Source organism: Triticum aestivum, chromosome 1B (genome assembly GCF_018294505.1).
Source record: "Triticum aestivum cultivar Chinese Spring chromosome 1B, IWGSC CS RefSeq v2.1, whole genome shotgun sequence".
Classification (NCBI taxonomy): Eukaryota; Viridiplantae; Streptophyta; class Magnoliopsida; order Poales; family Poaceae; genus Triticum; species Triticum aestivum.
The window spans coordinates 647997562-648069195 of NC_057795.1; the positions used below are offsets into that span (position 1 = coordinate 647997562).

The 71634-nt window shown below is 46.0% G+C and overlaps 3 protein-coding genes, 1 long non-coding RNA gene and 1 other non-coding gene across 10 annotated transcripts; 1 reads left to right on the forward strand and 4 right to left on the reverse strand.

Annotated features, from left to right (window-relative positions):
* Positions 1 to 5949: 5949 nt before the first annotated feature.
* Positions 5950 to 6022, reverse strand: TRNAR-UCU (transfer RNA arginine (anticodon UCU)). Its single transcript has one exon. It is a non-coding gene; the product is annotated as a tRNA-Arg (tRNA).
* Positions 6023 to 11092: 5070 nt separating this feature from the next.
* On the forward strand, positions 11093 to 16304 carry LOC123145125 (probable disease resistance protein At1g61300). Of its 4 annotated transcripts, none has more exons than XM_044564465.1 (4): positions 11093 to 11498; positions 12172 to 12272; positions 12391 to 15285; positions 15723 to 16304. In XM_044564465.1, exon 3 carries the CDS (start codon positions 12440 to 12442, stop codon positions 15275 to 15277), a length of 2838 nt encoding a protein of 945 aa, XP_044420400.1. In that variant the 5' UTR covers positions 11093 to 11498; positions 12172 to 12272; positions 12391 to 12439; the 3' UTR covers positions 15278 to 15285; positions 15723 to 16304. The 4 variants fall into 4 exon arrangements, with proteins under 4 accessions (XP_044420400.1, XP_044420384.1, XP_044420409.1 ...); XM_044564449.1 differs by having other exon boundaries at positions 11094 to 11498; positions 12430 to 15285; XM_044564474.1 differs by having other exon boundaries at positions 11494 to 11714.
* Positions 16305 to 19396: 3092 nt separating this feature from the next.
* Positions 19397 to 20741, reverse strand: LOC123098472 (nucleolin 2). The gene is made up of 6 exons (XM_044520463.1): positions 20399 to 20741; positions 20159 to 20260; positions 19929 to 20003; positions 19768 to 19847; positions 19552 to 19635; positions 19397 to 19473 (listed from the first exon to the last, which is right to left on the reverse strand). Exons 1-5 carry the CDS (start codon positions 20456 to 20458, stop codon positions 19608 to 19610), a joined length of 345 nt encoding a protein of 114 aa, XP_044376398.1. The 5' UTR covers positions 20459 to 20741; the 3' UTR covers positions 19397 to 19473; positions 19552 to 19607.
* A 32-nt stretch (positions 20742 to 20773) lies between these two features.
* On the reverse strand, positions 20774 to 23639 carry LOC123145151 (uncharacterized). Of its 2 annotated transcripts, XR_006472134.1 has the most exons (4): positions 21631 to 23639; positions 21178 to 21489; positions 21010 to 21099; positions 20774 to 20914 (listed from the first exon to the last, which is right to left on the reverse strand). It is a non-coding gene; the product is annotated as an uncharacterized lncRNA (long non-coding RNA). The 2 variants fall into 2 exon arrangements; XR_006472130.1 differs by having other exon boundaries at positions 21178 to 23624.
* Positions 23640 to 43294: 19655 nt separating this feature from the next.
* Positions 43295 to 44548, reverse strand: LOC123098478 (uncharacterized). 2 transcript variants are annotated; one of them, XM_044520485.1, is made up of 3 exons: positions 44206 to 44548; positions 43844 to 43924; positions 43295 to 43732 (listed from the first exon to the last, which is right to left on the reverse strand). In XM_044520485.1, exons 1-3 carry the CDS (start codon positions 44535 to 44537, stop codon positions 43702 to 43704), a joined length of 444 nt encoding a protein of 147 aa, XP_044376420.1. In that variant the 5' UTR covers positions 44538 to 44548; the 3' UTR covers positions 43295 to 43701. The 2 variants fall into 2 exon arrangements, with proteins under 2 accessions (XP_044376420.1, XP_044376411.1); XM_044520476.1 differs by having other exon boundaries at positions 43844 to 43930.
* Between the last annotated feature and the right edge of the window lie 27086 nt (positions 44549 to 71634).

Sequence of the window (71634 nt, forward strand, 5' to 3'; positions counted from 1 at the left end):
ATCCAACTCGATTTCTCTCCCGTCCCTCCATGCCTTGCCTTCGTCAAGTCCCTGTCCGATCCCTCATGTCCACAACGTCCACACCTCAGGCCCAGGATCAGCCGACTCGGCCTTGGTCGTTACTTCTCGTTCACAGAAGAACCGACTAACACATTTTTGTGCCCGGTTGTTTGTGCAATTTGCAAAGTGAATTAAAATTTATTATTCCATAGAAACGTCAAAACATATGCATCGTATAAAGATCTCTGAATGCAACTTTAGCATTCACAATTTGGTTTTATCCGTGATTGTGGAACCATATGCGTCGTCGCTACTGTTGTGAGTTGGACCCGTTCATTTATGTCTACTATAGTTGTCCTTCCGCTACTGCCCAAGCATCATGTACATTCCTTCCACTACCCAATGTACGCATATCTTAGGCAAATCATTTTACGTATCCGTGATCGAGTGACTAGGTAGTCATCAGTGACATGCTAAGGACAGGAGGTAAGCCGCCGCGTCCATCTCATACCCCACGAAATCACCCCACAAGTCGCAATGGACGCCAGCAACAATCTCGTCGACCTCACGCGTCTTGATGTTGAATGCGAAGGTCCCATGGCGGCTGCTGCCTTCTCCAAGCGTGTAAAGAACGACGCCGCTCCTCTTGCAGAACCACCGCAGGTTGACGACAAGGTACGATCTCAGCTTGAACTTTGCCTGGGGCGGCATGAAGAAGCCGGGCCTAAACTCCCACTTGCCGATGTTGGGATCAAACAAGTAAACCGTCATGGGAGTAAATAGAAACGGAGGTAGTATATCAGCAATACACTACACTAGGTGGATCCAGTTAGTTCGCCTATCACTAATCAGTGACCGATAGGGAAATAGCTGATGTGGCAGAGTAGGAGGAGGAGGAGGAGGAGGCAACCTGTCATCAAGACACTACACTAGGTGGATCCGGTCACTTCGCTTATCACCAATTAGTGACCAGCGAGAAAATAGCTGATGTGGCAGAGTAGGAGGAGGAGGCAGCCGGACTGTGTCCAATTGCTATCTGGATTGTGCATTGATCATCGATAGTTCCTGGTGCCTCCTATGCCTACACCTACAATATTCCATCCCTAGCGTGCATATATGAAGCTAATAATGCGTGGAATAGGAATCAATAATTCCAGTCAAGAGAAATGAGACGAGGAATAAGCTATTCATCTTTCGGTTCGGAAAGGCTCACTCCATATAAAAGACTTGGGTGCATGGTAGAGGTAGTGACATGAAGTCACTGGTTTTCTGTCACTAATAGCTCAGAATTCCTTGGTTATGAGCTCAGTCCTCGAGTAGGTAAGAACCAAAATTGTTATGTTTGTTTCTCCATGGGTAGGTCGGATACAATGAGAACTATAAACAAAGGATGATTGCCCTGAGCTTGTTTGTCCTTGGCCAGGTTAGTCTATTAGGCTACAAGAGCTTTAAACAAACATTACATTTCATAAGTCCATTTTAGAAGCATTGATCTTGGGTCTCTACACAAGAATGATGCCACTGGACAAGAGAAAAGAGGTACACATTCCGTCCTTACCAAGAAAAAAGAGCTAAGGGCATCTCCAATTCTGACCCTCAAATCGGACATCGCATTCTCCGTGGATCGGTGATGACCAGTCCACGAACACTGATGCGGGAGCCAGCCATCCAAAGATTGGCGCAAATACCCGCCTCTTTTTTTAAAGCCCACAAGATCAAAATAGCCGCATATCAAATTCTAGTTTATCTAAAAAGGTTCAAATAGGGTGGTAGTTCTAATTTAAATGTTACAATCCAATAAAGTTTTCGGATTAAAGTAGGTCAAATTTTAATTCAACTAGCACATATGTACTAGTTGTTCCCTTTAACCACCCAAAGATGATCAATCAAATCTTTGTTCAGTTGCTTGATGCTGATTTTGTTGATGCATTTGAACAAACTCATCAAACGTGGTTGGATTCTGCTCCGGAAGTTCGATATGATCACTCATGTTCACATATTCAAGTGTTGTGGCATCATCCTTATGCTCATCCTCTATGATCATATTGTGCATGATCATACAACATGTCATCACCTCCCACAAGGCCTCCAGATCCCATTGTTTAGCAAGACCATAAACAATTGCAAAATGGGCCTGAAGAACTCCAAACACCGAGACCACCACAACAGTAACAAATTTGACTATGCCCCCCCCCCCCCCTCTCTCACGTGGACGCAGGCAAAAGGCACTACAATACCGGGTCCAGCAAGCAAATGAGACCCACCCGTCATGCACAGAGAGACAAAACGATGATATAAAGAAGGACCAACGGTTGATCCTTTGCCACCACCGTAAAAAGTACATTCGTTGGTCAACCGAGCGAACCAAATCTACCGCGCGATGCAGGTCGCCCAGAATGGCGGATAGCATGGCGGTTTTTATAGGATAAATTCCTTCCATTGTCCAACGTACGTATCTTAGAGCATCTCCGACCAGCGTTTTTGTGGACCGGAGACAAAAAACGGCGCTTCAGCAGTCGCTGTTAAGTAGAGCACCCTCAAAAACTTTAGTGCACGGGTGTGCGCGCAGGCTGCGGGGCTGCAAATTTAGGGCGTCTGATTTTGCGCGCGGGCTGCTGCAAGTGGGACCGCCGGAATGGACGCTGTTTTTTGTGCATCTCGAAAATCTCTTTGCCGCTCCCGCGTGCAAGAACCATAGCATGCCGAGGCGAAGCGCCTGTTGGAGATGCTCTTAGGCGGATCATGGAAAGTGATTCATCAGTGACGTGCTAAGGACGCGAGATAAGCCGCCCCATCCATCTCATACCCCACGAAATCAATCACCCCACGAGTCGCAATGGACGCCGGCGACAATCTCGTCGACCTCACGCGTTTTGATGTTGAACGCGAAGGTCCCATGGCGACCGCTGCCTTCTCCAAGCGTGAAAAGAACGGCGCCGCTCTCTGCCTGGGGCGGCATGAAGAAGCCGGGCCGGAACTCCCGCTTGCCGCAGTCGCCCGTGTTGGGATCGAACAAGTAGACCGTCATACAGAGTTCGTCGACGCAAACTCTGGACGTGATGCAGCAAAGCCTCTCGTCGGCGGTCACGCCTAGCAATCGGATGCTCTGCTCCATGTACGCCGGGAGGCCGGCCTTCGGCATGGGCACCTCCCTCGGCTCCGGCATGTCGATCCGCAGCGCCAGCGCCGTGCGCAGCAGCGGCCAGAATGCCACGCCGCGGAGCACCATGGCCTGGCCAAGCTCGCGCGCCTCCTTGCTCTTGATCTTGGGGCCTGACCTCCTGGCCTCCACGCTCCAGCGGGCAAGGTCCGATGAGTAGGCGCGCAACGCGGTGAACCCGCGGCGGTTGTAGACGATGAGCAGGCGGAAGAAGGTGGCGGGCAGCGGCGACGGGCCTCCGCCGCCGTCGTGGTCGCCGGCAAACAGTGCACACGCGTACGTCCCGTGCATCTCGTCGCCGGACAGGGGCGGGAGAAGGGCCATGTGGCCCGTCATCGGGTTGCAGACGCATAGCTCGAGGCCGGCGGCGCGGCCCTCGTGCCGGAGCTCCAGCACGAGGCGGCCGTTGCGGGACGCCACCGGACGGGAGTGCTCGAAGAACCCGCGGCCGACGACGCGCTGGAAGGCATCAGGCAGCGCGTCGAGCGAGGCGCTCGGGAGGCCGAGGAGCCGAACGCCGGAGCGGGTCGGGACGAAGCGAGGCCCCGGTTGCGAGACGGTCGCGCGCTTGCTCGCGTGCGGTGACGCGACCGGCGGCGCCGTCCTCGCGGTGGAAGAAACCGAGGAAGAGGCGGGGGAGCGGCGGCAGGGACAGGGAGTTGCACCGGGAGAGCACGGCGGCCTCCTCGGCGACCACGCGGGCCCAGCGCCGGCACGTGCTCGCGCAACGGACGACGTCGGCCGAGCCCAAGCACCGCGCGAAGACGGCCGAGAGGGCGTCGTCCGGGAGAAGCGTCCCGTTGTCGTGGTCGCTCAGATGGTCGCCTCCAGCGTCTCCCTGGCGCCGCCGCGGGAGCCAGCCTATCCTGTACGGCGCCAGCCGGTGGACGCCGCCACGCGCTGCGGCGGCATGGAGACTGCGAGCGCTGGAGCGGATGGAGGGATCGACCCATCTGCCGAAGTTTCCGAGCGCGAGTAGGTGCCAAATGCGCGTGAGTTACCGCCATATATATTCCTCATTTAGAATCCAAGTGTGTGCTCGTCTCGCATTGAGGATAAATGTCTTTTACTAACATCAACCGTGTTTATATCAAAACTGAGGAGTCTGAGGGCTCATTTGGTTTAGAGAAAATCAAAACGTAAGAATTAGGAGTAGTATAGAAATTTGATAGGATGGCATTTGCCATCCTAATGAAATGACTTGCCTAGTTCCAACGCGTAAAATGAGCTTTGAGTGGATGTGTAGTTGCCTTAAAAACACACACAAAATGAATAGTATTCTTACGAAATTCCTGTATGCATTTCCTACAAACCGAATGCATATATAGGAAATTTTCCTCCGGAATCCTTCTTCCTATGTTTTTCCTACTAAAATCCTCCAAACCGAATGAGGCCCGAACCAGGTTTGTGTTTCTTGGTAAACTGCGCTGGATGTACCCACAAGAAGGGGAAGACTATATATCCCGTTCCACCCGGATTCGGATGATGCACTGTCGAAACTGAGCAAACCCGAGACGCCACCGGAGAGAACTATCCAGAAACATGCCGTCACATGCCTCACTCAGCTCTTCCATGCCAACTCCAAACACAATCTAGCAAGCACCGCCACTTGTGGCACCTCTTCGAGCACCCCGGGCGGCGCCTCCTAGAAGGTCACGATGCACATGACGCCACCACCGCTCAATTCGAGATAAATATTGCGTTTTCAGCTGGGAGTGAGGTCGGGGTAGAGGGGAGGCACCTCGGTGGCGCCTTCGAGATAAAAGCGGTGACCATGGCCGTCGCCATAGCTGGGGCGGATGGACCAACCAAGGTTTCCCCCCGTCCCTAGCCACCTCTATCAACACCCGCCAGCACCGAGGCCGGCGATCGAAACCGCAAACCGTTGAGGATGGTGGGAGAGATGAAGCAGAGGGGAGGAGCTTGCACCTCTAGATCTGGCAAGGGGAAGCTCTACACCGCAACCAACTATTGTCGTGACTCACTGCGCACATGGTCGAGCCTCCGACCAGCAATCTCCAGCGAGCGCTGCCTGCCGAAAGACATCATTGCCCTAGGATCCGCATTCCTCCGCGAAGGGCCGGAGCTACGAGCTCCTTGCCACCCACACGGGCTTGCCCGACAAACAACTCAGGTGGCGACAAGGGAGAAGAGGAAGGGAGAGGTGGTGGCTGGAGGGAAAGCCTAGTTGCCAGATGGAGCGACGTGAGGGCCTCGGTTCCGATAACCAACAAACTCGAGAGTGGACCACATTACACTGAAGTGACCCGATATATAATGTTCAAAGATTGTATATATGTGTATTTGTACAAAAGAAATGAAGAAGTGTAGGTAAGGAAAATAACAATAAGAACATAGATTGTATATATTTGTATTTGTACAAAAGAAATGGAGAAGTGTATGTAAGGGGGAAAATGTGTATTTGTACAAAAGAAATGGCGAAGTGTAAGGAAAAAAATAACAGTAAGAACATAGATTGTATATATTTGTATCTGTACAAAAGAAATGGAGAAGTGTAGGTAAGGAAAAAATGTTTATTTGTACAAAAGAAATGGCGAAGTGTAAGGAAAAAAATAACAGTAAGAACATAGATTATATATATATTTGTATTTGTACAAAAGAAATGGAGAAGTGTAGGTAAGGGGAAAAAATGTGTATTTGTACAAAGAAATGGCGAAGTGTAAGGGAAAAAATAACAGTAAGAACATAGATTGATTGTACAGTATATATTTGTATTTGTACAAAAGAAATGAAGAAGTGCTGGTAAGGGAAAATAATATAAAAATAGTCACGCTCGGTGGGACTCGAACCCACAATCCTTTGATTAGAAGTCAAATGCCTTATCCATTAGGCCACGAGCGCCTTGCTTGGTGTTCTTTAATATAGAACTCTTATTTAGAGGTAGTTGGTCACGCATTAAAGATTTTGAAGATAGCTCTTCATTCAAATTGAAGGTACGGTATCCTTTTATATATTTTTATATATGATTCTTCAAAATTATACTCCTTCCGTTCCTAAATATAAGTTTTTATAGAGATTTCACTGTAAACCACATACCGATATGTGTAGATGCATTTTAGAATCTAGATTCACTCATTTTGCTCCGTATGTAGTCCATAATAGAATCTCTACAAAGCCTTAAATTTAGGAACGGAGGGAGTATAACTTTATTTCGCGTTTCCTCCGGTGCCCCAAATTTCTAAAGACGGGTCTGTTAAGAAGAACATGATGAGCAACTCAAAAAAAAAAAAAAAACATGATGAGAAAGAGCTAACGCACCTGAGATGACTAGTCAGAGCGTACTTCTTGCAAAGGCAAAGGTGACTCTCTCCGTATTTTTTCAGTGACAAGTGACTCACCGAATGTGTGGCATTTATCGCAACATGAGAGTTTTGTGTTTTTATTGTTCATTCATTTTTTTAAAAGAATTATCCCTTGAACTGTGCGTCCAAATCACAAACCGTTTTCGCAAATTCGTTGCTCGTGCCGACATCTCTGAACCTAGATCCCATGTTAATAGATATGCACAAACTTTTATCTTGCAATTCACTCCAGGAATTGAAATTAAAACGTGAAGTTTTTTTGCAATTCACTCCAAGCATACACAAAAAGTAATAGACTACATAGCTCGCTCATACCCTGAAACAAGTCAAGTGAAAATAGTCTGGATTTGGGAACACAGCTCGCTCATAGCCTGACAATAAAGTCTCGTCTTATTTCAAAGCCACAGCTGGAAATAACTAATAGGCAATATTATCACGCTTCAGAAGCACACAACAACACAAGACGAAATCCACGAAATCACATGCATTGTAACCTTGCACCAAAAAAAGTGCACTGTAACCCCGTTCGCCTCGCCTTTTCCCTGCTGATGAAAATTAAGAAGATTTTTTCAAGAGCAATATTATGAAGATGCATACATGCCTTTCACCCCACCTAAATACGTGTTGGTTTGCATTAGAAGAAAACGCAAAGCACAACGTCAAAAGTGTAGCTGAGACAAACAAAAAAAGCAGACAAAAGTATACTTTTCGTCCCTCGGTTTTGGCGGGGTCTATTTCGTCCCTCAACTCTGAAACAAAACAACTTGCACCTTTAACTACTGAAACCGGACAAGATTCATCTTGGTCATGATTTTGACCGGTTTTGATGCCGTCCCAACCCCGCTTTGATTGTGCTGACTCAAATTCACGTACTTTTTCCAAGTCCACTTAATGTTTTCAAATTCTGGTACTTTTTCCAAATACGTGAATTTTTCAAAAGTTCATGTACTTTTTTCAAATCCGCGTAATTTTTCCAACTTCGCGTACTTATTTCAAATCCACGTAATTTTTCCAAGTTCACATACTTTTTTAAAGTTCATGTAGTTTTTTCAAATTCATGTAATTTTTTAAAATTGATGTACTTTTTCATATTCATGTACATTTCAAACTTGAAAAAAAATACTTGGATTTGATAAAATTACACAAACTTGGGAAAAATATGCGGATTTAATAAATTACGTATATTTAAAAAAGTCAGATTTGAAAAAAGTATGCAAAATTTAAAATAGTTCATAGATTTGAAAAAAAGTATTTTTATTTTTGAAAAAATTACGCAACCTTGAAAACACTACGTGAATTTGAAAAGAGTACTTGAATTTCAAAAAGTTCATAGGTATGAAAAAAATACATGAATTTGAGTCAGCTCCCGTCAAAGCCGGGGTGAGTCAGCACCAAAACCGGTCAAAACCGAGACCAAGGACGAACCTTGTCCGGTTTCGGTAGTTGGGGGTGTAAAATGTCCAGTTTCGGAGTTATGGGACCAAATGTAGACTTCACCAAAAGTTGAGGGATGAAAAATATACTTTTCTCAAAACAAAACAAGGCTTGTGTATGGAAGCAGGAAAACGAAGGAGCCAAAATAAACCGCCAGCCTAAGCAAGAGAAAATGAGAAGAAAGAAGAGGCAAGAATACATAGAAGTAATGATAACAAACGAAAAGGAAATGAATTACAAACAGAGTATTACCTCCGTTCCAAAAAACTTGTTTTAGATTTTTCTAGATATGAATTAAAACATGTCTAGATATATCTGTATCTAAACAAATTTAAGACAAGTAATTCGGGGAGGAGGGAGTACTTTATTTAATAGCCAATAGGCCATGAAATTAAAATAGTCCAACCGGGAGCCTGAGCCCCTGATTCATTCCTCTAGAGCAACCTCTAGAGAAGAACCGCGCCACATTACCATCATACGTACATCCCTCCAGCAATCAGTGATTAGTTATCTGACGATATTCACCCTGGACAAGGAATTGACAGATACTCTCTCCGTCCGAAAATATTTGTCACCAAAATAGATAAAAGAAGATGTATTCTTTTATTCATTTTGATGACAAGTATTTTCGGACGGACGGAATACTGCTTATGGGAGAACGTCCGTATTCCAGAAAACTTGGTAGCCGTGCGATGTTCAGCTGCAAGCTAGCACTCACGATGGAGGGGGAGCGGGTGCCGGCTGGTTGCTACGGGTATGTCGTACCTAGAAAGTTTCCACGCTGTGGATTTAGTGGATTTCCATCGAGTTATAGTTGTTTTCCTCATCCAAGGTATCACCTAGCAACAATACAAGGAGATAATAGAGTATACGTTCTAGTATAGGTGGATCTTATCTAGTGTTAGCACACGCAACTTGTCAAATCACTCCACGCTGCGGCAAGGACTGGACTACCCCCTCTCTCTCAGTTTACACGCACGCCCTGTAAACTGAGAGAGAGGGAGTAGTTTTGTTGCCACCAGAACGCTTGTCAGCGCGCATCCACCCCGCCCATTTTTCACCAATTGCCATGCGTCGGCGCTGCAACGGTGCGATGCGAACATCGATGCCTCTATTCCCGTGCATCGCCGAGCCTTATAGCCCAAGTATGCCAGGTGACTTCTCTAGAAAAAACCCCAATCGCCCCAGGGGTCAAGAAAACCCCTATTTCTTCGCCGCCGCTGCCGCCGCCGGCAGATCCAATGGCTCCATACGCCACAACGGTGAGAGGAAGGGCAATAGGCGCTTGGAGCTGCAGCCGCACCGCTATGTTGGCGCGCTGACGTGCCTATGTCAGCCGTGTGGCGCAGAATGCGGCTGTAGGGCCGAAAGGGAGGCGGCAGCCGACACATCGACATCCGGACTTTACCGGAGGGTGCCTCAGGCAACGGCGAAGGGAGGAAGGTGTGGCGGGGGGAGGTGGCAGCGGAGGAGGGATCTCGCAATGGTGTTGGGTGGCGGCGGCGCTAGATCGCGAGTCCGTATGTCTAACTGGCCCTCATATGGAAATATCTAAAACATCTTATATTTGTGAACGTAAATACTCTGTATAAGAGTGGTGCGGATCTCTGGCCGCTCGCAACATGTGCTCTCTGGAGGATACCTCTTCTCCCGACCCTCGTGTCGCCTAGCTCAGGCGGCTCGGGGAAAACATAGCCACCCGCCGTCGGCCTTCTCCCCCATCGTCTCCTTCCTCCGCCGCTGCCATTGGCCCCAGACACGATGGCGGCCGGCCCCACTCCAAAGGGGGGGGGGGATCTCCGGTCGACTACAGGCGGCGGTGTGTGTGCCCTCGAGCGCGACGTGGTGCGATGGAGTGCCGGGGCGGCGACCCCGGTCTGGACTCTCGGCGTGGCCTTGGCGTGGCAAGGTGCGTGCGACGGTACTGGGCTCCAAATGTGTGCGCGGGGTGCGAATCGATGGCCGAGCCCTGCGTCGTCTGGCGTAGGCCGGGCGTGGCAACCAGCTGAGCGCGGCGGGCACGACGACTCTAGCGCGAGGTGTGCGCGGGTGGCGGGCCTGCTAGCTTCTCCGCTGCTCACTCGGGTGGCTCTGATCTGGATTTGGTCTTTGATATAGGTGGCCGTACTTGCGATACAGAGCTGGTTACTATGGCGGTGGTGGTCACGGTGGTGCTGCGGTGGTGGACGACGATTATGACCAGGGTGGTGGTGCGTGTTTAGGTGCGGTGGATCAAGGGATCTCGCGTCTAAAGGGAGTTTGCTCTTTGCAGGGGTGGTGGTTGGTGAGCGGCGGTCGCTGGCGGTAGGTGGTTGGCACATCTCTAGGAGAAATCCCTTCTGATCCTCATCGGAACCGTCAGCAGCGACGCCCGCGGGTGCCGCGACCTTTATTTGAAGCGTCATCATGGAGGTGGACCCTTCCTTCCCATGGCTTTCCCTCCGAAGGAAAACCTCAGATCCGCTGGATTGGGCAATGGAGGCGTCTTCACGTCTTTCTCCTCCTTGGGGCATGGTCTCGGAGCCGCCCACGTCTGGGAGACCGGTGGATCGCGACATCTTGGCCACGTGCATGGTTTGCTGAGGCGGGGTGCTGGTTCCTGTTTTGGCAGCGATGATGACATCAAGAGGAGCTTGGGTCGCGGCGTGGACTTCGGTAGTCGGTTCTTCCCGGCATGTCCGAGGTGCTCTTTCGTGGGTTGCTTGGTAGCTCTGAAGTCGAAGCAGCGGTGGAGCGGGTCCAGGTGACGACGATGATAGACACTCGGTGGTCGGTTGCAGAGGGCACGGCTGGTGCAAGTCTTGCATATTTCCCTTGCAACTCTTGTCATCAAAGTTGGAGCCGTCGGTTGCTCGCGCGTGTGGTTTTTTATGCAACTGTTTGCGGATTGGCTCCGATGATGGAGCTCTACGGTGAAGTTGGAGTCGCCCGTTTGGGGGGCAACCGGTAATGACGATGACGTTTGCGACTCCTCGGCGGATGTCTTTCTTCTTTGCAGCTATGTGTTCCATGTAGGCGGCCAGGTTGGTCGGTGGTACCAATGTCATGTGGGCTGGGTTGGGTTGGTTGTATCGGTTTTAGCCTGTTTTCCTTTCGTAAAATAACCAGTCAATTCTCACTCTCTTCTTAATTAATAAAAAAGAAAAGAAAAAGGGGTGGTGGGAAACAAAAAAACTTGAAGGCACGGTGAGGGAATCTCGTGGATAAGCTCGGCGTGTATGGAGCGCGGGCTGGGTGGAGATGCTTGTCGCTCGCTCGGCGAGTAGTAGGAGGAAGATTCCTGTGCCGCAGTGCGTCCATCCTCTACACAGGGTCGTCACTCAGTCAAGCAACATCATATTCATATCTGCGGTTTGGTGGATTTGGGATTTTAGACCACCATCGGCGAGGCGCGCGCTCCGGTCGGGGTCGGGCGCAGGGGAGACTGCCGCAGTCCGTCCATCCTCTACACCTACAAGTGCTGCCTCGAGCGAGCGGATCTGGCTGGGTGAAGCCTCGGGCGGCGAGATTGGGCTTGGCCGGACCGTTGGAGGAAGCCATCGATCCTGCTCCCAAGTCCCAACCCGATCCGCGTGGGGCAGGCAAGTTACTCCTGACTCCTGGCCATCCATCACTTCTCTGCGTCTCCTGTATGCATATTTATAAGTACAGTACTCTGTTTCTAGCTTCATTTCGGTCGGGCTGCGCGATCGATCTGTGATGCAACCATCCGCAAGTGTCACCTGAATCTCCACACCACGCCGTCACCGGACCTTGCTATCTGCCTCTGGTTGGGGACATTTTGGGCATCTTCCCAGGTCGTCAGTCGCCCAACATGATATGTAACCTGAATTAGATTGGATCTTGTAAACTCTGCTGGCTTGCAACTATGTCTCATCTGCTGTCCTTTATCATCCTGGCAATTAATCCTTTCAGTTTCCCCTTTTTTTCTTTTTATTTGGTGTTTTTTTTTCTCACACCTTAGATGCGCTCTTCCTTCATATGCAAATGATGCGCATTCGAGCAACAAATAAAAATATAAATCCTCCAGGCACGATCCAGTTTTAGCGTAAGAGAAAGTAATGATGAATACCTCTACAATGGACTGAATGTGACTACCCACTTGAGGAGGGCCTTTTGCTAAAAAAAGAACAAACTATTCAGCCCTGAAACTGATGTCTAATTAAATAAGTCCTTGGATTCTTTACCCTATTCCTACCCACAAAATGTAGAGCATGTTCATGTCGTTATTAATAAATTTCTTTATAACTGCAGGTTTTCCTCCACCCTACACGGTAGCAACTCGGGCGCTTTCATAACAAGAATCTCGATATAATTCATCACTTCTTCAAAACTTGCTTAGTCCAAACCAGAAGGTAAGTACATGTTCTTCAGCACATTGATATCCTCTGGCTCTTGCCATCTATATATGTCTGACTGCTCACTTGGAAGTTGGAACCACTAGTTAACAAAAATATTATCTATCTTGCACAGCTTCCTCAAGGGCGTTTTATTTTCTTGTGCTGCTTACAGGCTTACAACAATGGCATATGTGGTTGGAATAGTCAACACTCTGATTACTCCAATTTACCATATCGTCTTCAAGCATGTAATGTACCCCTTCACGGCTAGCAGAAACGTGAAGCATCTCAAAGAAGCAGCCCAGGGTTTGATCGCCAAGGGCAACGATGTCCGGTATGAGATTGAGATTGCCGAGAGGAATGGCATGACAGCAAAGAATGAAGTGCGGAAGTGGCTTGAAAATGTGGACACCATCAAGTCCGATGAAGAAGCAATTAGGCAGGTGTATGATGAGAGATGCCAAGTTTTTGGGTGCATCTCTCTGAATTGCTGGTCAAACTACAAAATCAGCAAGAGTGCAAAAAAGGAGCTTCTGAAAGCCCAAGAGTATGCCAAGATTGACACTAGTGTTGTCGCAGTGCAGCCGCTGCCACCATCGGTCCGAGAAATGCCTGTCTCATCCAGTGGACTGCTCAGTGAAGAGCATAATATGCAGGAGGCTGCCAGGTGCATTAGGAATTCTCCGGTTGGAATGATTGGGATATGGGGTCTAGGTGGAGTGGGAAAGACTCATCTTCTGAAGAAGATCAACAACTCATTTCTCGGAGACCCTTTCTTCGATGTTGTTATTTTTGTTACAGCCTCAAAAGATTGTTCAGTGGAGAAAATCCAAGCTGAAATAGTAAAGAAACTCAGCTTAAGGAAAGACGACGATATAGAGTCTCAAGCCAATATCATTTCTGACTTCCTGAGCAGGAGGAGTTTTCTTGTACTGCTGGATGACCTCTGGGAACCATTGGACTTGCAAGCAGCTGGCATCACACATCCTCTTGGATTTGTCGGCCAATTCAAGAGGAAAGTAGTACTCACAACAAGGTCACGAGTTGTGTGTGGTACAATGAAGGTCAGAAAAGAGATAAAAGTGGATTGCTTGAGGCAAGATGAGGCATTGCAGCTCTTCCAAGAGAACGTTGGCCAAGAGATTCTTTTATCCAATCCGCACATTGGAGCCCTTTCAAGAGAGCTTGTGACGGAGCTGAAGGGCCTGCCCTTGGCGTTGATAGCTACCGGAAAGGCAATGTATCCAAAGAAAGATCCAGGTGAATGGGAAACAGCTATTCGTCTACTGCGACGATCTGGCCACGATGCGGATGATCCAACGTCTGTGGAGAACACAATTTACTTCAAGTTAAAACTTAGCTATGATAGCTTAGGGAATGATACCATGAGACGTTGTTTCCTGGTTTGCTCACTGTGGCCAGAAGATTCTCCTATTGCTAAAGATGATCTGATCCAGTGTTGGATGGGCTTAGGTCTGCTTAATAAGTGCGACGTACAGAGTTCTTACAGTGAAGGCTACAACATAATAGGCCACCTGCAAGCTGCATCTTTGCTGGAAGGTAGTGAGGACAGTAGTAAGCACCTCAAAATGCATGATGTGATCCGTGATATGGCGATATGGATATCTTGCGGCTGCGGTGAAAACAATAACAAATGGGTCGTTCACGCAGCGATCGGCAAAACTGCGTCTAGAAAGTGCATCCCTTGGAACAGGGTGGAGTATCTGTCAATGATGGGCAACGGACTGGAAGAACTTCCGTATCTTGGTGGTGGCGTGAATGAAAATAGCATGGGCTGCAGTGTCAGATCCAAGTGTTTTCTTGGTTCTGGTTCCACAGAACTCAGGACACTGCTTCTTCAAGATAATAAGTTCAACGAGAAGGCACTTGGAAATATTTACCTCTTCACTTCATTGACATACCTAGATTTGAGTCAGAACCACATTCGTGTTCTGCCTTTAGCAGTCTGTGCTCTGGGAGATCTAGAGTACCTCAACCTGTCTTACAATTACATCACTGAGTTGCCCAAGGACCTTCGACACCTCACCAAGCTCAAATTCCTATACCTAAGAGGCAACCCGATACACACCGTACCAAAGGGCACCATATCAAGGCTGCAGGAACTGCAAGTGCTTGACCTGCTGTCGTCCCAGGTCTCGACACACGCAAACTATACTCTATCATTGTTCCCAGAATTGGACTTGCTGGATAACTTGAAAGCTGTGGAGGTCGGGGTCAAAGGTGACGCGGCATATGAACTGCTAGGCAAGTTTCCGGGCCTCCCTGTTAGATCCATCCATCTGAGCAGGCTGACAGGGACACCAACATTCTGCTTCCTAGATGGCTGCTTCTCGAGCTCCTCGGTGCAAGCGAGCCTATACGACCTGACGATCTACAAGTGCTGCATGCAGCAGATACTGGTGAGAAGCGGCGCGGAAGGAGCAGTCTCCCAGTTGGACGTGCTCAGATCGCTCACGCTCGACAGCCTGCGCAGCCTGAAGGGGGTCATCTGGAAGAGAGTGGCTCCGGAGTCTCTTTTTCCGAGGCTGACCTACCTGGCAGTCGTGCACTGCCAGAGTCTCAGGCACATTTCATGGGCCATGCACCTGCCTTGCCTCGAGAGGATCCTTGTGAACAACTGCGGCGGCATGAAACAGATCGTCCGGACCAAGAAGAAGGACGGCGGCGCTGGGGAAGAAGACAGGGGGCAAGCACCGGTCCATGGCTTCCCTTGCCTCAGATACCTTGAGCTGCAGAGCCTTCCCGGGCTGTCGAGCCTCTGCGACCCCGAGGTGACATTCCCGTCCCTTGAGACCATGGAGATATCCTTCTGTCCAAAGCTGAAGAGGCTCCCGTTCCTGATGACAACCATGCCGCGGAGGCTGCGCAACATCAGCGTCCCCCTTGTCCAGATGAGGTGGTGGGAGTCGCTGGAGTGGGTCGACGAGGGCGTCAAGCGTGCCGTGCAGCCTCTTGTTAATTCGGACATCACAGATCAGCTGGAGCAGAGTCCTATTTAGTGTACTTGGTTAGCATCCTGATCACCATTTTCTTTCTTTTCAACCGTACGTAGCAGTTTTGCTGTTCTTTTATCTTTTCTCATGACTTTGCTCACATAGGTTATGTAGTTCTCTGATTTCAAAACTTTGAAATGTAATGACCAAAGTTCGTTTCTAAATATAAATCTTTTTAGAGATTTGAATATGGACTATATACGGATGTATATAGACATATTTTAGAGTGTAGATTCATTCATTTTGCTCCGGATGTAGTCCATATCGAAATCTCTAAAAAGACTATATACGAACCACATTTGTTACCAAACTGCTGTTATAAAAAGATTTACATACCTGTTTCTCAATCTCAGCTATCTGTTGCCTCTGCTGTTACCACCAAGTATCATACCATGAATCTCAGATTGCGCAAGTGCACAATTATTAACATTGTTTTTCTTTGCATGATCAGAATGATTGAGATCCCAGAGCACACATTCAACCTTGAGCCACTGCTCATCAGTCAAAGATTGATGGCCAGATATGACGCGGTTCCATAACCATTGTCTCGTCAGGCTTCAGCAATACGTTGGACTTTGTCATTATCGACATGTAATGCTCGTAGTATAATCACAAGACGAGAGAATGCAGTGGAGGACGAGATACTTTTCAACCAGTCATCGTATATGTTATAAAGAACCATCTGGTGAGTTCCATGATGTGGCTAAATGGATATGCATCTCATCTCCTTGACTTGGGGATTATCCTGCCCATACAGGAAACCTTCAGAAATACTTGACCAGTTGTTGGATTGAAAATAAGAAATGGTTACTTGATAGACATTTGTGTCATCCACAAACCATATGATTTGATTGATGATCATCCCTCCGCACCGTAGTTCTGTGAAGACAGATACGGCTCGGTGGGTTCAGATGAATACAACTGAAGACCCTTTCTTATTCTCTCCCACAGCACATACAGAGCAGGATTTGACTGTCAAAAGAGAAAATAAACAAGCATGCCATTTATTAAATAAGATTTTCTTTTACTACAACAGAGATATTGCCATAGAGCTAGATTTGCTACAGTTAGCATGGTTATTACCTTCATGATCTTGCTCATTGCTTGCTGGAGGAGGGGCTTTGACCCGGGCGGGGGAACCAGTTAATATTCTCACTGAACCTGGAAAGTGGAAACCAACATATACGTTTGCACGATTAATGGCTGGCGACCACCAGAGGGTAAATCTTCTGTTGGGGATTTGATTAATCCCAGAACGCTGTGCATTTGTCAGCTTTTTGTAAATTGAGTGATTCCTCAAAACCTGAAGCCTTCTCCCAAAACAAACCGCAGACATCTACAGTAGATATTAACACTCTGCTCTGCTCTGCAGAAAAAAAAAACTCTTGCATCTCTACTTCTCTAAAACACTCTGCTCTGCTCTTCTCTAAGTAGATTAGGCGCAGCCAACACATCATTACAACTGCTACATATGGCTCCTACCCAAACACATGTCCATAAACAACTAACTCACAGCAAGCGACTGAAACAATATAAACTACAAATGGTAGTCTTAGTCTCCATGCAGCTACATTACTGGTTCTTCTCTCAACCTCATAAAAGCTTGCTTGTTGCCAATAATATAATTTACACAGCACTTTTCTTGTCGCCAGATAAACAACAACCAGTAGCATTCACGAAAAAAAAGCATGCAGTTTGACGCCACCGGGCCGAGCAGCAGCAGGATGAGGATGCCTCCCTTCCACCTGCTCACATCAAGATTTAAACTAGATGAGACTAGAGCTGGGTTTATTAAGGGTATCAGGGTAGTATATAGTAGCGTAGCGCTGCTAACTTAATTCTCCAAATCATGCAATTCTATTGAATGTGAGATCGAACAGTGAAAGCAATATACACAGCCAGTCATTCAGTAGGTAATGTTTTGCTTTGCATATTGCTAATAGGCGCCAGCTTAGTTTCTTCCCAAGTAGTTCAACATATCACTGAGGCATATCCAGTGACATTAATTAGCGCCGTACCAACGGAATCAGCTAAGAAGAGAAGTGCACCTTGAAGCACAGTTAATAGCAGAGAAAAAAGAATACCAGATTGATTCAATCAAGAGGACAATATGATGATCTGATCTCCGCCACAAAATTCAACCTAAAGCCAAATCAAAAACAGATGACTGGTTTTAGAAGAAAAAAAAGTGTATATATTAGCAGAAAAGAACATCGATGCTGACAAATTCTAGACAGTTACAACTTGCTAGATTTTTCATAGCAAGGACGGATGCATTTCAGAGCTTGTATCACATGCTACGACATTATGTGAAGATTCACTATTCGATTAGGACAGGAAAACAATACAAAGAAGGTAACTGCAGCTCCCTCCACACTTTCGCATCCGGGCTTGGGACCGGCAAAGGCAGTGTTAAACCACAACAATACAAAACACACCAATCATTCAACAAAGCATACAAGCCACACCATCAAGCAAATGCAATACACAGAGAGTCACACAAGCACACACTCAGTCAAGCGCTTGCACACAAGAAACAGACATAGATAGGGAAACATCACACACACAATGCACACAAGAAGCAGACAGAAACAGTCATAGAGAGGGGCACATCACACACACAAACACAATGGAGCGTGTGCACACAAAAAATGGAAAGAAACAGACATAGATAGCTTATTATAGCAGCAGAAGAAAAAAGAAAGGAACACACCCGTACCATGAGAAGAGCCCAAAGAAATCGGCCCAAACAATCCGACATACAAAACTGATACGTGGCAAACAAGGAGACACAATCAAAACCAGAAAGCACACGTCACCTAAGATGGAAACAGTCAGAGCATCAGGAGACAGTCAAAGCAGTGGACTCTAAAACAAATCCAAAACGTGTTGTACGTGTAGACCTCTCCACCTAAAAAGATCACGCACAGAAGTAAAACCAAAGCACCACATGCGTCATGCTGAGAAGGCACCGTAAAAAAAAGCAAAAAGGGAGAAAAATCGAACCCTTATAGGCCTATATTCTTAGTTGCTCGCTTCCTTTCGTATCGTATAAGAAAAACACTGACCCCGTACAACTTCAGAAAGGAATCAGTAAGTTTATAACAAGGAAGGATGCATTTTAAAGCTAGATGCTAACAAATCATGTGAAGATTCACTATTCGATTAGGACAGTAACCTAAATTGTGTAATTTCTATCGACACTCGTAATGCAAACAATACAAAGAAGGTAACTGCAGCTCCCTCCACATTTTCACACCTGGGCTTGGGACCGGCAAAGGCAGTGTTAGGCCACAACAATACAAAACACAAGTTTACAAACCACACCATCAAGCAAATGCAACAATACACAACCAATCATTCAACAAAGCATACAAACCACACCATCAAGCAAATGCAATATTCACACAGTCACACACGCACAGTCAAGCCACACACATATTCACACACCGTCAAGCACACACACAGAGAGTCAAGCAACACACACAAAAAGCCACACATAGTCAAGCCACACAGTCACACACACAGAACGGAGCGCTTGCACACAAGAAAGAGACATAGAAAGGGGCACAAACAGAAAGCTAACACATGCAAGACCAAAGTAAACTCAGAAAGCTATAAAGAATTTCCAGAACTTGAATGAGTAAACCGATTTCTCTAGAGGGGTGAGGGTGATTCAGATCTTCGTTCCTGAAAATAGGAAGCTAGTTAGAGGCTGATTACCATCAAACATAAGAGGAAAAATTACAGCAGCATAAATATACTCAAACCATACTTCGTTCTGCTTGGACTTTGCCATTGACATTGATTAATCGTTTTCATCATCACTGCTGGAGCTCTCTTCAGAACTGTCATCATCACCACTGCTTTCTTTCTTGGCAACCTTAGAGACTGGCTTGGCACCACCAGAAGATGAATCCTGGGATAGAGTAAGAAATGCAATATAAACCAAAATCTTCAGATGAAAAAGCAAACACCAAAAAATAAGTACCTTAGGCTTCTTTAGTTCATCACTCTCATCAGAACTATCATCAGAATCATCCTTGGACTGCAAATGTTGAATTACAACAAGATCAATTGTACAAAAAATATCACAGAAGACAATGCTTTCAAGAAAATAAAATTTAAAAAATAATGCATACATATTCACTCTTTTTCTCTGTTGTCAGAGGCCTCTTAGAAGGAATAGTACATTTTGCTGGCTGCAAAACATAGGAAGGAATTTTAAAATTGCACAACAAAAAAAGTAACCAGGCGTAAGCAAGTAACAGAACACTTACTTCATCAGAATCTGAATCCGAGTCATTATCTGAGCTACCACTAGATTCTTCTTTCTTTACAGAAACTGTGTTAGCAGTGGTATCCTGGACATAGGAAGTAAACACATGAGAAAGATGGCACAGACAAAAGATTTGCTAGCAGCAAAACAATGTTTAAGAAATACAAATATCACAAGAGAAGTTACCAAGAGTAAACAAGTACAACAGAGAACTTACTTCTTCAGAATCTGAGCTATCACTAGATTCTTTATAACAGCAACAGCCTTGGAAGATTGAACTGGTTTAGCAGTGGTGTCCTAGAAATATATTGAAAATGTTAGTATCACATTATAAAGACAGAATGATGAAGCCTTAGTTTTCATATAACTAGTAGATACCTCCTCAGAGTCAGAATCAGAACTTTCACTGGATTCTACCACTTTCTTGGCTACTGGTCTTTTAGTGGCCATATCCTGCAAACGGTTTTTCTAGTTAGGACTAAGAAATATGAGTAGTCCACAGAATTAAACGACAAGATCAGGGGAATGGTAAGTGCAAGAAATATGTTTAATGCTTTTGTACTCAATTATCTCACATAGACATGCATTGTTAGAAATGTGATTCTTACCTCATCTGATGAATCATCAGAATCACTATCAAAGCCGTCCAATTCCTGGTTTTTCTTTTGTGCAGTAGCAACCGCAGAATTCTTCACTTCAGTAGATGGCTTCTGAAAACCAATGAAGTGAGACATGGTGAAATCAGGCAAAAAGATAATTAAAAATGCTATTAAATGATGAAGTTTCCACTTCAAAATCAGTAGGTAAATGAATACATCGGAGTCAGAGCTTTCAGAATCAGAACTTACATTGGATTCTTCAATCTTCTTAGCTGCTGCTGGTGCTTTAGCGGGAAGCATATCCTGCATACATTGCTACACTCAGGACTAACAAAATATTGCTGGTGAAGACTGGCACTTGTGCATACTCCGCAAAATTTAAACCATGATAGCAACAATGGGAAGTATGAGACCGAGCACACGGAGTACTCACTATCTCTGATCCATTATTCGTATTAAGGTGCTAGTGGTTGAGTTCAGAACTGAGTGTACCCATGTGTTATGTTCATATTTTTGGAAAATAAAATCAGCTCAAGTTCATTAATAGTTTGTATGGGTGCAGTAATGAGCAGTTGTACAGGATCACCAAAGTATAAGATATCTGCAAGAGGCAAAAACTAACCGTCCAGCACCGCGTCTGCCCATCAGTAGCTCCGCACGAGTAGGCCTTAGGTTATCCGTCATACTGTCCACAACACGAGTAACAACAGCAGGCTTTCCGGCCATGTTGCACTTGTGCAGAGCAGACTTCTGAAATAAGAACACCTAAAGAGCGAACAAAGTAGTGATTCTCTGTAATTGTTTCACTACTAGGACGGCACGTTAAGACCTAATGCATTGCGAAGGTTGAGATAACCAACCTTTTCAGGTGGAAGATCAATTCCAAGGTTTCCCCTTGACAGAGTTATACCATCTGCTTCTTCCAGGATCTCATCAAAATGGTTCAAGCCCTGCAAGGAATAAGGAATTAATAGGTGGTAAACAAATCAAAGTTGCTCAGGAATGTTGAAAGAATATCTTGAAATTACCTCCACATTCTCAATTTTGGCAAAAAAACAGAGTTCGACTAAGATCACCTAACTTTGAGAGGAAATCCCGTGCCTATTGCAGGAAAAAAACTATCAACATTAGGAACATTTAAAGTATGAAATGCAAACAAACATGTGATACTATTCAACAAAATATCAATATAAAAAAATTCAATCTGTTGGGAAAGATGGCAGTGTGAAGTAGTACACTCTAAATATCGACATAATGAGTTACTTGCCATCTTCTGCATGCCTTGTATAAGAAAGAGAGAGGAAGTCAATCTTGTTTGGAGCACCCCATTTCTTCATAACCTGAAAGTCGTGCATGCTCATAAAGTCATAAAATGGGTTACAGCAAGGAGCTCCAGTTTCATGAAAAAAATTATTTTTTAACATGTCTAGTCCCCAAGTTAATAGAAGGAGAAAGAGAGATTCTTGGGAGGAGTTCCTTACATCTTTATCCTCATCAGACAGCGTGGGCATGTCGATATGGATCAGGGAGCAGTGCAATGTGAAGACATAATCGCAAAAAAGTTCAGAAATAAGAATAGTTAGTCTACACTAAACAAGTAATAGGTGGGTTACCTATGATGAGGAACTACCAATACCAAGTTAGCATACATGATTATTCGTCAAGATACGAGTTCACATTCAACAAACAGCAATCAATCGTGCCACAACAATATAGAACACAAGTTATACAACCAACCATTCAACAAAGCATACAAGCCACACCATGAAGCAAATGCAATATTCACACAGTCGTGCGCGCGCGCACACACACACAGTCAAGCCACTCAAAGTCACACACAGTCACACACACACACACACAGAGACAAGCCAGACATATTCACCATCAAGCCACACACATTCACACACGCATACAGTCAAGCCACACACACACACAATCAAGCCACACACACACAGAGTCAAGCCACACATATTAACCATCAAGCCACACACACAGAATGGAGCACTTGCACACAAGAAACAGAGATAGATAGGGGCACAAACAGAGAAAGCTATAAAGAAATTCCAGAACTTAAATGAGTAAACTGATTTCTCTAGAGCAGTGAGGGTGATTCAGATAAAGCTATAAAGAAATTCAAGCACTGCATGAGGAATTACATGGTTTGCGCTCTAGTAAAACTTTCTGCCTAAGCACCCCTGAATACACATAACAATATATGGGAACATAAGCAAAGCATGACAAGAATTAAGCAATTGAAAACAACATAAGCAGTAACACCCTGAACATCCATCAATCAAGTAGAACAAGAACCGACAGAGGGCCAACAATCCAATTTCAAAATAACCAATCTGAACAACGCAGCGTTTGAGATCTGAACATTCACCAAGCACAGTAGTATCAAAGGGCGCATGCGTTTGAGATATGAAAATAACCGACGAACAGCGCAGGTGACGGGACAGACAGAGGAACCGATCTGAACGAGCATGATAAACCGTAATCCAATTTCAAAAGCAGACGCTAACATCGGCCCCACGCGAACAAGAAACGCAGGAACGTGAGCGCCTCTCGGATGACAGAAGCGCACGCAGGAGTTTCTCAAACAGACTTGCTAGTTCGCAAACCAGACGAGCCAAACCGACCGACCGACCGCTCGCTTCCTCCCCGGATACCCCGACGAGACGGCACAAAGAACACGCGAACCCTGCAGAAAGACAGGGGATCGAGCAGAATCAAATCAGACGCGATTGCAAACGGACTACGGCGAGAGCGAGCAAAATCAAATCAGACGCTGTTCTACCTAAACTGACGACGGCGAGGACAAGCAAAATCAAGACAGACGCGACTCTGATCTAAACGGACGACGGCGAGGACGAGCAGAGCAGAATCGAATGAACCAGACGCCATTCCTAAACGAACGACGGCGAGGACGAGCAGAATCGAATCGAATGAACCAGACGCGATTTCTGAACGAACGACAGCGAGGACGAGCAGAATCGAAAGAACCAGACGCGATTTCTGAACGAACGATGGCGAGGACGAGCAGAACCAAATAAACCAAGAACCCCACGGACGAGCGAAACCAAATCTGATTCTTCTAATCCGAACGGACGAATCGAGCGGGGATGAGCGAGATAGAACCAGGCGCAGGAGGAGGCGAGGCAGGAACCGAGGACGAGCCGAGGCGAGAGGGCATGGCCCGGGCGAATACAGGAGGAGTGGCCCGGAGCCCCGGATGAAGAGAGGGGGAGCTGGCCGGCCAAAGGGCGCGCCTTTATAGCCGGGGCAGAGGCGGTCGCGGCAGCCGGAGGCTTGTGCTTGAGGGGCACGGCTTCGGCGAGGTGGCGTGCGTGGCGTGGCGTGGCGGCGGGTATAGAAGGAAAGTGGAGCTGGTGGGTAGCCGTTGGGGCTGGATCCGGAGCAGGAGCGGGTGGGCAGGTCGAGGGCGGCGGCGGCGCTTCCGTCTCCGTCCCGAGTTAGGGAATGGGGACGGACAGGGAAATTTCCAACTAGGGTACTCGGGACAGGGGAATTTCCAAATGTGTTCTTTTTTACTGTTGAAAAAAAATGTGTTCGGGTTGGAAGTTACAGGGAACGAAAATATTCACAATGACTGCTCATTTCGTTGGCACCAACTTAAGTGTCATTTTTTTTGCCCGGCTAGAATAACTAGGGCGTATCCGAGTTGATCGAAAACTCGTCTCGCCCGATAGTGTGTGCAGGGTGTGAACCCTAACTTCCACCGCTACCCTCCCCCTCCTCGCCTCTCCTCCCCTTCGCTGCCGCCGGGCAAAGCCTAGTCGGTGTAGGCGGCGACGGGGCGTTTCTCCCTCCCGATAGTGTGCGCAGCTAGCGCGGGACGGCACCGTGTCGAAGGTGCGATGGCAGCAAGTCAGACGGGCGTGCCGTCAGCGTGGCCAAATGGCAGGGTTGCGGCGGCTGCGTGGATTCTGAAGGTGCGGTGGTGCGTGCTCAGTGGGCCAGCGCTGGTCTAGATGGCGATAGCCCTGCCGGTCTGGTATGTTGAGCGGCGCGAGTCGGGTAGGCATGGGCCGAAGGTCGTGGCCCTGCCTCTAGGCGATCATGGTTGTTGGCGAAGGGGGTGTGCTACGAGCGAGTAGTGGCGGCCCGGATCCATCGAGGGATCTGGCCGGGTGCTGCGGGCGTGGTGCGAGGGAGCTGCTCGACGCCGTCTGTGGATCTGGATGGCCTTGGTTGCTCCTCGCGGCTCCGGTGGGCGGAGGGCTAGGTCGTGGCAGGGATCTCCCCTTGCCTCGGTCTGGTCCGGACGTCGCAGGGTGGCTACATCGGTCGGCGGTCAGTCACAACGGCTTGCGCTGCGACGGTTGGCAGTAGGGTGCGGGTGCCGGTGGTGCCGCTTTTCTTCCGCCGATGGTGCAGGATGCTCATGCGGCGGAGATGGCCAGGACTGGGAGCTCGTGCTAGGGCGGATCAGTTTTTGGCCCAGGATGGGTCGGATCTCTGCTCAGGTAGATGATGGTGGGCCCGATCCGGGTGGTGCCCGCAACCGAAGAGGTCCCTCTACTCATGGGTACGGTGGTTGATGGTGGTGGTCGGGACATCACGAGGCCATCGAGAAGATCGGTGTCGAAGACCACGGACATGGCGTCGTGCGAGCGTGCTCCACGGCGACCATCAGTAATGACGAAACTCCTCAGCTTCAAATAGTGCAAAGGAACTCCTAAATATTTCAAGGCAGAAGTCCCAATTTTAACACAGAAAATTTGTGAAAGCAACTTGGAAGAAGCATCATCAAGATTAACATTCAACAAATCACACTTATCATAATTAATCTTCATACTAGATATCTGGTCAAAACAAGAAAGCAACAACTTTAAGTTTCTGGTTCATTCAGGACTAGGATCAAGGAAAATCAGCATATCAGCAACATATTGAAGATTGACTAAGCTATATGGTACTCCCTTCGTCCCAAAATAAATGTCTTGAGCTTAGTACAAATTTATACTAGAGTTAGTATAAAGTTGAGACACTTATTTTTGGACGGAGAGAGTACTATATAAGGAATAATCCCAGAAATAACATTAGTTCTGACAGCTTTCGCTAACATCCTAAAGAACACATCAGCACAAGGTTGAACAACATGGAGGAGAATGGGTCCCCTTGTTTCAAGCCTTTCCCACCAACACAATAAGGTCCATTGGTGTCATTAATACGGACACTAAAGGAGCTATTTGGATGATGGACAAGACCCACCTAATCCACTTATTGCCAAACACTCTAGAAGTTAGCATCTCTACCAAGAAATCCTAGTTAACCCTATCGTAAGCTTTCTCGTAAAATAATATGAGGATAACCCCAGGCTTGCCAGAGTTATGTAGTTCATGGATGGCCTCGGGCTGTGACCACACTTTCTAGAATGAATCTCCCTCGGACAAACACAGACTCACATGGAGAAAGTAGTCTTTGTCCCACAGGAGACACTCTATTAGCCATAGCTTTGCTAAAGATTTTTATAGAGCAATTACTAAGGCATATAGGCCTGAATTTCTTCATATCCTTAGCATCGGATTCCTTAGGGATCAATGTGACAATAGCATAGTTGAGCCTCTCGATATCTAGAGAGCCCTCCTCGGAATCCTGGACCAAGGCCATGAAATCCTTTTTGATTAAATCCTGCAAGTCTGATAAAACAGGAAAGAGAGGCCATCAGGGCCATAGGCTCCATTAGCATACGAGCCCATAATGGCCTCTTTGATTTCCTCCTCAGAAAATGGTTTTTCTAAACTAATGTTTTCTTCTTGGAATACCATTTCTTCCTCGGACCAAAAATGGTCACTTAAATGAATATTCGGCTTAGGTTCGTATCCAAATAAGTTTTTTATAGAAATTAGTGGCAACCTCCAACATATCTTTAGTAGAATTGACAGGGTCATCTATGTTCTTCAAAACCAAAAGGTGATTTTTTTTTCTCCGAAGCATGAAAATAAGCCGTATTCCTACCCCCTTCTAGAAATTTTGTAATCCCTAGACCTCTGCCATGTCACAGTTTCTTTTTTTTTCCAGACTAGGTAATTGCCCGTGCGTTGCAACGGGGCACATAGACATGTAAAAATTTAGTGAGTCCTCTAGACAATAACCGTGATTTAACATAAAAGGGCTCTTTACCATCTATATCCTCCCAATATGCAAACCAATTAGAATTGATACATACCATGCCAATTGGATTAGTAAAGCTTATGTCTAATTTCAGAAGCTAATGGCCAAGGAGCTGGCAATTTTGTTTCTGAAGAGAAATGCATTGCATGTAGATCAGGGAAAAACCTTTGTCTAACTCTTCACCCGCTTCTCCCTTACACTTTTTTTTGAGGCAAACCAACAAAGCTTTATTCACCCGTCACACAGTTTACAGGGACGAACAAAAGATCCCCAGGGTGACCTAACCAGACATGGCGGCCAACCCCGAGTGTTAACGCATGCTTTGCTAGTCTGTGAGCCTCGACATTCGAGGTTCTAAATTCATGGCTAAAAAAACAGGAAACTAAAGAAGTAGCTTGTGCCTTAATTTTCAGCACAATTGCCGCGTAGGATGAGGCAGTTCCTCCCTTGATCGCTTCGACGGCCTGCTTGCAATCGGATGCCACATGAACTTGCTGAATGTACAAGTCATTAGCCAGTGCTAACGCCTCTCTAATCGCTAGAGATTCCGGAACTTCAGGATCATCGATATTTCTGAAAATAACTACAGAAGCTCCCTGGTAGATGCCTTCTGAGTTACGCGCAACAACGCTCACAGCACCAAAACCTCCCGCTCTAGGAGTAGCTGCGTCGACATTGATCTTCACATGTCCGTCCGTCGATGGGATCCAGGAATTAGGTCGCGCCTCCTGAGGCACCGGTCTTAGTACCGGCTTCTTCAACATTTGTAGTTCAGAGAGGTAAGTTGTGATGAAACTATGGGTCACAAAAGGTGTTTGGAAGATTCCCTCGTGGATAACCTTGCGGCGAGCATGCCAAATCGCCCACATGGTGACTATCAGTTCTGTGAAGTCTTCAGCTGGTAGTGATTCACTCATAGTAAAAAGCCAACCCTTTGCGTTATCATCTCTATTCTCGCACATGTGTTGAACCAGTTCTTCTTTGCTCAAAGCCCACACACTTCTAGCCATGGTGCACTCAATCAACGAATGTCTCCAGCTATCTTCAACACCGCATAGTGCACACACATGAGATGGCGACATATTACGGTGATGTAGAACGTCACCCGTCGGCAATGAGTGTTGAGCCAGCCTCCATGTGAAAACCTTTAGTTTTGATGGAACTTGCATAGACCAGATTGAGGACCATCCCTTCTTCTCGATGGCACTATTGGAAACATTATGCCCCTCGTCCAACCAGGCCTCTCTGCTTGCCTTGATGCGTGAGATCATCCTGTATGCCGAAGAAATAGAGAACCAGCCTCGAGGATCCTCTGACCATGCCCAAAAGTCGCCAACCTGTCTCGTGCATAGAGGGATCTTGAGGATTGTTTCGGCATCCAGTGGCTCGAACACCTCCCACACCAAATCCTCTCTCCATGAAGCTGTGGTGGCGTTGATAAGTTCTGAAACAAGTTGAGGAGGGTTAGCAACCCTTGAAGAAAGAGGCTTCATCATCCCGTTCCTGGGAAGCCAATTATGCTCCCAAATATGTGTTGTGGTTCCATCTCCTATCCTCCGAATAATCCCGTTCAACATGGTGTCTCGTCCATCCAAAATAGAGCGCCAAATCTGCGATGGTGATGATCCAAGTTCAGCCTCAACAATAGTGGTGTTCGGGAAGTAGATTGCCTTCAGTATACGCGCACTCAAGGACTCTGGGTTTTGAAGTAGTCGCCAAGCTTGCCGAGACAACAGAGCTAGGTTGAAAAGTTCCATGTCTCGAAAGCCTAGACCACCCAAGTTTTTAGGATTAGTCATAATATCCCAAGATACCCAACACGGTTTTCTTTTTCCATGTTTGCTGCCCCACCAGAATTGACGAATGAGGGAAGTTATGCTCTCACAGAGACCCCTTGGCAATCTAAAGCAAGACATTGAAAACACCGGAATAGCTTGTGCTACTAATTTAATCAATACCTCCTTCTCGGCGGAAGACAAGAGCCACTCCATCCATCCCTTGATCCTTTCCCATACCCTATCATGGAGGTATTTGAAGGTGCCATTCTTTGACTGACCAACCTCCGTCGGCATCCCTAAATACCTTTCACTCAAGGTCTCGTTTTGCACATTAAGGACATCCTTTACCTCCTGTCTTTGAGAGACAGGGCACCCCTTGCTAAAAAAGATAGAGGATTTTTCATTGTTAACCTTCTGTCCTGATGCTCCACAATAAACATCCAATAGGTTTGAAACCCTGGTTGCACCCTCCACACTAGACTTAAAAAGCAGTAGGCTGTCATCTGCAAACAACATGTGGTTAACAGCCGGAGCTATCGGTGCCACCTTGACGCCACTGAGCACTGATGACTGAGAATTAGATTTTAAAAGGCACCAAAGGCCCTCCACTGCTAGCAAGAATAGGTAGGGGGAGATGGGATCTCCCTGTCGAATACCTCTTGTAGGTTTGAACTGTTCCAGCTTCTCTCCATTGAATAAGACCAAAAATGATACAGACCTGACCATGGACATCACCACATCAACCCATGCTGGTGCAAACCCAGTTTCACCATGATCGCATGTAAATAATCCCATTCAAGCCTGTCGTAGGCCTTCATCATATCAAGCTTCAAGGCACAAAGTCCGGAAGTTTTTGATCTATTCCTCTTCATGAAATGCAGACACTCATAGGCACATATAATGTTGTCAGTAATAAACCTTCCAGGTACAAACGCCGACTGTTCTTCTGATATGATATCTGGAAGACTTTGTTTCAATCTGTTCGCTACCACCTTGGAAGCTATTTTGTACAACACATTGCAAAGACTGATAGTCCTGAACTGAGACAATAATGTAGGGTTTTTTACCTTAGGGATAAGTACCAACACCGTGTCATTGATCATTTCCGCACTCTCTTCACCCCTAATGATGCGCAATACCACCTTAGTAAGTTCCTCGCCACATAGATCCCAATGCCTCTGGTAGAAATGAGCTGGGAACCCGTCGGGTCCCGGGGCCTTCGTAGGGAACATCTGAAATAACGCATTCTTAACTTCCTCGCTGCTATAAGGGGCACATAAGATCTCATTCATGGCCGGGGTTACTTTCTTGGGGACGTGCTGCAATACCTCCTCCACACCGTTGACACCCTCTGATGTATATAGTGCCTCATAGAACTCACGAACCATGGTGCGTAGCTCGGTTGGGTCTTCGGTGTGTACACCCAATGAGTTGTATAATGCCTTGATCATGTTCTTCTTCCTTCTCATGCTCGCCCGCATATGAAAAAACTTTGTGTTTCTGTCTCCTTCCGACAGCCATTCCAATCTTGATCTTTGATGCCACATGATCTCCTCTCTATGGTACAACTCCACCAACCTATCATTCATCTTGATCTCTATGTGCGTCGGCCCCGTGCGGGCTGGATCACTTCGCATCCTCTCAAGCGAAGATTTTAGCTCCTTTATTTCCTTCTAGACACTACCAAAGTTGTCTTTGCTCCAAGTTGTTATTTGATGAGATATGGATAGAAGCTTGTCTCTGAAATCTCCTATGCCATAACCCAGGGACACATCATTCCAACTCGACTCAATAGTTCGCCTCCAGTCCTCATGTGACTCCCACATGACCTCATATTTGAAGGCCTTCGCACCTCCCAGCTGTTGCGGCTCTTGATCAAAGTTAAGAAGAATTGGACCGTGATCCGAGCTAGCTGACGTGAGGTGTTTCAGCGTCGCTGTAGGGAACATGTCCATCCAGCCAGTGGACGCCAGAGCCCTGTCCAGTCGCACCTTGGCATAAGAACCCCCCGTCACCTTCTTCTCAAAGGTCTAGAATCTCCCCTGTTGGAAATATGCCCTAGAGGCAATAATAAAAGGATTATTATTATATTTCCTTGTTCATGATAATTGTCTATTATTCATGCTATATTTGTGTTATCCGGAAATCGTAATACATGTGTGAATACATAGACCACAACATGTCCCTAGTAAGCCTCTAGTTAACTAGCTCGTTGATCAACTGATAGTCATGGTTTCCTAACTATGGACATTGGATGTCGTTGATAACGGGATCACATCATTAGGAGAATGATGTGATGGACAAGACCCAATCCTAAGCATAGCACAAGATCGTGTAGTTCGTTTGCTAGAGCTTTTCCAATGTCAAGTATCATTTCCTTAGACCATGAGATCGTGTAACTCCCGGATACTGTAGGAGTGCTTTGGGTGTACCAAACGTCACAACGTAACTGGGTGACTATAAAGGTATACTACAGGTATCCCCGAAAGTATCTGTTGGGTTGACACGGATCGAGACTGGGATTTGTCACTCCGTGTGAAGGAGAGGTATCTCTGGGCCCACTCGGTAATGCATCATCATAATGAGCTCAATGTGACCAAGTGTTTGGTCATGGGATCATGCATTACGGTACGAGTAAAGTGACTTGCCGGTAACGAGATTGAACGAGGTATTGGGATACCGGCGATCGAATCTCGGGCAAGTAACATACCGATTGATAAAGGGAATTGTATACGGGATTACTTGAATCCTCGACATCGTGGTTCATCCAATGAGATCATCGTGGAACATGTGGGAGCCAACATGGGTATCCAGATCCCGCTGTTGGTTATTGACCGGAGAATCATCTCGGTCATGTCTGCATGTCTCCCGAACCCGTAGTGTCTACACACTTAAGGTTCAGTGACGCTAGGGTTGTAGAGATATTAGTATGTGGAAACCCAAAAGTTGTTCGGAGTCCCGGATGAGATCCCGGACGTCACAAGGAGTTCCGGAATGGTCCGGAGGTAAAGAATTCTATATAGGAAGTCTAGTTTCGGCGACCGGGAAAGTTTCGGGGGTCACCGGTATTGTACCGGGACCACCGGAAGGGTCCCAGGGGTCCACCGGGTGGGGCCACCTATCCCGGAGGGCCACGTGGGCTGAAAGGGGAAGGAAACCAGCCCCTGGTGGGCTGGTGCGCCCCCCCTTGGGCCTCCCCTGCGCCTAGGGTTGGAAACCCTAGGGGTGGGGGGGCGCCCCACTTGACTTGGGGGGCAAGTCCCCCCCTGACCCAGGGCCGGCGCACCCCCTAGGCCCCGTATATAAAGAGGGTAGGAGGGAGGGAAGCCGCACCCTAGTCCCTGGCGCCTCCCTCTCCCCCCGTACCACCTCTCCCTCTCGCTGAGCTTGGCGAAGCCCTGCCGAGATCACCGCTGCTTCCACCACCACGCTGTCGTGCTGCTGGATCTCCATCAACCTCTCCTTCCCCCTTGCTAGATCAAGAAGGAGGAGACGTCTTCCCAACCGTACGTGTGTTGAACGCGGAGGTGCTATCCGTTCAACACTAGGATCATCAATGATTTGGATCACGACGAGTACGACTCCCTCAACCCCGTTCTCTTGAACGCTTCCGCTCGCGATCTACAAGGGTATGTAGATGCACTCCTCTCTCTCGTTGCTAGATGAACTCCATAGATTGATCTTGGTGAAGCGTAGATTTTTTTATTTTCTGCAACGTTTATAACAGTGGTATCAGAGCTAGGTCTATGTGTAGTTTCTTTGCATGAGTAGAACACAAATTTGTTGTGGGCATAGATATTGTGAATTTTCTTTCCACTACTAGTCTTATTTTGCTTCGGCGGCATCATGGGATGAAGCGGCCCGGACCGACCTTACACGTACGCTTACGTGAGACAGGTTCCACCGACTGACATGCGCTAGTTGCATAAGGTGGCTAGCGGGTGTCTGTCTCTCCCACTTTAGTCGGAGCGGATTCGATGAAAAGGGTCCTTATGAAGGGTAAATAGAAATTGGCATATCACGTTGTGGCTTTTACGTAGGTAAGAAACGTTCTTGCTAGAACCCTATTGCAGCCACGTAAAAACATGCAACAACATTTAGAGGACGTCTAACTTGTTTTTGCAGCATATGCCTTGTGATGTGATATGGCCAAAAGTTGTGATGAATGATATATATGTGATGTATGAGATCATGTTCTTGTAATAGGAATCACGACTTGCATGTCGATGAGTATGACAACCGGCAGGAGCCATAGGAGTTGTCTTAATTATTGTATGACCTGCGTGTCAATGATTAAACGCCATGTAATTACTTTACTTTATTGCGAAACCGTTAGCCATAGTAGTAGAAGTAATAGTTGGCGCAACTTCATGGAGACACGATGATGGAGATCATGGTGTCATGCCGGTGACGAAGATGATCATGGCGTCCCGAAGATGGAGATCAAAGGAGCTATATGATATTGGCCATATCATGTCACTATTTGATCGCATGTGATGTTTATCATGTTTTTGCATCTTATTTGGTTAGAACGACGGTAGTAAATAAGATGATCCCTCATAATAATTTCAAGAAAGTGTTCCCCCTAACTATGCGCCGTTGCGAAAGTTCGTTGTTTCGAAGCACCACGTGATGATCGGATGTGATAGATTCCAACGTCCACATACAACGGGTGTAAGACAGATTTACACATGCAAAACACTTAGGTTAACTTGACGAGCCTAGCATGTACAGACATGGCGTCGGAACACAAGAGACCGAAAGGTCGAACATGAGTCGTATGGAAGATACGATCAACATGGAGATGTTCACTAATGATGACTAGTCCGTCTCACGTGATGATCGGACACGGCCTAGTTGACTCGGATCATGTATCACTTAGATGACTAGAGGGATGTCTAATCTGAGTGGGAGTTCATTAAATAATTTGATTAGATGAACTTAATTATCATGAACTTAGTCTAAAAACCTTTGCAAAAATGTCTTGTAGATCAAATGGCCAACGCTCATGTCAACCTCAACTTCAACGCGTTCCTAGAGAAAACCAAGCTGAAAGATGATGACAACAACTATTCGGACTGGGTCCGGAACCCGAGGATCATCCTCATAGCTGCCAAGAAAGCATATGTCCTAGAAGGACCGCTAGGTGATGCACCCATCCCAGAGAACCAAGACGTTATGAACGCTTGGCAGTCACGTGCTGATGATTACTCCCTCGTTCACTGCGGCATGCTTTACAGCTTAGAATCGGGGCTCCAAAAGCGTTTTGAGCAACACGGAGCATATGAGATGTTCGAGGAGCTGAAAATGGTTTTCCAAGCTCATGCCTGGGTCGAGAGATATGAAGTCTCCGACAAGTTCTACAGTTGTAAGATGGAGGAAAATAGTTCTGTCAGTGAGCATATACTCAAAATGTCTGGGTTGCACAACCACTTGTCCCAGCTGGACATTAACCTCCCGGACAAGGCGGTCATTGACAGAATCCTTCAGTCGCTCCCACCTAGCTACAAGAGCTTTGTGATGAACTACAATATGCAAGGGATGGTGAAAACTATTCCTGAAGTATTTTCAACGCTGAAATCAGCGGAGGTGGAAATCAAAAAGGAACATCAAGTGTTGATGGTCAATAAAACCACTAGTTTCAAGAAAGGCAAGGGTAAGAAGAACCTCAAGAAGGACGACAAGGGAGTTGCCGCGCCCGGTAAGCCAGTTACTGGGAAGAAGCCAAAGAATGGACCCAAGCCTGAGACTGAGTGCTTTTATTGCAAAGGGAAGGGTCACTGGAAGCGGAACTGCCCCAAATACTTAGTGGACAAGAAGGCCGGCAACACTAAAGGTATATGTGATATACATGTAATTGATGTGTACCTTGTCAGTACTCGTAGTAGCTCCTGGGTATTTGATATCGGTGCGGTTGCTCATATTTGTAACTCAAAGCAGGAGCTGCGGAATAAGCGGAGACTGGCGAAGGACGAGGTGACGACGTGCGTCGGAAATGGTTCCAAGGTCGATGTGATTGCCGTCGGCACGCTACCTCTACATTTACCTACGGGATTAGTTTTAAACCTCAATAATTGTTATTTAGTGCCAGCTTTGAGCATGAACATTGTATCTGGATGTCGTTTAATACGAGATGGCTACTCATTTAAATCCGAGAATAATGGTTGTTCTATTTATATGAGAGATATGTTTTATGGTCATGCCCCGCTGGTCAATGGTTTATTCTTGATGAATCTTGAACGTGATGTTACACATATTCATAGTGTGAATACCAAAAGATGTAAGGTTGATAACAATAGTCCCACATACTTCTATTTATATGAGAGATATGTTTTATGGTCATGCCCCGCTGGTCAATGGTTTATTCTTGATGAATCTTGAACGTGATGTTACACATATTCATAGTGTGAATACCAAAAGATGTAAGGTTGATAACGATAGTCCCACATACTTGTGGCACTGCCGCCTTGGTCACATTGGTGTCAAGTGCATGAAGAAGCTCCATGCTGATGGACTTTTAGAGTCTCTCGATTATGAATCATTTGACACATGCGAACCATGCCTCATGGGGAAAATGACCAAGACTCCGTTCTCCGGAACAATGAAGCGAGCAACCAACTTATTGGAAATCATACATACTAATGTGTGCTTTCCAATGAGCATTGAGGCTCGCGGAGGCTATCGTTATGTTCTCACTCTCACTGATGACTTAAGTAGATATGGGTATGTCTACTTGATGAAACACAAGTCTGAAACCTTTGAAAAGTTCAAGGAATTTCAGAATGAGGTAGAGAATCAACGTGAACGAAAGATAAAATTCTTACGATCAGATCATGGAGGAGAATATTTAAGTCACGAATTTGGTACGCACTTAAGGAAATGTGGATCGTTTCACAACTCACGCCGCCTGGAACACCTCAGTGTAACGGTGTGTCCGAATGTCGTAATCGCACTTTATTGGATATGGTGCGGTCTATGATGTCTCTTACCGATTTACCGTTATCATTTTGGGGATACGCTTTAGAGACAGCTACATTCACTTTAAATAGGGCACCGTCTAAATTCGTTGAGACGACACCGTATGAATTATGGTTTGGGAAGAAACCTAAACTGTTGTTTCTAAAAGTTTGGGGATGCGATGCTTATGTCAAGAAACTTCAACCTGAGAAGCTCGAATCCAAGTCGGAAAAATGCGTCTTCATAGGATACCCTAAGGAAACCATTGGGTATACCTTCTACCTTAGATCCGAAGGCAAGATCTTTGTTGCCAAGAACGGGTCCTTTCTGGAGAAAGAGTTTCTCTCGAAAGAAGTAAGTGGGAGGAAAGTAGAACTCGATGAAGTACTGCCTCTTGAACCGGAGAGTAGTACAGCTCAGGAAAATGTTCCTATGGTGCCTACACTGACTGGAGAGGAAATTAATGATGATGATCAAGGTACTTCGGATCAATTTGCTACTGAACTTTGTAGGTCCACAAGGACACGTTCCACACCAGAGTGGTATGGCAACCCTGTCCTGGAAATCATGTTGTTAGACAATGATGAACCTTCGAACTATGAAGAAGCAATTGCGGGCCTAGATTCCAACAAATGGCTTGAAGCCATGCAATCCGAGATAGGATCCATGTATAAAAACAAAGTATGGACTTTGACAGACTTGCCCAATGATCGGCGAGCGATAGAAAACAAATGGATCTTTAAGAAGAAGATGGACGCGGATGGTAATGTTACCATCTATAAAGCTCGACTTGTCGCTAAGGGTTATCGGCAAGTTCAAGGGGTTTACTACGATGAGACTTTCTCTCCCATAGCGAAGCTGAAGTCCGGCCGAATCATGTTAGCAATGGCCGCATACTATGATTATGAGATATGACAAATGGACGTCAAAACGGCATTCCTTAACGGCTATCTTAAGGAAGAACTGTATATGATGCAGCCGGAAGGTTTTGTCGATCCTGAGAATGCTAACAAGGTATGCAAGCTCCAGCGATCCATTTATGGGCTGGTGCAAGCATCTCGGAGTTGGAACATTCGCTTTGATGAGATGATCAAAGCGTTTGGGTTTATGCAGACTTATGGAGAAGCCTGCGTTTACAAGAAAGTGAGTGGGAGCTCTGTAGCATTTCTCATATTATATGTGGATGACATACTTTTGATGGGAAATGATATAGAACTTTTGGACATCATTAAGGCCTACTTGAATAAGTGTTTTTCAATGAAGGACCTTGGAGAAGCTGCTTACATATTAGGCATCAAGATCTATAGGGATAGATCAAGACGCCTCATAGGTCTTTCACAAAGCACATACCTTGATAAGATATTGAAGAAGTTCAATATGGATCAGTCCAAGAAAGGGTTCTTGCCTGTATTGCAAGGTGTGAGATTGAGCTCGGCTCAATGCCCGACCACAACAGAAGATATAGAAGAGATGAGTGTCATCCCCTATGCCTCAGCCATAGGGTCTATTATGTATGCCATGCTGTGTACCAGACCCGATGTAAACCTTGCCGTAAGTTTGGTAGGTAGGTACCAAAGTAATCCCGGCAAGGAACACTGGACAACGGTCAAGAATATCCTGAAGTACCTGAAGAGGACTAAGGATATGTTTCTCGTTTATGAAGGTGACAAAGAGCTCGTCATAAAGGGTTACGTCGACGCTAGCTTCGACACAGATCTGGATGACTCTAACTCACAAACCGGATACATGTATATTTTGAATGGAGGGGCAGTAAGCTGGTGCAGTTGCAAGCAAAGCGTCGTGGCGGGATCTACATGTGAAGCAGAGTACATGGCAACCTCGGAGGCAGCACATGAAGCAATATGGATGAAGGAGTTCATCACCGACCTAGGAGTCATACCCAATGCGTCGGGGCCGATCTCTCTCTTCTATGACAATATTGGAGCTATTGCCCTTGTCAAGGAGCCCAGGTTTCACAAGAAGACCATGCACATCAAGCGTCGCTTCAACTCCATCCGTGAAAATGTTCAAGATGGAGACATAGATATTTGCAAAGTGCATACGGATCTGAATGTCGCAGATCCGTTGACTAAACCTCTTCCGTGAGCAAAACATGATCAACACCAGAACTCTATGGGTGTTCGATTCATCACAAAGTAACTAGATTATTGACTCTAGTGCAAGTGGGAGACTGTTGGAAATATGCCCTAGAGGCAATAATAAAAGGATTATTATTATATTTCCTTGTTCATGATAATTGTCTATTATTCATGCTATATTTGTGTTATCCGGAAATCGTAATACATGTGTGAATACATAGACCACAACATGTCCCTAGTAAGCCTCTAGTTAACTAGCTCGTTGATCAACTGATAGTCATGGTTTCCTAACTATGGACATTGGATGTCGTTGATAACGGGATCACATAATTAGGAGAATGATGTGATGGACAAGACCCAATCCTAAGCATAGCACAAGATCGTGTAGTTCGTTTGCTAGAGCTTTTCCAATGTCAAGTATCATTTCCTTAGACCATGAGATCGTGTAAGTCCCGGATACTGTAGGAGTGCTTTGGGTGTACCAAACGTCACAACGTAACTGGGTGACTATAAAGGTATACTACAGGTATCCCCGAAAGTATCTGTTGGGTTGACACGGATCGAGACTGGGATTTGTCACTCCGTATGACGGAGAGGTATCTCTGGGCCCACTCGATAATGCATCATAATAATGAGCTCAATGTGACCAAGTGTTTGGTCATGGGATCATGCATTACGGTACGAGTAAAGTGACTTGCCGGTAACGAGATTGAACGAGGTATTGGGATACCGGCGATCGAATCTCGGGCAAGTAACATACCGATTGATAAAGGGAATTGTATACGGGATTACTTGAATCCTCGACATCGTGGTTCATCCAATGAGATCATCGTGGAACATGTGGGAGCCAACATGGGTATCCAGATCCCGCTGTTGGTTATTGACCGGAGAATCATCTCGGTCATGTCTGCATGTCTCCCGAACCCGTAGTGTCTACACACTTAAGGTTCAGTGACGCTAGGGTTGTAGAGATATTAGTATGTGGAAACCCAAAAGTTGTTCGGAGTCCCAGATGACATCCCGGATGTCACAAGGAGTTCCGGAATGGTCCGGAGGTAAAGAATTCTATATAGGAAGTCTAGTTTCGGCGACCGGGAAAGTTTCGGGGGTCACCGGTATTGTACCGGGACCACCGGAAGGGTCCCAGGGGTCCACCGGGTGGGGCCACCTATCCCGGAGGGCCACGTGGGCTGAAAGGGGAAGGAAACCAGCCCCTGGTGGGCTGGTGCGCGCCCCCTTGGGCCTCCCCTGCGCCTAGGGTTGGAAACCCTAGGGGTGGGGGGGCGCCCCACTTGACTTGGGGGGCAAGTCCCCCCTAAGCCGCCGCCCCCCTTGGAGATGGGATCTCCAGGGCCGGCGCACCCCCTAGGCCCCGTATATAAAGAGGGTAGGAGGGAGGGCAGCCACACCCTAGTCCCTGGCGCCTCCCTCTCCCCCCGTACCACCTCTCCCTCTCGCTGAGCTTGGCGAAGCCCTGCCGAGATCACCGCTGCTTCCACCACCACGATGTCGTGCTGCTGGATCTCCATCAACCTCTCCTTCCCCCTTGCTAGATCAAGAAGGAGGAGACGTCTTCCCAACCGTACGTGTGTTGAACGCGGAGGTGCTATCCGTTCAACACTAGGATCATCAATGATTTGGATCACGACGAGTACGACTCCCTCAACCCCGTTCTCTTGAACGCTTCCGCTCGCGATCTACAAGGGTATGTAGATGCACTCCTCTCTCTCGTTGCTAGATGAACTCCATAGATTGATCTTGGTGAAGCGTAGATTTTTTTATTTTCTGCAACGTTTACAACAGTAGTACTCTATAAGTTGTTCGGAGTCCTGGATGAGATCTCGGACGTCACAAGGAGTTCCAGAATGGTCCGGAGGTAAAGAATCTATATGGGAAGTCTAGTTTCGGCCACCGGGAAAGTTTCGGGGGTCACCGGTATTGTACCGAGACCACCAGAAGGGTCCCGGGGGTCCACCGGGTGGGGCCACCTATCCCGGAGGGCCACGTGGGCTGAAAGGGGAAGGGAACCAGCCCCTGGTGGGCTTGTGCGCCCCCCCTTGGGCCTCCCCTGTGCCTAGGGTTGGAAACCCTAGGGGTGGGGGCGGGGGCGCCCCACTTGACTTGGGGGGGCAAGTCCCCCCTAGGCTGCCGCCCCCCTTGGAGATGGGATCTCCAGGGCCGGCGCACCCCCTAGGCCCCCTATATAAAGAGGGGGGGAGGGAGGGCAGCCGCACCCTAGTCCCTGGCGCCTCCCTCTCCCCCCGTACCACCTCTCCCTCTCACTGAGCTTGGCGAAGCCCTGCCGAGATCACCGCTGCTTCCACCACCACGCTGTCGTGCTGCTGGATCTCCATCAACCTCTCCTTCCCCCTTGCTGGATCGAGAAGGAGGAGACGTCTCCCAACCGTACGTGTGTTGAACGCGGAGGTGTTGTCCGTTCAGCACTAGGATCATCGGTGATTTGGATCACGACGAGTACGACTCCCTCAACCCCGTTCTCTTGAATGCTTCCGCTCGCGATCTACAAGGGTATGTAGATGCACTCCTCTCTCTCGTTGCTAGATGAACTCCATAGATTGATCTTGGTGAAGCGTAGAATTTTTTTATTTTCTGCAACATTTCCAACATGGATTTGTGCATTACTTCTTTTAGCTACGCCCTGGTGTTCTTCCTGACGTAGCACCTCGTTGAAATCCCCCACACAGACCCAAGGCAAGTCATTTAAAGCTGCCAAGTTTTTCATTAGATCCCAAGTTTGGTGCCTCAGACTAGTTTGGGCCTCCCCATAAAAGCATGTCAATCGCCATGGGTCCTGTCCCACCTCCTGTATTTTCGCATCAATGTGGTAAACAGAGTCGCCCAAAATCTCAACATCGATTGTATTATTCCAAAACATGCCAATTCCACCGCTTCTACCCTGACTGTTTATTGCATATGAGTTATCATACCCTAGAGTGCTAGCAAAAGCTTCTACACGTACTCCACTAATTTGTGTCTCAACAATACATAGTACGGTAGGGGCAAACTTCAACGCGAAATCACGCAGTTCGCGAACTGCCGCATGTTTGCCCGCGCCACGACAGTTCCAGCAGAAGACACTCATTGGGCCTGGCGGCGCCCCACCTGGGAGCCCGCCAAACTGATTTTCGGAGCAATTTCCTTCTCTTCTGCAGCATGTTTGTTTCTCTTTGTATCCCTCTTCGACGGAGGGCTGATCGGCGAAGGGAGGTGGGGGACAATGGCCAATTGGTTGGATGCTATCTGTGTGCTGTTCTGGTCACTTTGGCCCCCTTTCCCCATCTGTTGAGTCGGCATGGGATTTGCACTAGATGGGTTGGATCTCTTCCTATTCTGATCGGTCATGTCCACATCAACCAAAGGTGCTGATCCATACCCACTGTCCTGACAAAAATCCTCTTGGGTTGCTCCTGGATCAACCCCCATCCGTCCTCCCGTGCGGCCACCAGCGCGGCCACCCCGACGGCCACCGCGACGTCCATTGCCCTCACCCGGTCCTCTCCCTGCTCGCATGAACCAGGAGGCACGTAGATCCTTGAAAACCAACGCCGAGGGTGGCTGTATCCCATTACCACGCTCTTTGTAAAGATGCCCTAACATACCACATACGGCACACCAGTCACGAAGCCGCTCGTACTTTACCCTGTAGATTTGCCTCTGTCCATCTCTTACCATCGAAACAACGTTCTTCAGAGGTTTGAGAACGTTGATGCGAACCCACACACGATAAAAGTTTCCAGTAAAATCATTGGAGCCCGTTTCAGCATACAACACCTCTCCTACCTTCTTCGCCATCGGGCCAACTAAGTGGGCATACAAGTCAGGCACATCATGAATCTGAATCCAAACGTTAATAGTTTCCAGCTTGACAGTTGATGGTTTAGTGACTCCATCATACGGCACTATGAGCACCGCATCACCCCTAAAATTCCATAGGCCGTCTTGCATGACTCTCTCCCAGTCCCCAAGGCACGAAAATTTGACTGTATAGAGATTATCTTCCAAAGGTTTGAACTTCACTTCCTGTGCTGCATCCCATGCCGAGCGCATGTTCCTGTAAAACCAGGTCTAGCTATAGGTCTTGCTCGTATTGACCCTCGCCAAAGCCATCCATCTCACCGCCTCCTGCGACACCTCCTTCTCGTCGAAGACGACGTTGTCGAGGTCCTCCTCGCACAGGCCTAGATCCTCCATCATCTTCTCCACCTCGCTGAGACCAGAGGAGCTCGGGACTCCATCATATGCCATCTGTATCTCTAACCCGATGAGATGATCTCGAAAACGGGTTTTGTGTGGAAACCCTAGCTCTACCGCACCCCGTAGCCCCTACCAGAGAACAAGCAGCGACACGCCGGCCGCTCCTATCTCTCTGGGGTAACAGCAGGGCGTGGATCGGCGGCAGGGAAACAGGGGAACTCAACGGCGGCGTTGTCGCCCCGAGAGGAGGTAGAAACCCTAACGAGAGGAGTAACTCGCTTCTCTCTGACACTTAGCTCTGAAGTCGCCACATCCTTCCTCTAAGGCCCGTGTAGCGCAAAATATTCAGAAACCTTATTGTTATCTGAAAACATGGGATTCACCAAGAGTATTGGCAATGAACATGATGATAGTTTGAACTATAGAGTATAAAAGCATATAACTCGCATGCCTCACATAATTTGCAGTTGTTCTCAACTGAGCCGGGGCACAACAAATTAGAATTACCTTTGGACAATGACACAATGCCATACTTTGTGGTCACAACTAACAACTTTATCGTTTTGGCCGAGATATTATGACCACTTTGGACCATTCCCTCTTAACTGCTAGTGATCTTTCTCTGATTGTAGTATCCTCATAAATTACTATTTTATTTCATATGCACTGAATCTAACAGAAATAAAATAGTAACCATTTTCTGAATATGTACGCACACATGACCATCAATTAAATTCAGATACAAAGGTCGTGAAAATTTTCAGAATCGCAATACATCTAAACTGAGATGTGACCATTTCAGCAACATGATTTAGGTGATCGGTGACTATGCATCATGCATGGATGATTGGGAGATTGGGCGGGGAGTTTGTTACGGCAATTAACAGGCTTAAGCTTGTTGTGTTTCCTCCGTTCTTTCTGCAATTGGAACTTCACTGCCAAAACCAGATTACCTCCAGCCATGATCTGCGCCAAGATAGAAGAATGGTTCAATGTTGCACCAACTGCATCAGATCTGCAATGTACATATTGTATCAGTAGTTCAGAACTCACTACTCAGTAGTCAATTTATCCCATGCAGTACACTGATAAAATGCCAAAAAAAGAGAGAGAGGAGGAGACCGTCTATCTTACAAAGTAGCAAGCTCATACTGTTGCTGCCTGTCTTGGCACCGCCCTCGTGTAGGCGGAGTGCATCCAGGTCGAGCTACACGAGGTCAGCGGAATGGCGCATGACACAGAAACAGAAGGGGGCACCCATCAGCGGTGCAGACTTCTCCATGTGGTTCCCAGTCTAACACAAGAGGGTACCTAGAGGACAGGGAGGAGTTTATTAGGGATCACCCATGGCGGCGTCATTGGGAGGGCTGGCATGATCATTTGCCTCGAGAAGATAGGAGAGAGTACCATCCGGTGGGGTTAGCCACCACCCGTGCAGATCTGACGAGTCCCAGGAGGAAGAGAGCGAGGAGTACGGATAGATGGATTGATTCGGTGGGGAAGCGCACGAGATGGAGAGAGAGCACGGCGGCGGCTGCGGCGGCGAGCGCGTACTGATGGCAGCGTGTAGGCTGGCTCGTTCTCGGGGTTGGGCTTTGGTCTTTGGCCCATGTGTTGGCGAGTGGAGGACGATCGACGAGCGATACGGTGGTGTCTGAAGAAACGTAAGAGGGGAGAGGAAACGTTACATTTCTTTTAGGTAGTAGAGAAGAGAAGTAGAGATATCACTCAGCTCCTCTTTTTTCTCTTTCATTATGAGGAGTACAAATATGGAGACTTCAGTTGTACTCCTACCTTGCCGGTCTCTCCCCTCCTATGATCCTATCTCCCTATCTCCATTTAGCATTTTGACAAGTTCGTTGAGGAGCACTTCACTTGCCGCGTGCCGTGCATCCTGGAAGCCTGCGAAGTGTACCTCGGCGGTCATGCCCACGACAGCATGTACATATCAGACCCTGACATACATGAAGAACGGCCAAGAGGGACCATTCTTCGTTTCACTTTATTGATCATGAACCCTGACATACATTTAGCTGAAACCAATCTTACCAGATTGGACGCACAAACTAGAGGCAAAGGTACATGTCCATCAACACATTTATTTTGCTCGAATATCACTGAGCTAACTTACAGTATCGAACATGAACATAATAATTCAAGCACTCATGTGCATGCTTCAAATTCAATTGCCGAGCCCGGTGGGCAATTCGGGGTGCAGGTTGGGCAATTTGCTTGGCATTCCTTCAACTTGTGCCAACATGACGCTTTGCCCGGACGTGAGACGCAGTAGTAGCACCCTTTGGATCCGACTTCGTTATTTGGATCGTCACAGTTCCTTGGGATGCACATTTTCACGTTGATTTTGCCTTCATGTAGCGGTCAACCATGATATTGGTAGCCTATCAAATAGACAATAGATGCAGTGTTCCTCAGTGCACAGTGTGTCAATTTTTGTTTTCTTCAGACAATGAACAGAAGAGTAAGAATGCAGTGTATGTATGCTTGCTTACACTGTCCAGCTGCTGCGAGATACCCGAGAAACAGAAGAGTAATCAGCCTGCTCCCCTTCATAGCTGACCTTCACCTCTTTCCTGAACATATGAACCATACGAGAGTTAGATCCACGCAATGGCCACGCCCCGTCTCAGCTTCTTTAGAAGCTACAGACCTACAGTACTGTAATATCTTGGCTAAAAGAAAGATTGGCAAATTCAGTGCATGACCGGCAAGTGGGAGATGCCTGTGCTAACACTTGGCAGATCGCGCAACTATGGCGCTGCATATGCAGATCTGAACCAATGATGCATATGTATAGTAAGATACGTACCTGGTCCTTTTAAGGAATGCACTCAAACCAGCAAGATATTTTTACCTATGTGGTGATGAAGCGAAGGCGCGTTGCGGTCGTGGATCGCGCTCGATCCGGCCGCCGTCGCTGGAGTTGATGACCCGTGGGAGCTCGACGGAGCGCAGAAGGAATGAAGCAAGCTTGGAGGAGATCGGAGAGGAATGGTGGTGATAAATAGAGAGGATTTGGAGGGGGAGGACTTTGTGCGCTCTAGCTGGAAGCAGCTCGGAATGGCCCAACACGGCGTTGATGAGGGAGAAAGGGGAGAGGAGAGAGCTACAACAAGAGGAGGAGGCTAACGTGGACGCTTTTCGTGTCATGCGTGACCCGGATCGCACATCTATACGAACGCCCATGTTGGGGTGGGACAAATGCTAGAGAGACAGCATGTTGGTACCGTGGAAAGAGGATAATTAAGCTACTCTCGCCCGCCATCCCGGCACTTGTCTCCAGCGTAGGAAACGACGGCGACGTGTCGATGAGCGGCGCCATCCTCCTTCTCCCACGATGGCTGGCAGCTGACGCCTCCTCGCATGCCCACAAACCTGGACTTCAAGTGATCTTGCGGATGGCACGACGTGACTAGAAGGGAGGAGAAAGGAAGGAATGCGACGGAGGAGGCTGCAATCCGGCAAGGAATTTAGGGGAGGAGACGGTTGGAGTTGAGATTAGGCGCACCTATGCCTCGCTTCGAGCGAGATAGGACGTCTCACTGAAGAAGGCAGCTGCCCGATTGGGCCAACCCAGCACAGACAGACCTTCAAAGTTTTTTTTTCTTTCATTTTTTTACATTCGCATTCATTTTTTTTTGTTTTGTTAGCTTTTCTTGTATTTTGAAATATTCTGAATATATCTATTATAAAAATCTCCTTTTTACAAAAAAGAGTAATGTGATTTTTTTTCATTTATAATTAGAAAATGAGAGGATGTACAATAGTTCAATGGATATATACAAGCATGTCAGGGTAAAAAAAATAAAAGAAGGTCCTATTACACACTACCTATCCTTGACATCACACTCACGGGATCAAATCAAGTCCGTCTACTTGAAAGCGAAGTACTTCAGCGAGTAGTAGTTCATAATGTTGGTCTTATTCAAGGTTGTTTTTCAAAACCTAGCAATACCATTAAGAACAAGGTCGACGAGGAGTGACCGATCGAGGGAACGAACGAGGAAGACCGACCCCAAATAAATAGAGTTTCCGACGTGAGGAGGAATTCCCTTTAATAGCAAAGCATGATTTCAAAGGACCGGTACCTTTGGAATGGGTACCTTGCTGATCGGTACCTCTGGAAATCGGTACCTGGTATTGGTATTAGCGCCCCCGGAGACCGGACTCGTAGGGGGTAAGATTCGTAATCATTGTGACTTTGTGGTGAAAAGTGTTCCTGAAATCCTGCTTGCATGCATCAATGTACATTGCTTATTCTCAAATATCTGCCATTTCTCTGCTTCCATATGGACCAACATCCAATAATTAGGATTTTCATGAAGAATTCCCATTGGTATATGTGTCTAGCATCAATGGTCACGGGATATATGTTCCATCAGCGTTCCATTCCATATCAATACTCCACCAGAAGCCTTGACTGAAGCTGAAGAATAAATGCATTCTATCTTCCACATTGTAGTCATAGCAAAGGGCACATTCCACTAAAAAGCAAAGGGCGCATCAAGTTCAAAAATATTAATCATGCATTTAGAAAATGTTAAATGTGTATAGAAAAAAATGTTTTTGATGCATACAAAAAATGTACAATGTGTATGAAAAAAAGTAGAAATAAAAAGGTACAGGTTTTCAATTTTTTGAAAAATGATAATTATGCATTTAGAAATGTTAAATGTGTATCGAAGAAATGTATAATTTTTTTCTAAATTTGTATGGAAAAAATAGAGATAAAAAATATAAGTTTTATTTTTTAATCATGTATCTGGATAATGTCAAATGTGTATATGAAAAATATTCCCGATGTATACAAAAATGTAGAATGTGTATGGCAAAATTATATATAAAAGATATATGTTTAAGAAAAATGTTAATCATGTATTTGGAAAATTTTAAACATGTATATATAAATCCTGATGTATAGAAAAGACTAGTCAATGTTTATTGAAAAAAATTAAATGTGTCAAAAATATTAAATATATATAAAAATGTTTTTGGTGTATACAAAAAATGTAAAAATATGTATGAAAAAATAGACATCAAAAAATGTTGAGAAAAATGTTAGTCATGTATTTAAAAAAATTCACACAGTTTAGAAAAATGTTTATCAAAATAAATAAATGTTCAGCGTGTACCAAAAGAATTGTTGACCATTTATTTTAAGAAGTGCTCATAACATGTTTTTTAAGAAGAAATACGCATCATGTATTTGAGAAATGTAGAACACGCATCCAGAAAATGTTCCACGTGTGCACCAGAAATGTAAATTGTGTTAGATATTTGTCGAAGAAAGAGGAAAAATGATGGAAAGGGACGAAGAAACATAAGAAAGCAGAGGAAAAACCAGAGGAAACGGAAGTATGATAAAAAAACAAGGAAGAAACAAAAAAAAAGAGAAAACCCATTGCAAAAAGAAGCAAAGAAAAGGGGAGAAAAGGGGAAATGAAGGAAAAAGGAAAAGAAAGAAAAAACCCAAGAAAGAAACTAAGAAAACTAAAGAAAACAAAGGGAAAAAAGGGAAACCAATAAAAAATGAAAAAATTGATGAAAACAATAAACAGGAGAAACACAGATAACCGAAAACCATAAAATAAATAGACAAATCGGAAGAAAAAGAAAAAAGCTTCCAAGCTCTCACACTTAGCGAGCAGACGAACAGGCTGGCCCAGGTGCAGGAAAAAGCTTCAGACGAGATGGTTGATAATATCGCCATAAGCGAGATATAGTTCTCGTGGCTCAGATTAACGCCCTCACACCGCATTGTGCTCACTATATTTTAGCTTTTTTTAAATCCAAACATACTTGCTTTATTCAACTAAATGTTCATGGGAATACAACGTAAATTTGGAGGGTTTATTAGCCACATATGGCGTCCTAAATCGAGTCCAAAAGCATGTTGGGCGAGGCTATGTGCCTCTTGATTAGTCTCACGGCCATCAAAGATGAAGGTACAATGCTGAAATTGCACGGAAGTAGCCGTAATCTCCTTTACGGTGCTTGCATACATTCCTCCAGATCCTTGGACAATATCACGCACCACCCCTTGGCTATCCGAAGCTATGACAACATGTGATAATGCCAGGTCTTGTGCCAGCGCTAGTGCCTCTCGGCAAGAAAGAGCTTCGAGAGTTGCCGGGTCTGTGATGCCATAGCATCTAATGGCCGACGCCCCCATGACGACTCCTTCTGAATTCATGCATACTGCACTGAATGTTCCTTCATGTCTGACCTGGCGACAGATCCATCAACTCTGATCTTCGCCATCCCACTCGGCGGTACAATCCACTTGCGATGTTGTCGCGGCGTAGTAGCAGAATCAGCAATGGGGTTTTCTTCAGTTTGCATTCTTCAAGCTCATGCAAATACTTCATGATAAAACCGTGTGTTGCTTGAGGGCTCTGAAAAATATTCTCACGAAGAGCTTTGCGCCTTGAGTGCCATATAGCCCATGGACTGATCAATGCCTGATTAAAATCTTTGGACAGAAGAGCTTCCAGTAGTTCAAAAACCCACAGTTTCACATCTGGCTCTCTGATGCTATTAACATCTTCCACGAGGTCAGGGTTTTGAAGAGCCCATACACATCTCGCAACCGCGCAGTGCAGCAGAGTATGTTGCCAAGAATCCTTCGCTCCACATAGTCCGCAAGAAGATACAGTAGACATATTTCTATGATGAAGGAGGTTTGCTGTCGGAATTGATTGTTGGGCTAGACGCCACAAGAAGATTTTAATCTTTGAAGGAACATCAATCTTCCAAAGCTTAGACCAAGCCTTCTGCTCACCCTCCTCGTTAGATGAATCAGACCACCCCTCTAACCAGGCCTCACATCTCAGTTTTGTTGCAACTAACATCCCGTAGGCCGAACGAACTGAGAATAGTCTGTTTTTCTCATGAATCCAAGACCAGAAGTCATCCATCTGTCTTGTACAGAGTGGTATCGACTGTATTGAGACGGCATCCGTTGGTATGAAGATCTCTTCGATGGCCTCTTGATCCCATTCCGCCCCCGGGAGAATGAAGACTCGCACGAGCTGGGGAGGGTTCGTGACTTTGCTCATAATGGGGCGCATATTATACGGCCTAGGTAACCAGTTCTGTTGCCATATCAGTGTACTTTGTCCATCTCCTATCCTCTGTACCAATCCTTTGGTAAGCGTGTCACCAGTGGCGGAGCTATACAGCCAAAGCTGGGCGGGCCGGCATGAAGGAAGATCACTAGTTTTTGTTCTCATGGCCCAGTTTACTTCAATCTGACACTGCATTTGCTGTGGGATGGGCGGGCCATGGCCCATTTTCGTCACACGTAGCTCCGCCAGTGCGTGTCACGCCCGTCCAATATTGATCTCCATACATGAGATGGAGCCGAGCCTAGTTCTGCTTGCAAAAAGTCGCTAGTAGGGAAGTACTTGCCGAGTGCAAGATTAAATAGCTCAATATCACGGAACCCTAACCCGCCGCACTATTTAGGCCTTGTCATCGTGCTCCAAGAAATCCAACTAGCTTTCCTCTTCCCTTCCTTGCTTCCCCACCAAAACTTTCTAATGAGTGAGTTAATATGTTCACAAAGCCCGTGTGGGAGTTTAAAACATGACATCGAGTAAACCGGTACAACATGGGCCACTGATTTTATTAACACTTCCTTCCCACCAACAGAGAGGGTTTTTTCGATCCATCCTTTCACTTTGCTCCATACCCGATCTTTAAGGAACTTAAAAGCACCATTTTTGCTACTCCCAACATCAGTAGGCATGCCAAGGTATCTATCAGACAATGTTTCATTATCTATATTCAAAGTATGCTTTACCTCTGCTTTGAGATTATTTGGACACCCCTTGCTGAAATATATAGACTGTAGACTTTGATAAATTGATTTTTTGGCCCAAGCATTGCAATAACTCTCCATCAAAGAGGATAGCTCATTTGCTCCATCAACACTAGCTTTCACAAACAGCAGGCTATCATTCGCAAATAACAAGTGACTGACCGGCGGGGCTGATGAGGACACTCGAATTCCACTGAGGTGCGATGGTTCATTGGTTGTTTTTAAGATGCACAAAAGGCCCTTCGCTGCATGCAAAAATAGGTATGGAGAAATAGGATCCCCATGACGGATTCCCCTAGATGGCCTGAAACTTTCCAACTTACCACCATTAAAAAGAACCGTAAAAGTTACCGAGTTCACCATCCTCATGATCAAAGAAACCCATGAGGGCGCAAAGCCCAAATTCAACATTATTGCCTCCAAATATTCCCACTCAACCCGATCGTAGGACTTCATCATATCCATTTTAACGGCACAAAAGCGGTTATGTTGAGCTTTGTTCCCCTTCATAAAATGCAGACATTCATACACAGTGATAATGTTGTCTGTTATAAGCTTCCCAGGAACGAAGGCCGACTGTTCTTCAGATATAATATCTGGCAAAATCTGTTTCAACCTGTTTGAAAGGACCTTCGAGGCAATCTTGTACAGAACGTTACAAAGACTTATAGGCCTAAATTGACTGAGTAGGGTGGGATCCTTTACCTAAGGGATGAGGACAAGAATTGTTTCATTTACCTTCTCAGGGCTCTCTTCTCCTCGCAAGATACGAAGAACAACTTCTGTTACCTCTGTTCCACATATCTTCCAATGCCGTTGGAAGATGTGGGCAGGGCATCCGTTCGGGCCAAGTGCCTTCGTTGGATACATCTGGAACAGAGCTCGCTTTATCCCATCTCCATTGAAAGGAGAGGTCAGCATGGTGTTCATCTCTATTGAAAGGAGAGGTTAGCATGGTGTTCATCGAGGACAACCCCCATGCCCAAAGTGCCTTCCGACGTAAACAGATTTTGGTAAAAGGTGTTCGTCATTGCTGCCATCTCGCTCGGATCTTGGGTTGCAGAATCATCATTTCGATGAAGTGCTTTTATTTAATTTTTCCTCCGCCTCATGCTTGCCCGACGTTGGAAGTACTTGGTGTTTTTATCCCCATCCGTCAGCCAGTCAACACGTGAACGCTGTCTTAGTAAAATTTCTTCCATGTGGTAAAGCTCCACTAACTTCTCTATAGTTTTTAACTCTGCATGTGAAGGAGTTATTCACTGGGGGCCATTCTGCATTTTTGCCAACTCCCTCTTCATTACTCTAATCTGCTTTGAAACTTGGCCTATGGTGGCTCCACTCTACTGTGTGATCGACACCGACAGATCTGCCAGTTTTTTATTTAGCTCATAGACTGAATGAGCTCCTGCTCCTTCCGTCCACATACCTGGAAAGGAATCTGTGAACTCTGCATGTCGCTCCCAATAGAGCTCATATCTAAAGGGCTTCTTGCCTGACACTGCATGTGCTCTGGGTTCCAGCTGAAGGCGGATTGGGCAGTGGTCAGAAGCTGCCCCACTCTCGTGGGACAGTGTGGCATGAGGGAACAAAGCCATCCACTTAGAACTTGCCATGGCCCGATCAAGACGAACGCAACAGTAGGCTCCACATGCTGTTTTCTTCTGAAAGGTCCAAGGTTTCCCCTGATACCATATGTCAGCCAGTGCACACACATCCATTGCATCCCGGAAACCTTCTATTTCCTCCTTTGTCCTTCACCGACATGTTCATGGGGGTGCAGTACCTCGTTAAAGTTGCCTATGCAAAGCCAAGGTAAATTGCTCGTTGTTACAAGGGACTTCCAGAGTGTCCCAAGTTCTATATCTCTCTCCCACCCGAGCTTCACCATATACACATGTAAGTCTCCAGTCATCCCAACTAGTAGATGAAACAGTAGCATCACTGTGATACTCAGAATAACCGGAAATATCAATCTTTATTGCATCATTCCAAAACAATCCTAGGCCGCCACTACAGCCTGAGCTACCAACAACATAAGAATTTGAAAAACCTAAAGTATCAGCTAGATTCTCGACACGTGCTTTTGAAATCTGTGTTTCCAGCACGGCCGAGGCAAATTGCTTCGTTAAATCACGAAGCTCACAAATTGTCGTAGCTTTGCCCGCATCACGACAATTCCAACATAACAGATTCATTGTGCCCGGCGATCCTCCCTACGGGAGGTCGCCGATTTTGCATCGCTAGGTTTTTCAAGGGCTGCACCCTTCTTTCCATTGTCTTTGTCCGCCGTTATACGAGACCTCTTCGGGTCCTGTTTGGAGGATGGGCTTGGAGGTACATCCGAAGCTGTTAAAGCTAGTAGATTCTTCGCTCCAGGTGGAGGTCCCGGGGCTATCATATGTTGTTGGTTGGATCTTTTGCGATTAGCGTCAGCATCATCCATAAGAGAATCAGTATCCGCCTCAACATGATCAGAAGAATCTGCCTCTCTGCATTGATTTTGTGTATCGCCGTTGTGGCCAGCAGACCGGCCACCACGCCTTCCACCTCTGCGTCCGCGACCTTTTACTCCTCCAGGACCAGCGCCTACACGCATGTTCCATGTAGCTCTTAAATCTTTGTAGTACAATGCCGACGGGGGATGGATGTCGTCACCGTGTTCCTTGAAAACATGACCCAGATGGCCACAAACCGCACACCAATCCGGAAGACGCTCATACTCACTACAAAAAGATACACTTCCATGATGATACATGTTTGTCACAGTAGGTCACATTTTTTTTATCATGCATGTACATCTATGACGATTTTATGACAGAATCAAGATAGTCATACCTGTGCTGTCGTAGAAGTGTTCCATGACATTACCAAAATTATCATCACGGAAGTGTCCACTTCCATGACGATAAATCGCGCGCCACAGAAGTGCTTTCGTCAAGGGTGACTGACACGTGACATCCACCGTAACGGAACACCGTTAAGCTATTGGGTCCGGTTTTGGATCCGATAACCCGTTAACAACCCCGACCAATGGAGATTTTCCACGTGTAAAATCATCATTGGCTGGAGGAAACATGTGTCGGCTCACCGTTGGGACAGATGTCATCCACTCATTGGACCGAAGGCACCTATGATTCGTCGACACGTGGCACGGCCCAACAGAGGCCCATTCCTGTGAAAAGGCCGGCCCATGGAAAGCCTGTTAACGGCCTGTTCGCATGTAGCCCACTTACAGCCAGCTAACCCAGGGCCCGTTACGACCTATCCGAATTAGGCCCAGTAGCGTCATCTGGGCCGTCCAATATGATTCCAGCCCATTTTAAGTTCCGGCCCATGTATGGCCCATAACGTCTTTCAGCCCATATGAGGCCCTTTGTAAGTCTTGGCCCATTAACGGCCCGTGGTGAAACTGTCCCGTAATGAATTGTGTGTCACTTTATACCCATTAATGGCCCATTAATCCATTGGGCTGTTTGCAGCCCATGTTATCTTTCGGCCTTCTCAGGGCCCATTTATTCTTGGGCTTATTTCCAGCATTCGGTCACTTATGGCCCGTTACTCTCATTTTCTGCTTGTGGGCCAAATTTAGCCCATGGTTACAGTCGGCCCATTTGTGGCCCGTTAATACGTTGGACCGTTTTCATAGCGTCATCAAATACGGCCTATTAACAACGACCCGTTATGGTCGGCCGATGAACGGACGATTCCAACTCTAGCCCATTTACTACCATAATGTGGTCTGTTATTGGCCCATGTTTGGCCAATCGATCATACGGCCCATATAAGGCCCATTGATGATACGACCCATAGAAGGCCCATTGTTTCTACGGCCCATAGAAGGCCCATTGTTTCTACGGCCTGTAGAAGGCCCATTGTTTCTACGGCCCGTAGGAGGCCCAGTGTCACTACAGTAAATATGTAGCCCATGGTTATTGTGGCCTAGTTTTAAAAAATAGGTTATTGCGGCCACTAGCAAACTGCGGAAAAAGAACTGCACTATCTACAAGCAAACAAATAAACAAGACAACAAGGAAATAAATAAGCAAGCAACTTACGCTAGGCTATCATGGCTATTACATAAATTACATCCACTGGGCATCAAAGTTCGCCACCAGTGCAAATAAATGCGCTGACAAAAGAATATACAAAACGGAGAGCACTTCACAAGGCACTAGGCTTGGCCAGGTCGGGCCCCCCAAACAGCCGAAGAAGCTGATTAGTTCTCAGTTGTGTCAATGATAGATGCTTCACCCGTAGCTGTATGGCATGATAGTGCGCAAGGCAGTCCTCTGACATCTTCATTGCATCTTTGATTTCAAGTCGGAGCTGAGCTGAAGCAAGCCTTTCCGCTTTAAGTTGAGACTGAAGAAGTCGAACTGATTAAGGCAGCAACTGCATAGAGGTTGTCTCACACCTGCTGGTGAGTAGCTTCAACTCACTATCTTCATCAAGACAGGACCTTGGGGTCATCTCGCTGTCCTCAAGATGGTTTGGCTCACTATCTTCCCTAAAGTTCCGCCTGGCATAAGAGATACGACTTTGAAAGAGAAACAAGGAGACACGTAACAGGTTTCACAATTATATAAGCAAATAAATGGATCTGTTCTGCATAAGGAACATGTTTTTATAACTACAAATTGAAACTCGTAGTTGTTGCAAACATCCAATCAGATGTAAACAACAAAGCAAATAGCAGTGGAGGAAATGATGCCTATCCAAATCTATACTAGAACAAAGTTTGAAGGCTTGAGAAGGATGAACTTACATTACATGTTAACACGGGCTGGACAAAGCCCTTCTCCATGTTGATGGAAGGATAATTCAATAAATTCCCCAAAGAAAATTCTTTATAAGCGTTTCCATTATTCTACATTTTGCAAAGAGTAAATATAGGTCAAATAATATAGGAAGAAACAGAGGATAATGAAGCTCAGGTGCATACTGATGATACATAATCAAATAGCAATTAATTAAGTACATCGTTACAAGGCAGAAGGGAGAGAGGTACTGACAAGAGCAATGCAGAGCGCAGTATTGTTGTGCGATCGTATGATCCTTTGAGCAAGGGTATTCATCTGAAATTAGTTTTCATACAAGAGAGAAGGTAAGGCACATGTAGAAATTTAGGAGTTCAAATTTTGAATTGATATCATAGACAGTACCTGGCGCTGGGCTCTCAGCGGTTCTAATAGGGTTTGGCCACTGGAGTAGGGGTAAAGTGTGGTACAGTTGGGCATGTGTTTTTGGTGGCTGCTGATCTGTCTGATTTAACAGGTATCACTACCTTTTCCATATACCTAGTTTGTACTCCTTGAGGATCTGCACTCACCCTCTTCCTTTTGGACATCTATTACGAAAGAACAACATTTGACTGGAAAAACATAGTATGACGACACATGGAATAGGTACATAGAATGGATAGGTATGGCATATACTCATATATGATGCTTAAACTAAGCAGATGGTGTAACAAAGTAGAAGTAATGCAAGAGGTCAGATGCAAAATATGTGCGACCAATACAACCTTGCCAAGTTAGAGCAAGCACCTTGATGGGTGAATAAGATAGGCCATCCTCCACCATGCCAAGTTTGTTAGCCAGTGGATTGTTCCGCAATATTCCTCTCGTGCGCCTTGATAATGTTCAATATCTGACATGCATGAAAACATAAAAACATAAAAACAAGTGAGATCATCTTTGTAATGCAGAAGTGATTCTAATCCAATACTGCCTCCCTGTAAACCCCTTTGTGCTATCTCTGCAATTCTTTTAAGAGATGCCATGCATACTGTAATTTGGTGTGTGCACTAATATAATGTGGCCTACTACTCAAAATATGAGAGCTCCAGAAGTGATGACACTTTGCAGATGATAGCTTCAACATATAGTAAAGAAGAACAAGTCGACCTGACTTGACAGATTCAAAATATACTAAGGGAGAAAAACTCGACCTGACCAGTCGACCGCAAGAGAAGAGGATCATCTTAAAGAAGAGCAGAAGAGCAAGCAGATTGAAGATATTACAAGTCTTTCAATACAATGTCGGTTGGCCACCCATGATGAACTAGAGTGCACAGAGAAATACTATTCTTTCTGATCTCTCCATATGTGGCTCACATGCATTTCGAAATAAAGTAGGAACATTTAGCTGACCAATTAAACATCTCTCAGTTTTACTAATATCAGCATAATATCATATATGAATTTGTACAACTAAGCTTGTTTAGCTTGATGGGTGGAGCAGTGCTATTACGACACGAACCATGTAGGCTGATCATGGTAATCATAAAATGGGGAAACCATAAGTATGATGAGTATAGTGTTGACCGTGGCAGTGGGATGGCAGATCTGAAGCTGCAAACCGTGCAAAGGGTAGTTAGCAACCGATGTTTGCTTTGAAATATCAACTAAGATTTGGTATGGACAAGAAAGTACAGTCAACAAGTGACAAAGAAATGCAATTCTGCTGTCTCTCTACATGTCGCGACATGCATTTGGAAACTCAAGTGGGGCCTTTAGCTAACCAATTAAATGTGTCTGTTAACTAATATCAGTATCATATCACAATCATATTTGAACAACTAAGCTTTCAAATTTTGAGTGTTGTGTTGTTTAGCTTGAAGGGTGGAGTAATGCTAGTACGACAGAAAGCACCTACGCAGATCAGGGTAGAGTAGATAAAAGGGGAAAACCCTAAGCATCAAGAGTAAAATCAGGAAAGTGGAACTAGCTGGACCAGTGGGTGGCGCACATGCTTTTTGAAACGAATATAGGAACATTAGGTGACCAATTTAACATTCTCTGATTTAGTGATATGAGCATCATATCAGATTCGTATTTCAACACGTAAGCTTTGGATTGAGGTCTTGAGGAGCAGTGCTAGCACGACACCAAGGACCTACGATGATGGTAGTGAATATAAAGGGGGGGACCATAAGCTTTACGAGTATAGTGCCCGTGCCATGGCGGATCTGAAGGTGCAAACCGGACAAAGCTACTTCGCAACCAATGTTTTCTTTCAACTAGCCACTACAATTTGGTACGAACAAGAAAAGTACAGTAAACAAATTATGATCTATTTTCCGGGTGAGATCAATAACTTAAGCACATATGGAAGAGTACCACCTCTCTTGCAACACTATATAGGCCTCTGCTGATACGTCGAGGGTGCTGCGGGTGTGATGGCTGTTGACAGCGGGGAAGAAGACTTTAGATGGCAGACAGCCGGGTCGGGGGATAAATCCTGTTGCCATGGACGAGGCGGTCGTAGGAGTGGCAACGACAAGGTGGACGACGGCGCCGATGAAGCGAGAGGACGTGATGAAAGGATCATGGTCCAGCGTCGTGGATGAGAGACGTCCATCTCTTGCAGTGGACAACGGGGTAGGGGTAGCGGCTCCGGCAAGGTGGAGGATGGGGTGGCAGACGGAGGAGGTTGGCCACAGTGGGGAGTTTGTTGTGGCGCCGACGGTGTATGAATGGGGAAATGGAGGGGAGGAGGGATCTCAAACTTTGGTACACGCTTCTCTGAAATGTGGGAAAGTTATGAACTTATCCTCCGTTTAAAATATCAGACATCACGTCGGTTGGGGATAGGATGGTAATCTCGCATCTCCCAAATATTTGCCGGTAACTATTTCGGGCGAGGAGAGAGTGTTTTGCCGCCCACGGTGTATGAACGGGGCTGACAGGTAGGGCGGTTGTGTCATGTATGAGGGAAGTTACACATCAGCCCCTATTTAAAATATTAACCTACATCGATTTCGGACGAGGAGAGTTTGTTTTGCCGCCCACCGTGTATGAATGGGGAAATGGAGGGAGAGACACATGTCTTTCGGACGAGCTTGAATCAAATGTGTTTTGCCGCCCATGTTTGGCACCCACCATGTCTGAATGGGCTCAGAGGCCGCCGTGTCACGTCTGATTGAAGTTCCTAGTCTACCCCTATCGAAAGCAGTGTAAATCCGGTCAATAAGGATGTCAAGTCTTAGGGGTAGACAATAATTTCCATCTCGCAAATACTTGCTTCGGGCAGTCCACAAATTATAGTGGGTGTTTAACCGCTTCGTTCAAAACTTTGGAGAATTAGCATTCACATTTGCCCTGGGCCCTGGCAAACTAAATTCAAATCCAATTTGTATTCGATTATGAATATCCACAGATAATTCTATGTTTTGTTATTTATTTCTTCAAAACCACAACAAAGATTTATTTGACCTTTATATATGATTATGATTTAGAAATGTCGTGATCTTCGAATTCAGTAGGTTGGATACACTTTGAGTCAAACAGTTATTTCATCCAATACAATATGCTCACAAGAAAAACAGTTCACCTTATGTCAATCATACATGTACTGAGGATTACCTCGCCTAAAAAATTCGGATCATTACAACACATGGACAACATAGGGGGTCTTACAACATAGTCCATTCAGAGACATGACACAACATGCAAATACAATAATCTAATGACAATTTCAACTGGTATGTAAATAAGAACCGGGATTACCCTGGGCTTCAGATAGCAGAAATAGCAGGACCTCCTCCGTCTTCAAATGCAACATTCTTACTTCCTCCAATTCTTGGTTTGCTTGCATAATGCATGCCACTAATTCCATAATTTCCAGCCTCAAGATAAAGATTACCTCATTCATGGCAGCCACACCATCTCTTTCTGCCTCTAGTAGAGCCTCAAGAACTATAATATCTGTGCTCAGACTGCTCTCCGGCGGTGTTGCCACTGAACTACTACCACTCTCCTCTTTCTATCTGTCCCACATGCGGACCCGCCCCAGCTCCTTCCCTGTATACATATATGTCGTGACTCTTTCCATAGCTCCCTAATTTATCATTGTTCTCGATCTCGCACATTTTTCTCTACACCATCTATTCTTGATCTCTCATGAAGTCCCTATCACACACACGATGACTCGCTTCCCTTGCATCTCCGTACATAGGCCAATTTCGAACAACATCAACATTGTCTCCCTATCTATACATCATTTATGGACACAAACGACCCCTCTCTCGCCCCCTCTCTTCCTCTCTCTCTCTCCGTCGCTAGCTCTCTCTCTCGCTCTCACACCCCTCTCCCACACACACTCGATGTCTCTTCCAAATAGTCTGCTCCCCCACCCACACCCATGCTATCCCGCTACTACACATGTCACACCATTCCTCCTTCCCTTATACTAGGTTTAGATCATTAGTGGTCTCTCTAATCCACATACACACACTCCCTCTCACACACAAACGCGCGCACAAACACACACAGAAACGCACAAACACCCATTTATCTGGATCCTCATCTCTCCCCATGTCCGCATGTGTATCTCACACACTCACACTCTCTAATTATGTATTTGTGTCTCCAAGTTACACAACACAAAGCCCCATGTACATGTCTATCTCTATCCTCCACACACACAAACACAAAGAATCTGTTATTATTGCCTCAGTCTCTAGACATATCACACACGCACTCTCTCTCTCTCACACACACACACAAACACACTCAACAAGGGTTTCCCCGTGAATAACTTACCGTCTATTCATCAACAGTCGTGGCCGTAAGGCGAACACGAGACGTGAAAAAGAATAAATCTACATGTGCTTAGACCACATAGTATGACTACTAGGACTAGAGCAAGCCAAAAAGCGCGCCGCTGTCACCCCCTCCTTATCGGCGACGTGAAAAGATTTGTTTTACACAGTCGAGAAGTCATTATGCTAAGGCCCCACATGCTGAGGTGTTGAATAGAATGTAGATGCTAGTTTACGGAAACAAGTATCGATAATACGTTTGTATCTCCATACTTATATTTCTTCCCTTATAAAAAACCGAGTTGGTGATGATGGTACGCATGCCATCTTGCAATATAGACCGTCTGATCTATATCTAACGGATGGAAATTAAACTAAAAGATACCCGCACCCCTCTCCACATTTGCAGACAAGGCCTTCCCTCGTTCATCCTTATCTCCAACAATCTCATTGTTGAGCAATTAAGAAAGGAAGCCTCTGGAACAAACTGGCCTGGTGGCCGCTGTCGGCGTCGTCAATCCCCGTGCCTCCGCTCAGTCCGACCACCAATCACCACCACGCCCCACTCCTCTTCACCTTATCCCCTATTTCTCGAGATATCATTAGTTTTTACACATGGGAATACTCCCGCATGGGTCAATCACAATAAGTGTTTTATAAAAAATGCATCTTGATGTTCCGTGCAATGCACGGATCTTGCTAGTACTCCTACAGAAGACTAAGTTGGTGATGATGGTGTGTCTGCCATCCATCGTTTCTGACCATTAGATCTACATCTAACGACTGTGAGGTAAGTTGTTGCCTTTTCTCACCAACATCCCACTTGTCTACCAATTTGTAGAAAAAAACATAATTAGTATCTTAAAACCAACCACATCCCTCCCTGACCTCGCCAAAACAGCCCAAGGAATATATCTAATTGAAACATAATATATCTCTAGTGATATATGTATATCAAAATTAGAGTGTTTTGTATAGTGTTTGTGAATAAGTATTATTCTAATTATGATTCGTTGCAACGCACATGAACATCGCTAGTATTTCCAACCATGCAAAAAAATCCTAGTATTTCCATAGTTTCGAGTTTTCCATCAGGATGTTAGTCACTCATGGTTGATATTTACTTTCAATCATGTACACATATGCACTATGTAACTAGCCTTGCTTATTGGCTTCCAAAGCTTAACTTTCACTCCTACTTACAATATGTAGAGTATTTAACAAAAAACTACCACTTTCAACTAGCCCTAGGAAGAATCTATTGTACAAAAAATAGCAAAAACATACCCAAAATTTCTTAATCCACACCAAAAACTACTACCTAGTACTGATTAGGTTCGTTTAAACCCATTTATGACAGGGTTGGCCCACACGTTCGTGCTGACGAGGCGGCTTAAACCAACACATTTTGTTTGACCGTTCACATGAGGGACCCACATCTGACCTTCTATCCTGTTATTCCCCCTCAAATCATTATTTTTCCTGAACATTACTTCAAAGAGTACTGATGCATGTTCGTCGGTGGCGTCGGTGATGAGCGAGTTGGCCGCCGCTCCGCCGAACGGGCCAGACGCCGCGCTGGCCTCCGCACAGGTTGGCAAGCTGGCCCGAGCGTGACTCACGAGCGAGCAAGCCGCTGCGCTGGCTTCAATCAAGCCAGATGGCTGTGTTGGAAATATGCCCTAGAGGCAATAATAAAATGGTTATTATTATATTTCCTTGTTCATGATAATTGTCTATTGTTCATGCTATAATTGTATTGACCGGAAACCGTAATACATGTGTGAATACATAGACCACAACATGTCCCTAGTAAGCCTCTAGTTGACTAGCTCGTTGATCAATAAATGGTCATGGTTTCCTGACTATGGACATTGGATGTCATTGATAACGGGATCACATCATTAGGAGAATGATGTCATGGACAAGACCCAATCCTAAGCATAGCACAAGATCGTGTAGTTTGTTTGCTAAAGCTTTTCTAATGTCAACTATCATTTCCTTAGACCATGAGATTGTGTAACTCCCAGACACCGTAGGAATGCTTTGGGTGTACCAAACATCACAATGTAACTGGGTGGCTATAAAGGTGCATTACAGGTATCTCCGAAAGTGTCTGTTGGGTTGGCACAAATCGAGACTGGGATTTGTCACTCCGTATGACGGAGAGGTATCTCTGGGCCCACTCGGTAATGCATCATCATAATGAGCTCAATGTGACTAAGTAGTTGGTCACGGGATCATGCATTATGAAACGAGTAAAGTTACTTGCCTGTAACGAGATTGAACGAGGTATTGGGATACCTACGATCGAATCTTGGGCAAGTAACGTACCGATTGACAAAGGGAATTGTATACGGGATTGCTTGAATCCTTGACATCGTGGTTCATTCGATGAGATCATCGTGGAACATGTGGGAGCCAACATGGGTATCCAGATCCTACTGTTGGTTAGTGGCCGGATAGCTGTCTCGGTCATGTCTGCATGATTCCTGAACCCGTAGGGTCTATACACTTAAGGTTCGGTGATGCTAGAGTTGTTATGGGAAATAGTATGTGGTTATCGAATGTTGTTTGGAGTCCCGGATGAGATCCCGGGCGTCATGAGGAGTTTTGGAATGGTCCGGAGGTGAAGATTTATATATGGGAAGTCATCATATGGTCACCGAAAGTATTCGGGGGTTTGCCGGTATTGTACCAGGACCACCGAAGGGGTTCCGGGGGTCCACCGGGAGTGTCTACCTGCCCCGGAGGGCCCTATGGGCTGTATGTGGAAGGGAACCAGCCCCTAAGTGGGCTGGGCGCCATCCCCCTTAGGGCCCATGCGCCTAGGGTTTGGGGAAAACCCTAAAGGGGGCGCCCCTTGGCTTGGGGGGCAAGCCCCCTCCCCTTGGCTGCCGCCCCCCCTCTAAATCTCATCTAGAGGGGCCGACCCCCTTCCACCTTCACCCTATAAATAGAGGGGGGGGGGGGAGGGAGGGCAGCAACACATCATCCAAGGCGCAGCCCTTCCCCTCTCCAACACCCCCTCCTCCTCTGTTGAGCTTGGTGAAGCCGTGCCGGAGAACCGCTGCTCCACCACCACCACGCCGTCGTGCTGCTGCTGGAGTTTTCTTCCCCAACCTCTCCCTCCTCTTTGCTGGATCAAGGCGTGGGAGACGTCACCGGGCTGCACGTGTGTTGAACGTAGAGGTGCCATTGTTCGGCGCTTAGATCGGAATCGACCGTGATCTGAATCGCTACGTGTACGACTCCTCTAACCGCGTTCTTGTAACGCTTCCGCATCGCGATCTTCAAGGGTATGAAGATACACCCCCCTCTCTCTCATTGCTAGTCTCTCCATAGATTGATCTTGGTGATGCGTAGAAAAATTTTAATTTCTGAAACGATCCCCAATAGTGGTATAAGAGCTAGGTCTATGCGTAGTTTCTATGCACGAGTAGAACACAAGTTGTTGTGGGCCTCGATTTTGTCAATTTACTTGTTGTTACTAGTCTTATCTTGATTCGGCGGCATCGTGGGATGAAGCGGCCCGGACCGACCTTACACGTACGCTTACGTGAGACAGGTTCCACCGACTGACATGCACTAGTTGCATAAGGTGGTTAGCGGGTGTCTGTCTCACCCACTTTAGTTGGATCAGATTCGATGAAAAGGGTCCTTATGAAGGGTAAGTAGCAATTGGCATATCATGTTGTGGTTTTGGCGTAGGTAAGAAACTTTCTTGCTAGAAACCTATAGCAGCCACGTAAAAAAACTTGCAACAACAATTAGAGGACGTCTAACTTGTTCTTGCAGCATATGCCGTGTGATGTGATATGGCCAAAGGATGTGATGAATGATATATGTGATGCATGAGATTGATCATGTTCTTGTAATAGGAATCACGACTTGCATGTCGATGAGTATGACAACCGGCAGGAGCCATAGGAGTTGTCTTAATTTATTGTATGACCTGCGTGTCAATGAAAACACCATGTAATTACTTTACTTTATTGCTAACTGTTAGCCATAGTAGTAGAAGTAACAGTTGGCGAGACAACTTCATGAAGACACGATGATGGAGATCATGGTGTCATGCCGGTGACGATGATGATCATGGCGCCTCGAAGATGGAGATCAAAAGGAGCAAAATGATATTGGCCATATCATGTTACTATTTGATTGCATGTGATGTTTATCATGTTTTTACATCTTATTTGCTTAGAACGACGGTAGCATAAATAAGATGATCCCTCATTAAAATTTCAAAAAAGTGTTCCCCCTAACTGTGCACCGTTGCGAAAGTTCATTGTTTCGAAGCACCACGTGATGATTGGGTGTGATAGATTCTAACGTTCGCATACAACGGGTGTAAGACAGATTTACACATGCAAACCACTTAGGTTGACTTTACGAGCCTAGCATGTATAGACATGGCCTCAGAACACAAGAGACCGAAAGGTCGAACATGAGTCGTATAGTAGATACGATCAACATGAAGATGTTCATAGATGATGACTAGTCCGTCTCACGTGATGATCGGACACGGCCTAGTTGACTCGGATCATGTATCACTTAGATGACTAGAGGGATGTCTATCTGAGTGGGAGTTCATTAAATAATTTGATTAGATGAACTTAATTATCATGAACTTAGTCTAAAAATCTTTGCAATATGTCTTGTAGATCAAATGGCCCACGCTAATGTTGCCCTCAACTTCAACGCGTTCCTAGAGAAAACCAAGCTGAAAGACGATGGTAGCAACTATACGGACTGGGTCCGAAACTTGAGGATCATCCTCATAGCTGCCAAGAAAGCATATGTCCTAGAAGCACCGCTAGGTGAAGCACCCATTTTCCCAGCAACTCAAGATGTTATGAATGCCTGGCAGTCGCGTAGTGATGATTACTCCCTGGTTCAGTGCGGCATGCTTTACAGCTTAGAACTAGGGCTCCAAAAGCATTTTGAGCAGCACAGAGCATATGAGATGTTCCAAGAGCTGAAAATGGTTTTCCTAGCTCATGACCGGGTCGAGAGATATGAAGTCTCCGACAAGTTCTACAGTTGTAAGATGGAGGAAAATAGTTCTGTCAGTGAGCACATACTCACCATGTCCGGGTTACACAACCGTTTGTCTCAGTTGGGAGTTAATCTCCCAGATGACTAGGTCATTGATAGGATCCTCCAGTCGCTCCCACCTAGCTACAAGAGCTTTGTGATGAACTACAATATGCAAGGGATGGAGAAGTCCATTCCTGAGTAATATTCAATGCTAAAATCAGCGGAGGTGGAGATCAAAAAGGAACATCAAGTGTTGATGGTCAATAAAACCACTAGTTTCAAGAAAGGCAAGGGTAAGAAGAACTTCAAGAAGGATGACAAGGGAGTTGCCGCGCCCGGTAAATCAGTTGCCGAGAAGAAGCCAAAGAATGGACCCAAGCCTGAGACTCAGTGCTTTTATTGCAAGGGGAATGGTCACTGGAAGCGGAATTTCCCCAAGTACTCAGCGGACAAGAAGGCCGACAACACTAAAGGTATATGTGATGTACATGTTATTGATGTGTACCTTACCAGTACTCATAGTATCTCCTGGGTATTTGATACCGGTGTGGTTGCTCATATTTGTAACTCAAAACAGGAGCTGCAGAATAAGCAGAGACTGGCGAAGGACGAGGTGATGATGCACGTCGGGAATGGTTCCAAGGTCGATGTGATCGCCATCGGCACGCTACCTCTACATTTACCTACAGGATTAGTTTTAAACCTCAATAATTGTTATTTAGTGCCAACTTTGAGCATGGACATTGTATCTGGATCTCGTTTAATGCGAGATGGCTACTCATTTAAATCCGAGAATAATGGTTGTTCTATTTATTTGAGAAATATGTTTTATGGTCATGCCCCGCTGGTCAATGGTTTATTCTTATTGAATCTCAAACGTGATGTTACACATATTCATAGTGTGAGTACCAAAAGATGTAAGGTTAATAATGATAGTCCCACATACTTGTGCCATTGCCGCCTTGGTCACATTGGTGTCAAACGCATGAAGAAGCTCCATGCAGATGGACTTTTGGAGTCTCTTGATTATGAATCATTTGACACATGCGAACCATGCCTCATGGGCAAGATGACCAAGACTCCGTTCTCCGGAACAATGGAGCGAGCAACCAACTTGTTGGAAATCATACATACTGATGTGTGCGGTCCAATGAGCGTTGAGGCTCGCGATGGCTATCGTTATGTTCTCACCCTCACTGATGACTTAAGTAGATATGGGTATGTCTACTTAATGAAACACAAGTCTGGGACCTTTGAAAAGTTCAAGGAATTTCAGAGTGAGGTGGAGAATCAACGTGACAGGAAAATAAAGTTCTAACAATCAGATCGTGGGGGTGAATATTCGAGTCACGAATTTGGTACGCACTTAAGGAAATGTGGAATTGTTTCACAACTCACGCCGCCTGGAACACCCCAGCATAATGGTGTGTTCGAACATCGTAATCGCACTCTATTGGATATGGTGTGATCTATGATGTCTCTTACCGATTTGCCGCTATCATTTTGGGGATATGCTTTAGAGACAGCTAAATTCACTTTAAATAGGGCACCGTCTAAATCTGTTGAGATGACACCGTATGGTTTGGGAAGAAACCTAAGCTGTCGTTTCTAAAAGTTTGGGGATGCAATGCTTATGTCAAGAAACTTCAACCTGAAAAGCTCGAACCCAAGTCGAAAAAATGCGTCTTCATAGGATACCCTAAGGAAACCATTGGGTATACCTTCTACCTCAGATCCTAAGGCAAGATCTTTGTTGCCAAGAATGGATCCTTTCTGGAGAAAGAGTTTCTCTCGAAAGAAGTAAGTGGGAGGAAAGTAGAACTTGATGAAGTACTGCCTCTTGAACTGGAAAGTAGCACGGCTCAGGAAGATGTTTCTGTGGTGCCTGCACCAACTAGAGAGGAAGTTAATGATGATGATCAAGGTACTTCAGATCAAGTTGCTACTGAACTTCGTAGGTCCACAAGGACACGTTCCACACCAGAATGGTATGGCAACCCTGTCCTAGAAATCATGTTGTTAGACAACGGTGAACCTTCGAACTATGAAGAAGCGATGGCGGGCCTAGATTCCAACAAATGGCTTGAAGCCATGCAATCCGAGATAGGATCCATGTATGAAAGCAAAGTATGGACTTTGACAGACTTGCCCGATGATCGGCGAGCGATAGAAAATAAATGGATCTTTAAGAAGAAGACTGACGTGGATGGTAATGTTGCCATCTATAAAGCTCGGCTTGTCGCTAAGGGTTATCGACAAGTTCAAGGGGTTGACTATGATGAGACCTTCTCACCCGTAGTGAAGCTGAAGTCCGTCCGAATCATGTTAGCAATTGTCGCATTCTATGATTATGAGATATGGAAAATGGACGTCAAAACGGCATTCCTTAAGAAAGAATTGTATATGATGCAATCGGAAGGTTTTGTCGATCCTAAGAATGCTAACAAGGTGTGCAAGCTCCAATGCTCAATCTATGGGCCGGTGCAAGCATCTCGGACTTGTAACATTCGCTTTGATGAAATGATCAAAGCGTTTGGGTTTACGCAGACTTATGGAGAAGCCTGCGTTTATAAGAAAGTGAGTGGGAGCTATGTAGCATTTCTCATATTATATGTGGATGACATACTATTGAAGGGAAATGATATAGAACTTTTGGAAAGCATAAAGGCCTACTTGAATAAGTGTTTTTCAATGAAGGACCTTGGAGAAGCTGCTTACATATTAGGCATCAAGATCTATAGAGATAGATCGAGACACCTCATAGGTCTTTCACAATCTTCAATACCTTGATAAGATATTGAAGAAGTTCAATATGGATCAGTCCAAGAACGGGTTCTTTCATGTTTTGCAAGGTGTGAGATTGAGCACGGCTCAAATCCCGACCATGGCAGAAGATAGAGAAAAGATGAGTGTCATCCCCTATGCCTCAGCCATAGGGTCTATTATGTATGCTATGCTATGTACCAGATCTGATGTAAACCTTGCCGTAAGTTTGGTAGGGAGGTACGAAAGTAATCCCGGCATGGAACACTGGACAGCGATCAAGAATTCCTGAAGTACCTGAAAAGGACTAAGGATATGTTTCTCGTTTATGGAGGTGACGAAGAGCTCGTCGTAAAGGGTTACGTCGATGCTAGCTTCTACACAGATCTGGATGACTCCAAGTCACAAACCGGATACGTGTATATTTTGAATGGTGGGGCAGTAAGCTGGTGCAGTTGCAAGCAAAGTGTCGTGGCGGGATCTACATGTGAAGAGGAGTACATGGCAGCCCCAGAGGCAGCGCATGAAGCAATCTGGATGAAGGAGTTCATTACCGACCTAGGAGTTATTCCCAACGCGTCGGGCCCGATGACTCTCTTCTGTGACAACACTAGCGCTATTGCCCTTGCTAAGGGGCCCAGGTTTCACAAGAAGACCAGGCATATCAAGCGTCACTTCAACTCCATTCGTGAAAATGTTCAAGATGGATACATAGATATTTGTAAAGTGCATACGGATCTAAATGTCGCAGATCCGTTGACTAAACCTCTTCCACAAGCAAAACATGATCAACACCAGAACTCTATGGGTGTTCGATTCATCACAATGTAACTAGATTATTGACTCTAGTGCAAGTGGGAGACTATTGGAAATATGCCCTAGAGGCAATAATAAAATGGTTATTATCATATTTCCTTGTTCATGATAATTGTCTATTGTTCATGCTATAATTGTATTGACCGGAAACCGTAATACATGTGTGAATACATAGACCACAACATGTCCCTAGTAAGCCTCTAGTTGACTAGCTCATTGATCAACAGATGGTCATGGTTTCCTGACCATGGACATTGGATGTCATTGATAACGGGGTCACATCATTAGGAGAATGATGTGATGGACAAGACCCAATCCTAAGCATATCAGAAGATTGTGTAGTTCATTTGCTAAAGCTTTTCTAATGTCAACTATCATTTCCTTGGACCATGAGATTGTGTAACTCCCGGACACTGTAGGAATGCTTTGGGTGTACCAAACGTCACAACGTAACTGGGTGGCTATAAAGGTGCATTACAGGTATCTCCGAAAGTGTCTGTTGGGTTGGCACGAATCGAGACTGGGATTTGTCACTCCGTATGTCGGAGAGGTATCTCTGGGCCCACTCGATAATGCATCATCATAATTAGCTCAATGTGACTAAGTAGTTGGTCACGTGATCATGCATTACGGAATGAGTAAAGTGACTTGCCGGTAACGATATTGAACAAGGTATTGGGATACCACGACCGAATCTCGAGCAAGTAACGTACCGATTGACAAAGGGAATTGTACACGGGATTGCTTGAATCCTCGACATCGTGGTTCATCCGATGACATCATCGTGGAACATGTGGGAGCCAACATGGGTATCCAGACCCCGCTGTTGGTTATTGGCCGGAGAGCTGTCTCGGTCATGTCTGCATGATTCCCGAACCCGTAGGGTCTACACACTTATGGTTCGGTGATGCTAGAGTTCTTATGGGAAATGGTATGTGGTTACCGAATGTCGTTCAGAGTCCTGGATGAGATCCCGGACGTCATGAGGAGTTCTGGAATGGTCCGGAGGTGAAGATTTATATATGGGAAGTCATCATATGGTCACCGGAAGTATTCGGGGGTTTGCCGGTATTGTACCGGGACCACCGAACGGGTTCCGGGGGTCCATCGGGACGGTCCACTTGCCCCGGAGGGCCCTATAGGCTGTATGTGGAAGGGAAACAACCCCTAAGTGGGATGGGCGCCACCCCCCCTAGGACCCATGCGCCTAGGGTTTGGGGGAAACCCTAAAGGGGGCGCCCCCCTTGGCTTGGGGGGGGGGGCAAGCCCCCTCCTCTTGGCCGCCGCCCCCCTCTAGATCTCATCTAGAGGGGCCGGCCCCCTTCCCCCTTCGCCCTATAAATAGAGGGGAGGAGGGAGGGCAGCAACACATCATTCAAGGCGCAACCCTCCCCCTCTCCAACACCCCCTCCTCCTCCGTTGAGCTTGGTGAAGCCCTGTCGGAGAACCGCTGCTCCACCACCACCACGCTGTCGTGCTGCTGCTGGAGTTGTCTTCCCCAACCACTCCCTCCTCCTTGTTGGATCAAGGCACGGGAGACGTCACCGGGCTGCACGTGTGTTAAACGCGGAGGTGCCATTGTTCGGCACTTAGATCGGAATCGACCGCGATCTGAATCGCTACGTGTACGACTCCTCCAACTGCTATCTTGTAACGCTTCCGCATCACCATCTTCAAGGGTATGAAGATACACTCCCCTCTCTCTCGTTGCTAGTCTCTCCATAGATTGATCTTGGTGATGCGTAGAATTTTTTAAATTTCTGCAACGATCCCCAATAGGCTGGCCTTAGCGCAGTGCGCACGAGCAAGCGGCCGCGCCGCCGTGCCAATCTAGCTAGCAAACCTTGTAGACAAGCAGCTGGATGGAGCTATCTTGGCTAGGTAGCGGCCTCGAGCACCGGATGGAGCCAGTGTAGGATCGAAAGTATGTCTAGAGGGGGGGGTGAATAGACTACTTGACCAAATAAAACTTAACCTTTTCCCAATTTTAGTTCTTGGCAGATTTTAGCAACTTAGCACAAGTCAAGCAATCTCAATACAATTCATGCAAGCATGCAAAGCGTATATGAGCAGCGGAAAGTACAACATGCAACTTGCAAGAAAGTAAAGGGATGGGATTGGAGTGTGCAAACGCAATTGGAGACACGGATGTTTTTGGTGTGGTTCCGATAGGTGGTGCTATCGTACATCCACGTTGATGGAGACTTCAACCCACGAAGGGTAACGGTTGCGCGAGTCCACGGAGGGCTCCACCCACGAAGGGTCCATGAAGAAGCAACCTTGTCTATCCCACCATGGCCATCGCCCATGAAGGACTTGCCTCACTAGGGTAGATCTTCACGAAGTAGGCGATCTCCTTACCCTTACAAACTCCTTGGTTCACTCCACAATCTTGTCGGGGGCTCCCAAGTGACACCTAACCAATCTAGGAGACACCACTCCCAAAAAGGTAATAGATGGTGTGTTGTTGATGAACTCCTTGCTCTTGTGCTTCAAATGATAGTCTCCCCAATACTCAACTCTCTCTCTCATAGGATTGGATTTGGTGGAAAGATGATTTGAGTGGAAAGCAACTTGGGGAAGGCTTGAGGTCAAGATTCAAATGGTTGTATTGGAATATATTGGCCTCAACACATGAGTAGGTGGTTCTCTCTCAGAAAATGAATGCTGGAAATGTAGGCACATTCTGATGGCTTTCCTCACGAATGAGGAGAGGGTGGAGGGGTATATATAGCCTCGACACAAAATCTAACTATTACACACAATTCACCAAACTCGGTGGGACCGAATCATATAACTCGGTCAGTCCGATTTAGTTCATAATGTGACCGTTAGGAATTTCGGTGGGACCGACATGTCAACTCGGTGGGACCGATATCATTAGGGTTAGGGCATAACATAATCTCGGTTGGACCGATTACACAAACTCGGTTGGACCGATTTTGGTAATAAGCAAACCAGAGAGTTGGTCAGGCAAACTCGGTGGAACCGATTCGCTCGTCTCGGTGGGACGGAAACGTTACGAAAAGGAAACAGGAAGTTTGCATTGCAGATTCGGTGGGACCGATCACTCATCTCGGTTAGAGCAAAATGTTACGAAGGGAAACAGAGAGTTTGCAACCCCATATCGGTGAGACCGAGATCCCTATCGGTTGGACCGAAGTGACTAGGGTTTCTAGCAGTGGCTATGTCAAATGAACTCAGTGGCGCCGGATGGAACAAATTGGTGGGGCCGAGTTTGACTTTTGGTTTGGGACATATGTGGATATGAGAAAGTGGTTGAGGGCTTTGGAGCATATCACTAAGCATTTCGAGCAAGCAAGCCATTTAGCAACACCGCATCCCCTTTTAATAGTATTGGCTTTCCTATAGACTCAATGTGATCTTGGATCATTGAAATAGAAAATGTAGAGTCTTGAATTTTAGAGCTTGAGCCAATCCTTTGTTCTTAGCATTTTGAGGGGTCCACAATCCTAGTCCATGCCATGCCAATCATTGAACTTTCCTGAAATATTTATCTTGAAATAGCATTAGTTCAATGAGCTATATGTTGTTAATCATTACCAAAACCACCCAGGGATAGTTGCACTTTCAATCTCCCCCTTTTTGATAATTGATGACAACATATAGATCAAAACTTTGAGAAATGATAATAAGATTGAAATACATCATCGCTTAGAGAAGTATGTGATAAGAAAGAGCTCCCCCTAAATTTGTGCATTATTTAAAATTTGCTTTGGACTGCAAATGCACAATCTGTTAGGATCATGGGTCACTCTTCCATGTCACATACATCTTGGTGGAGCGCTCAAAATGATAACAATAGAGAACATGCACTCATCATCAAGCAAAGTGAATGATCATAAATGGATATAAGGGATAATATCATTCAAGCACACATTAAGGTAGCATATGATCAACCATATGATCATCCAAGTATCTCACAAAAGGACATAATGTATCAAGCAAACACACAATAAAGTTCAACCAAATAAAGTGCAAAGAGAGACAAAAAGCAACTCTCTCTCTCTCTCGCTCTCTCTCTCTCTCTCTCGAAGACTATGGTCTATACATATTTCTCCCCTTTGACAACAAGTTACCAAAAAGTTAAAAATATGCATAGTGCTATGCGTCTCTCAGGCTTGGCCTCCATGAGGTGGTGTAGTGATGACTCCCATGACGAAGGCTTCTGTTGATGTAGCTGGAGCTGGTGGAGTGGCTGCTGGAGGTGGCACTAAAGCTGTAGCTATTGGTGCAGAAGTAGTTGCTCTAGTGTTAGGAACATGCACTGC

Bases quoted from the DNA above. Each gene is read 5' to 3' on its own strand.
- LOC123098478 (XM_044520476.1), bottom strand. From the start codon at position 44,537: ATGGGCGTTCGTATAGATGTGCGATCCGGGTCACGCATGACACGAAAA. The intron at 43,931-44,205 runs GTAAAAATATCT...TATGGTTCATAT, and splicing joins TTCGCTTCATCACCACATAG to GTTCAGGAAAGAGGTGAAGG. The intron at 43,733-43,843 runs GTAAGCAAGCAT...TCTATTTGATAG, and splicing joins TCTCGCAGCAGCTGGACAGT to GCTACCAATATCATGGTTGA.
- LOC123098472 (XM_044520463.1), bottom strand. From the start codon at position 20,458: ATGCAGGATATGCTTCCCGCTAAAGCACCAGCAGCAGCTAAGAAGATT. The intron at 20,004-20,158 runs GTAAGAATCACA...AACCGTTTGCAG, and splicing joins CTGATGATTCATCAGATGAG to GATATGGCCACTAAAAGACC. The intron at 19,848-19,928 runs GTATCTACTAGT...ATATATTTCTAG, and splicing joins CTGATTCTGACTCTGAGGAG to GACACCACTGCTAAACCAGT.
- LOC123145125 (XM_044564465.1), top strand. From the start codon at position 12,440: ATGGCATATGTGGTTGGAATAGTCAACACTCTGATTACTCCAATTTAC.